General features: G+C 44.3%; 1 protein-coding gene across 1 annotated transcript; it reads right to left on the bottom strand.

The window, feature by feature from the left end:
- Nucleotides 1-1,405: 1,405 nt before the first annotated feature.
- LOC116977413 (calcium-activated chloride channel regulator 1-like) lies at nt 1,406-33,091 on the bottom strand. Its single transcript, XM_033027841.1, has 14 exons — nt 32,930-33,091; nt 30,592-30,732; nt 28,468-28,618; nt 23,465-23,570; nt 22,312-22,477; nt 19,684-19,905; nt 18,277-18,501; nt 18,011-18,188; nt 11,399-11,505; nt 11,089-11,310; nt 9,593-9,863; nt 6,132-6,299; nt 2,616-2,852; nt 1,406-1,968 (listed from the first exon to the last, which is right to left on the bottom strand). The coding sequence occupies exons 1-14, from the start codon at nt 33,089-33,091 to the stop codon at nt 1,406-1,408; spliced, it is 2,919 nt and encodes a 972-aa protein (XP_032883732.1).
- Nucleotides 33,092-72,089: the final 38,998 nt, after the last annotated feature.

A 72,089-nucleotide genomic window follows, 5' to 3' on the forward strand; every position in this document is an offset into this window, starting at 1 on the left:
CCTCACACACACCCACACACACCCTATTTTCTACACTAATAAGTTCATAAATGATAGGAACAGAATAAGACCATCTACTCCGCGATTCAATCATGGCTGATCTATCTTTCCCTCCTAACCCCATTCACCTTCCTTCTCCCCATAACCTCTGACACCCCTACTAATCAAGGACTAATAAGGACAAAATCTAATTCCTGGGCTTCATTGTCAAAGGTAAAATGTTGGACAAAGATTACTACAGTGAAGTTGACAGAGGGGAAGTGGAGACATTTTGACTTGGAATGCTTTTACAGGAGATTATTCAAGGAATTAATATGTGTTGCCAGATTCTGCGTGAAAGATTTGGAAAAAAAGTAGAGGCTTGTTCTGGCAAAGAGCCTGTCATACCTGACAGGCAGATAGTCCACCTTTCTTGTTAGAAACTTCATTGGCAACAGGAATGAGAAGTGTAGTTAGAAATTAACCAATTGTTAGTCTATCTTGCAATTGAGGCACAATTAGATGTGAATGAGTGGCGGGCATATTTGTTTCTTTAAAAACCATAGAATGATAATTACACAGTCATGTTCAGGTTTTGCAAATAAAAATAGTGTTCCTACATCCCAAAGATAAAGCCCAATCATAGTAAAAACCATTAGCTTACTTTAAGAAGTTTGAAGAAGAGTCTCGATCCGAACATCACCTATCCATGTTCATCTTAGATATTGCCTGACCCACTGAGTTACTCCAACATTTTGTGTCCGTTTATGATCATTTCATACACAGTTTACCACATAGCATTGGTATACTGATAGCAGGACTATATCAATACAGACATTCTGATGATGCGCATTTATTATCAATTGCCAATTTTGCAATTAACTCAGAATTGTTCACAGAGTGCAGAATATAGTTCTCAAATCAGGGCCCCAAAACTGCAGGTAATGGCTTAAACCCGGTGTTACAAGGAAAATTCTAGGACACATAGTTTGTACCCAATTTAAGGAATCAGTTGTTGTAAAATGTCAGCCCAAAACACAAAAGAAAACTGGAGTCACATAGAAAACTTAGGGTTATTCTAACAAACCTTCAAAATACTTATTTAATACAAATTGGCTTGAAGGCTTTTGATGTTGTCGTCTCTGAAACTAGTTGGAGATTTATTGAGAAAAACAATCATTTATTGAGAAACTAACTATTGAGAAATGTTGTAAAATAATAAAATGAACAATCGATTTTTGTTGCTTGTGATGAATACTTAAAATGAAGTCAAGGACGACCAATTCTAACTTATGAGGAGGTGGGGAGGAGAATGGGATTGAGAGTGCAAGATAAGTCAGCCATGACTGAATGGCGGAGTAGACTTGATGGGCTGAATGGTGTAATTCTGCTCCTGGAACTTATGGATTTACTGATGGCAAGTGTCTTAACTGGGTGAGACTCTCTTACGACCTCTGGTAGCCACAATGCACACGGTTATGGCAATGATCAGAGTTACGACAACAACAAGACAACAAACTATCAGAACAATTGTTGTAACATCAATCACCGGAGAGTTATTAGGTTGGGACGATGAGCCAGGGTGCACGGATGAGCCAGGGTGCACGGATGAGCCAGGGCGCACGGATGAGCCAGGGCGCACGGATGAGCCAGGGTGCACGGATGTGGTTCGACGAGGTGAATGAGCTGTTGTCGGTGGCTGCGACTGGTTTGGTGGGCTGGTCGGGCTAGGTTGAACTGGACGCGCCATTACCAAGGCAGCCGGTGCTATATTCGACAACGCTGAAGCTTGATTTGCCTTATCAAATGTAATGACACCAAAGTAGATTTCAGTCCCGTTTTTCAATTGAATATTCTCAGAGATTAAAAACGATTCCTTGGAGCTTGCAGTCTGAGGATTCAACCCAGTGGTGTTAATCTTGTGAGTCGATTGAAAATTATTTTTCAGCTGTGTGAAGTTCTTGCTCATCCTTATTTCATAATGGGATGCTAAACGAAGAAGAACAGAAAAAAACATGAAAGCAAGTTAATTCACAAAAGAAAGACCACTCAAACTTTGTTATTGTAACATGCTAATAAAATATTCACTCAGATTTTGTTAGGGAAGAACCGGGTCACGATCATAAGTAATAGGAGCAGAATTAGGCCATTCGGCCAATCAAGTCTACCCCACCATTCAGTCATGGCTGATCTATCTCTCCCTCCTAACCCCATTCTCCTGCCTTCTCCACATAACCCCTGACACCCGTACTAATCAAGAATCTATCCATCTCTGCCTTAAATATATAGATTGGCATGACCTCCACAGTTTTCTGTGGCTAAAGAATTCGACAGATTCACCACCCTCTGTCAAAAGAAATTCCTCCTCATCTCCTTCCTTAAGGAATGTCCTTTGATTCTAAGACTATAACCTCTAGTCCTAGATTCTCCCACTAGTGGAAACATCCTCTCCACATCCAAGGTGCAGTATATCCCCACACTACAGAGGTACATGTGATAATAAACTAAACTCAAACGCAGGATTGTCACTGAACAGTATGCAAAAAAAAGAGTTCCAATGCACATAGGTACATCTGACAATAAAGCACCATTGAACGATTGAATAATTTATACATTAAATAATAATTTTTAATTACCATTTCCTTGATCCAGATCGTCTCCTGGCGCTGTCCAGTTCAGTTGTATGTTATCGTGGACTATTGTTGCTTTAAGATCCATGATTTTACTCGGGGGGAACACGTCAGGAATAGATCCTGTAGGAGGTACATTACTTACTAAACAGGTGCCACCTGATTTAACTCTTTGAAAACTTCCCAGTTTCTGAGTGTTGTCACCAATGGACGGTGGCCGAGATGGGTTTTGTTGAATTTGTCCTAAAAGAAAAAGAAAAGGCCACGTTTCGGAAAAAGGGTCAAGATATCTAAAATCTATTGTGAAATGACACCGCAGGCTGCAAGATGAAAGAACGAGTTATCGACGATTAGGAAGCAATGTGGAGTACATGCCCCAGTCGGCATCAATGGTGCCGAGGTGGAAATGGTTGAGAGCTTCAATGATCTGTCGTTGATCAACCACACTGATGTGGCAGTCAAGATGCCTCTACTTCCTGAGGAGACTGAGGACATTTGGCATGTCTCCAATGACTCTCACAAATATCTACAGATGCACCGTAGAAAGCGTACTGTCGGGTTGCATCACAGCTTGGTTTTGAAACAGCTCTGTCCAAGACCATGAGAAATTGAAGAGAGTTGTAGATGTAGCCCAATCCATCTCACAAACACTGTAGACTCCGTCTGGGCCTTGGAAAAGCAGCCAACGCAATCAAAGTCTTGTCCCACCCCGGTTATTCCTTATTCTCCCTGTTCCCATCTGGCAGAAGGTATCGAGTTTGAAAGCATGCACTACCAGACTCAGGAACAGCTTATTTCCTTCTCTTTACATAAACTAGGGTACAGTCTGATTCACCTCTACCTCATTGTGGGCATTGGACTTTGTCTGTGGAACTGATTCACTTCAATGCTGAGAACTGTATTACTTACTTTGCTCTATAGACTATACTTGATTGTATTTATAGCACGCAATGAAAAAGCTTGTCACTGTACCTTGGTACACGTGAAATATTGTTGATATTAAGAGGGGTGATCCAACATCTTAATGGAAAGGGGAACAGTGGGAGGAGGAACCCACAAACATTTTACGTCAGAGGCAGGGCAGAAAGAGATAAATGTATGAATGACCAGCGCCAGAGGACTTGAGAATTCGGGAGAGACTCTTGCCTTATAGAGGCAGGGTTTTGGGGGGGAGGGGGGGGCTAAGAGTTAACAAGGATTTCATCACAAGTGGTATTTATTTTATATTGTGATTTTCCAAGTGTTATCATGCAGTGAGGACACTGGGCAATGGACAAGTGGACAATTGGGTACTGGATGCAGAATAAAGGAACTGCAGATGCTGCTTTACATTAAAAATGACACAAACTGCTGGAGTAACTCAGCAGGTCAGGCAGCATCGCTGGAGAACATGGATTGGCAACTTTTCGGGTCGGGACCCTTCTATGGATTGATTGTAGGGAAGAGGATGAAGGCAGGAAGAGAGAAGGAGCAGGACAAAGCGCGAACACAGGGTTGATAGGGGTTCATAGAAACATAGAAAATAGGTGCAGGTGTGGGCCACTTAGTACTTCGAGCTAGCCACCATTCAATATGATCATGGCTGATCATCCAAAATCAGCACCCCGTTCTGGCTTTTTCCCCATATCCCTTTGCCCGTAGAGCTAAATAACTCTTTCTTGAAAACATCCAGTGAATTGGCCTCCGCTGCCTTCTGTGGCAGAGAATTCCACAGATTGACAACTCTCTGGGTGAAAAGGTTTTTCCTAATCTCAGTTCTAAATGGCCTACCCCTTATTCTTATACTGTGACCCCTGGTTCTGGACCCCAACAGAGGGAACATTTTTCCTGCATCTACCCTGTCCAAGAATTTTATATGTTTCTATGAGATCCACTCTCATCATTCTAAATTCCATCAAATATAATCCCATTCGACCCATTCTTTCATCATATGTCAGTCCCGCCATCCCAGGATTTAACCTGGTGAACCTACGCTGCACTCCCTCAATACCAGTAATGTCCTTCCTTAAATTAGGAGACCAAAATTGCACACAATACTCCAGATGAGGTCTCACCAGGGCCCTGTACAACTGCAGTAGGACCTCCTTGCTCCTAAACTCAAATCCTCTCGCAATGAAGACCAACATGCCATTAGCTTTCTTCACTGCCTGCTGTACCTTCATGCTTACTTTCAGTGACCGATGTACAAGCACACCCAGGTCTCGTTGCACCTCCACTTCTCCTAATCTGACACCATTCAGATAATAATCTGCCTTCCTGTTCTTGCCGCCAAAGTGGATAACCTCACATTTATCCACATTATACTGCATCTGCCATGCTTCTGCCCACTTACCCAACCTATCCAAGTCACCCTGCAGCCTCATAGCATCCTCCTTGCTGCTCACACTGCCACCCTGCTTTGTGTCTTCCGCAAACTTAGAGATGTTACATTTAATTCCCTCGCCTTAATCGTTAATATATATTGTAAACAACTGGGGGCTCAGCACCGAGCCTTGTGGCACCCCACTGGGCACTGACTGGACAAAGGACAAAGATGAAAAAAACTGAACGTGTGAGACCAGAGGAAGGAATGTAGGTGGAAGCAGGATACTGGATGAGATGAGATGGGAATATGAAGGATGGGAGATTGTCCTTGAGACCATGGCATTTAGAGTCATTGAATCTTACAGTGTGAAAACAGGACCCTCGGCCCAACCTGCTCACACTGGCCAACATGTCCCACTACACTAGTCCCACCTACCTGCGATTGGCCCATATCCCTTTAAACCGGTCTTATCCATGCACCTGTCTAAATGTTGCTATAAAGTTGCGATAGTACCTGGCTGCTTGTTCCGTACACCCTGGCAGCTTGTTCCATACACCCACCACCCTTGTGTAAAAATGTTGCCCCTCAGATTCACATCAAATCCTTCCCCCCTCAGCTTAAACCTATGTCGTCTGGTTCTTGAAGTTTGTCAAGTCTAGGGATAGCAAGGTAATGGGCCTGTCCCACTTAGGCAATTTTTTAGGCAACTTCAGGCGACTAGGCTGTCGCCACAAGGTCCCCGGTGGGCGCCGTGGTGTCGCCTGTATGGTCGTGAGCAGTCTCCTGAGTAGCCCAAAGAGTCGTAGTGTCTTTCTGGTCGCCACTGGATTTTCAACATGTTGAAAAATGTTCGGCAACAGTGGCGACCGTGGGTTTGACGCCCATGAGCGTAGCTTGACGTAGGTGCTGTCGTAGGTTGTCGCCAGGTTAAGTAAGGTTGTCGCCAGGATGTCGTAGGTTGTTGCCAGGTGACGCAGGTTGTCACCGGTGCTGACCGGTGAATTCTATTGTCGTATTCGTCGGCAGTCGCCTACAAATTCACGTAAGTGGAACAGGCCCATTAGTCCAGTCGCCGGTTTTTCGGCGACCTGCTACGAATATGACAATCGCCAGCAGTTGCCTAAGTGGGACAGGCCCATAAGAGTCCCAATGGCACTTGGGCTAAGGTGGTGATACTGTCAACATCAATGTGTAGCATTTATCCATCAATACATTACCATTCTGCACATATCCAGGGATGTACAGGGCACGACCATGCCTTCTGGCCGATAATCTTGTCACTCCATCTTTTCCTTGAACATTTATTTTGAAGCTGTACCGTCCATTTCCACCAAATTTAACAAAGTATCTAGAATAAATGCCATCGTTTTCAACCGCGTCAGGACCTGAAGACAACAAAGCAAATAAAGCTTATATAATGGCGTGCACAGGAAATTACGATATGTTAATTTTGTTTAGAACATCCTTTAATACATTGCTATAGTAGCAATGTCACAAAATTTTGAGATTTTAAAAATCAAGTCTTTAATTTATCCCATCAGATAAAGCATAAAAAGAAGTTTAATTTGACGCCTAATTCGCTTTTATATCTTCAGTATTAAAAAAGTTATGGCCTTTTTCATACTCGGAAATTTTCATCTTGTTCCCTATTGCTTTTTCATTGACTTCAAAAGCTGTGATCGAGAACATTTAAAAGCCCATAACTTTCTTAAAATTTAAGAGAACTGAAAGAAATGTTCAGTTATTATAGATTGAAGCATTCTGAAACAAATATGAAACAATCTTACTTAGATGACTTGAAATTAAAGCATATAATAAATAATAAATTTTATATTTAATGGGCGCCTTTCATACAAAATCTCAAGGACACCTTACATAATAACATATAATCGGAATATAACAAGTAATAAAGACATCACAGAGACACAAATTAAAAACAGGATTCAATCCAAAAACAGAAAATCAAAAACAGTGTGAAGAGGGAGCAGCGGCAACCAATTCGCGCCAGCGTCCACTCTCTCTTCACGGCAGCCATCTTGGACACAGACCTACAGGACTACAATTAGACAAAAAAATCATCCCCCCACAGTGGATAGCACTGTGGAGGAAGGCACAATGTCCAGTCCCCACCCCATGTTCACCCCAAAGTCATGCCTATTGAGGCCACCGCAATTGCCTCTACGGAGGCCCGATGTTCCTGGCCGTTCTCACCGGGTGGTCTTGCCCCGGCGTCGGGAGAGTCCTTTTGGTGGCTGGGCCACTTGGAACGGCCGCTTCCTGGTTGGAGCCCGCGGCTGCCGAAGCCGACAAGGCCGCGCCGGTTTGGAGCACCCAGGCTCCCGTTGGTAAAGTTGGCGACGCCTCTCCGCTCCGCAGCCCGGAGTTGTTGCTCTCGGCGGTCCAGCTCGCCAGAGCTCCAGCGCGTCGCTCCAGCGCGGCGACCCAGGCAAGGGATCGCCCGCTCCACTCCGCTCCGCTCCAACGCTCCAATGCTGTGCCGCCGCCGAGGCCGAGGTGCTGGGCGGTTCCCGCCAGGAAACGGCGCTCCAAGCCCGCAGGTAGGCCACGAGGATGGGTCAACGGGCAGCCCGGAGAAAAGGCTGCCACACCGACCAGGTAGGGACCTAGAAATTCAGTTAATACCTACCCCCCACATTAAAAAGACCATATCCCCTACAAACAAAAAACAGGACTCACTAAAAACTATTAAAAAAACGGATTTAAAACGGACGGCTGCTGGCTAGCAGCCGTTCACCAAGGGATATAGTTAGTTAGTTACCTAATTGTAGCAAATTACAAAATTCAATTACTAGATCTAAACATCTATCCATTTCTTAAGAATAGATTAACATTTTTAAATAGCCTAAGTGTCCAAATAACATTCACACAATAATTCAGAATATAACATAATTTTTAAATCTCATTGTCATGGGTTTATAGGCCAAATGGAAGGAATTTAATGTTTAATACCTGTAAATTAATGGCCATTTAAATCAGCTTGCGAGTGGGATTTTCTGGAACGGGACCATTTGGAACGTTGAGGTTGCGGTGATTTAGTCCCCATATTGACAGCAAATACACTGCCGGTTTGTTCGGGGACTAAATCACCGTTTCGCAACTTAAAATGTGAATTAAATACATCTTAAGAAACACTTTTATACAAAAAAAAAAAACTACTTTCTTTTACCTGTCCCCTACATAAAATCCGGCCCCGTTGTCGACATTGACGGCTTCAGAAGCTGATTTTAAAATCATTCCAGCGATTAACTTGTCGGGCGAATTTTTTTTAAAAACACACAGAACGGACGTTGGAACGATTCTTTAGCAACATCTTGCACTCCAACAAAATATAATTCAGGACCAGGTCGGAAATAAAACGCGTTTTAACCTCGCCCCCCCCCCCCCTCAAACGCGCCAAAATCGCGCTTACGGCCAGTGGCAGAAATGCAGTGCCGCTGAAGGTAAGTATTGTAACATACCTAGCTATAGCACTCAAACCTCTGATTATCTGACCATTATCACATTGCTGCAATCAAATGGGACTATAGAGCAATCTTCACAAATGCTGCTTCCCAAAGAATTTTCATTTCATAAGTGATAGTAGATAAGACCACCAGGGGCGCCGGGGAGATGGCAGCCCTGCCGGCAGACTTTTCCTTTTTTTTTCTTTTTGTTATTTTTTAGTGCGTTAATAGTTTGTTTAATGTTCTTCGGTATGTTTTATGTGGGGGGAGGGGGGACGGGATTGGGGGAAACTTGTTTTCAGGTTTCGGATCACTTTCTCCGGGCTCTGCGACCTACCATCGCTGGAGGCCTCTTCGGACTATCGTGAGCCCCACCGCGGGGCATGGACTTAACATCGGAGCGGATCACTTGCCTGGGATCGCTCCCACCGCGGACTTACAATCAAGGGCTCCCAGTCTCGGGAGAGGCTAGTCGGGAGCTCCAATGCAGCGGAAGGCTCAACCAGCCCCGACGCGAGGTTCGATTGCCCGGCGCGGGGGAGCTGACATCCCCCAGATGCAGGAGCTGATCGACTCGACGTGGAGGGCCTGAAAGCCGCCAGCTACGGGAGTCAAGGTCGTCATGTCAACGGAGGGCTCGAGGCCCCTGACCGAGGAAGAACAAAAGGAAGGACTTTAACTTTTTTTCGCCTTCCATCACAGTGAGGAATGTGTAGGAGTCACTGTGGTGGATGCTCATGTTAAAATGTGTTTTTGAGTGATCTGTTGCTTTTAATTGTATGACTGACCTGGCCAATGAAATTCCTCGTATGTTGCAAAACACACTTGGTGAATAAAGTGTGATTCTGATACTGATAGGAGCAGAACCTGCCCATCTGTGGAAGAGTCTAGTTCCTACACCGGCCTTATCAGTCATCTCTGAGGCCTCAAAACCAGAGAGGAAGGAAGGAAGTCATCCTTAATCCTGACGGAAGCTGAAGCTCTTTTGTGGGAAAATGCCGCGCACAAAATCGTTGCCTCATTTCCTGTATTGAACCATGTCTACACTTCAATTATACCTCAAGGTCTAGACCCTATTCCTTTTCACCAGAGGTGCTGAGTTACTCCAGCTTTTTGTCTCATACTTCAACGCCTGTTATGCTCTGTAGCTCTCGGAAAGGAACATGCATGATTCGTTATAGTCGCTTCGTTCTCGTTCTTTCACGTGCGTTTACCTGCGCCATTGTCCAGAAGGTCAACGATGATAGACTTGCCATCTGCCCGCTCCACTGTGGCTGACACTTTAGCGTTAATGACTGGCAGAAAGCCGTGACTGACCTCTGCGAAAATGACCAGGGGGCTCGGATACGTCGATGTACCCTGATTGATGTGAGCATTGACAGTGATAGGTGGAACACCAGCATCCGCTGCGCGGGACATCACAGTGATGCTCAGAACCTGGTTTGCAGCATCCATATTCTTTATCGAGTATCTCCATGATCCTGTCTGATAGAAAGTCACGCCACTTTAATATGCAATACAGAGAGCAAATCAAAATCAACAAAAAGAGAAAACATGAAATCCAATAAGAAACATGGGTATTAAATCATGAGACGAATAGATCAGGTAGACATGATAATTGCTCGTTTCTAAGCTTCCCCCCAGTCTAGTTTCAGTAAAAACACTAAATCAAGCACTTGAAACAACTACATTTTATTTTACCAAAAGCGCGTCACAGATCACACTCTGTACCTATCCCACCGCGGGTTCGATCCTCGCGTCTGCCTGTTCAAGCCCTCTAGGCCTCGCTCAGACAGAGGCACTCCAGAAGGTTACGCGGTCCTGAGCGCTCTTCCAGGAGATCGACGCCGAGCCTCGTGATCACGGACTATTATATGTCCCGGGACCTTGTGGGGCCGAACCACATGGGGGTGGTCTCTTAATCACCCAATTACAGATATTAATTAACCCCATACATAACAGGCATTTCCCTAACCCAACGATACAACAGTTTAATACATTGTATTCACAACGGACTTCGAGATGAAGTCAACTTGGAAACATTTACCCTGATTAACAAAAAACCCAGACAAGGCTTAACACCTCATCTAATCAACACTTGGCAAAGTCAAACTCTGCAACATTATTTACAACTATTTACAAGATGTATGTCTGGTTTGCAGCCAGCCAATCCATTCTATGCTTTTTGCACCAGATTGGCAGGGTTTGTAGGGCTTCCCATTCTTTGCATGCAAATTGTATCTAAGCTTCAGACACACTGGCACCTCTCCGCAGCCTGTCCCAGCTCTGCAGAGAGTAATTCCAATTTGACCAAATCTCCCAGCAACCCTGAAACTTAACCCCATTTTGAAGCCCTAGCTGGTCCAATTTAGCCAGGATTAACAGACGCACAGAGTCTCTTGCCCAGAGTAGGGGAATCGAGGATCTGAGGACATACAATAGGTTTAGGGTGAAGGGGGAAAGAATTAATAGGAATCTGAGGGGTAACTTTTTCACACAAAGGGTGGTGGATGTATGGAACAAGGTTCCAGAGGAGGTAGTTGAGGCAGGGACAATCCCAACGTTTAAGAGACAGTTAGACAGGTACATGGATAGGACATGTTTGGAGGGATATGGACCAAACGCAGGCAGATGGGACTAGTGTAGCTAGGACATGTTGGGCAGAGGGGCCTGTTTTCACACTGTATGACTCTATGACACCATGACATACCTCTGCAGTGCCAGGAATAGCAAGTCGTCCTGTAAGCGAAGTGTTGTCTATGTCAAAGCTTGTATCATTGTAGATCTTTCCCCGAGGATCACGAACTAAGATGGATGGTGTACCTCCCTGCCACGTCATTACAAAGAACGTGTCGTTCCCAACGGTTTTATCAATGAAAACTGTACCGTTTGACCAACTATTACTGCTGATGAGCTTTCCAGAACTTTCAAGCTGTAACCAAAGAGAAGAAATGTTTTTAATCCGGTGAGGCAGTTATTTCCAGCAAACATGGTCTGGAATGTTGCTCAATGAATCAAACCTGGATTGACTGCTGGTTAATGTCACTATTCCCTGATACTAATCCGGTGAATGCATTAACTAGTCCATTTTCATCCACGTTATCTGTGGCCAAAAAATGTAAGCCATCTGATAATTGAAGAACAAAAAATTGTAGTGTTAACATAGAGGTCATTAACAATTTCATTGATCCATTTCGGTACATGTGACAATAAAACACTCTTGACTCTTGAAAGGGAAAATATTTACACAAGATATCAATCACGTTATCTATACATAACTAGAACTGACCTTCCTATCTTCCGGTTTGTGCAAAAACGGTACGCGATAGCGCTACGATTTTCCTCCAGCTTACTCAATGTTCTCCTATGTTGTGATAGCACCAAGTTTTGTTCCAATCGGTGGAAGCTGGTAAGAGTTATTGAGGTTTAAAAAAAAATTAAACCGCGCGTGCGCAGATCGATTGCCTCTCCTGCCATTCAGCGGCGCGTGGATTTGTCCCTTCTACTGTCACTCCACGGGAGGCTCTGGATGGCCGGTGGGGGTCTCCAACCGGACACAATTTTCGGAGGGAGGGACCGGAAATGGCCCGACCCGACCCAACCCAACCAGGCCCAGCCAAGAGTCGGAGATGGCGTCAACGTCACTAAATGGAAAGCGGAGATTCTGATCCCGGCGGAGGAGAACAACCCTGTGAGTCCCCATCGCACCCCCAACCCCTTCCCCTCTGGTCCCCCTCGCTGGCTCCTGCCCCCCTACCCCATGTTACCGCACTCTCCCCCATGGCTCTACCTCCATCTTTTCTGCGAGCTCTCTCCCATCCCTTTCCCCACACCCCTGCCCCCACACCTCTCCCTCCCCACAACCCCCCCCCACAACCCTTCCTCCCACACACCCCTCCCTCCCACCCCCACAACCCCCCCGCCCACACTCCCCTCTCCCCCACAACCCCTCCGCCCACATACCCCCCACTCACCCCTGCCCTCCCACAACCCCTCTGCCCACACATACCCCCTCACACCCCCTCCCCCCACAATCCCCCACCCACACAGCCCTCTCCCCCACAACCTTCCTCCCCATCCCCCCACAACACCTCCTCCCCCCCACAACACCCCCTCCCCCTCACAACCCCCCATCACCCCCACACACCTCTCCCCCACCCACAACCTCCCTCGCCCCCACAACCTCCCCGCCCACACACACACCCCTCTCCTCCACATCCACCCCCGCCCACACACACCCCTCCCCAAACCACCCCCTCCCACATCCTCACCCCCCCCACACCCCGCCCACACACACCTACTCCCCCCCCACATCTCTCCTCCCCCCTCACAAACCCCTCCCGCCCACATACACACTTCCCCTCCCACCCACCCCCCCCCCCCCCGTAGTGACTGGGACCCAACAGGTCCCACTTAGTCCGGTTCAATAATAAAGCAGATTAAAGCTGACGAGGGAATGAACTGAATGCACGAAGATGCCCGCAAGAAATTGTCGAGTATCATGGGCACAGCCCAGAACATCACCCAAATCAATCTGCCTTCATGGTCTCCGTTTACATCCCACGCTACCTCGGTAAGGCCGCCAGCGCAATCAAGGACGAGGCCGCACCCTGGCCACTCACTCTTCACCTCTGTTCCATTGGCCAAAAGGCACAGAAGTGTGAGAACGCTCACCTCCAGATTCAGGGACAGTTTTTTCCCAGCTGTTATCAGGCAACTGAACCATCCTACCACAAGTAGAGAGCAGTCCTCAACTACTATCTACCTTGTGGGTGACCCTCAGACTATGTTTGATTTGGGGTTTTTTAATTAATTTTTTTATAGGGACAGTGCATTAATGAACATTTGCATGTAAATATGCGAGATTGTAGCCAATCAGTAGCTAATTTCCGTCTCTAGTCCCAGATAAAGGTAGGGTGAAGTGTCTTGCCCAAGGACACAACGACAGTACACACTCCAAGGAGGATTCGAACCGAACACTTAGCCCATTGCCCAGGGAGGTCAAGGACACCGCTGGTGCCTCTGGCTGCTACAAATGCGAGAAGTGCATCCAGGTAGAGCTCCTGAAGGGCCGTGTTGGGGAACTGGAGAAGCAAGTGGATGACCTCCGCTTCGTCCGAGAAGCGGAGTCGTTCCTCGACAAGTCCTACAGTACGATTGTTACACCAAAGGTACTGGAAGAGAGAAGGTGGGAGACAGTGAGAACGGGAGGGAAGCATGGAATGCCAACGTCCCCGGGTGTTGTACCTCTTGTGAACAGGTTCACCCACTTAGAAACTGTCGGGACAGAAGAGGTGTTTACACTGGGCGGCGGACTGGCTTGTGATGCGAATAGGGCTGTTGAGCCAAAACCAAAAAGGCCTAAGGCAGGCAACGCCATTGTAGTGGGAGACTCCATTGTGAGAGGTACGGACAGGGGTTTCTGCGGCAACAGACGGGATGCGAGGATGGTGTGCTGCTTTCCTGGTGCCAGGATCCAGGATGTCACGGACAGAGTGCAGAAAATCCTCAAGGGCGAAGGTGAACATCCGGAAGTGGTTGTGCATGTCGGCACAAACGATGTCGGAAAGAAGGGGATGAATATTCTGCAGCGTGACTTTAGAGAGCACGGAAAAATGCTGAAAAGCAGGACCTCCAGGGTTGTTATCTCCGGGGTGCTTCCAGTTCCTCGTGCTGGCGAGAGCAGGAACAGGGAGATACGGGACCTGAACGTGTGGCTGAGGAACTGGTGCACGGGGCAGGGATTTAGATTCTTAGATCACTGGGATCTGTTTTGGGGTAAGGGGGAACTGTACAAAAGGGACGGATTGCATCTTAACAGGTGTGGGACAAGCATTCTGGCAGGCAGGTTTGCCACTGCTACACGGGTGGTTTTACGCTGAATAAGGGGGGTGGGGTGTCGAATGGGATAGTGGAGGATGGAGTTAAAGGGAAAGGGTTTCTAAAATGTGTGAGCGTAGAGACAGAGGGGTGTAAAATGAGGGTAGAAGCAACAGGTAGCAAGGTGAAAAGTAAAAGTGGCAGGCCGGCAAATCCAGGGCAAAAATCAAAAAGGGCCACTTTTCAACATAATTGTATAAGGGGTAAGAGTGTTGTAAAAACAAGCCTGAAGGCTTTGTGTCTCAATGCAAGGAGCATTCGTAATAAGGTGGATGAGTTGAATGTGCAGATAGCTATTAATGACTATGATATAGTTGGGATCACGGAGACATGGCTCCAGGGTGACCAAGGCTGGGAGCTGAACATCCAGGGATATTCAATATTCAGGAGGGATAGAGAGAAAGGAAAAGGAGGTGGGGTAGCGTTGCTGGTTAGAGAGGAGATTAACGCAATGGAAAGAAGGACATTAGTTTGGAGGATGTGGAATCGGTATGGGTAGAGCTGCGAAACACTAAGGGGCAGAAAACGCTGGTGGGTGTTGTGTACAGGCCACCTAACAGTAGTAGTGAAGTTGGAGATGGTATCAAACAGGAAATTAGAAATGCGTGCGACAAAGGCAAAACCGTTATAATGGGTGACTTCAAACTACATATAGATTGGGTGAATCAAATTGGCAGGGGTGCTGAGGAAGAGGATTTCTTGGAATGTATGCGGGATAGTTATCTAAATCAACATGTAGAGGAACCAACGAGAGAGCAGGCTATTTTAGACTGGGTATTGAGTAATGAGGAAGGGTTAGTTAGCAGTCTTGTTGTACGTGCCCCCTCGGGCAAGAGTGACCATAATATGGTTGAGTTCTTCATTAGGATGGAGAGTGACATTGTTAATTCAGAAACAATGGTTCTGAACTTAAAGAAAGGTAACTTTGAGGGTATGAGACGTGAATTGGCCAAGATTGACTGGCAATTAATTCTAAAAGGGTTGACGGTGGATATGCAATGGAAGACATTTAAAGACTGCATGGATGAACTACAAAAATTGTTCATCCCAGTTTGGCAAAAGAATAAATCAGGGAAGGTAGTACATCCGTGGATAACAAGGGAAATCAGGGATATTATCAAAGCGAAGGATGATGCGTACAAATTAGCCAGAAAAAGCAGCATACCGGAGGACTGGGAGAAATTCAGCGACCAGCAAAGGAGGACAAAGGGCTTAATTAGGAAAGGAAAAATAGATTATGAAAGAAAACTGGCAGGGAACATAAAAACTGACTGCAAAAGTGTTTATAGATATGTGAAAAGAAAGAGATTAGTTAAAACAAATGTAGGTCCCTTGCAGTCAGAAACAGGTGAGTTGATCATGGGGAACAAGGATATGGTGGACCAATTGAATAACTACTTTGGTTCCGTCTTCACTAAGGAAGACATAAATAATCTGCCGGAAATAGCAGGGGACCGCGGGTCAAAGGAGTTGGAGGAATTGAGTGAAATCCAGGTTAGCCGGGGTGTGGTGTTGGGTAAATTGAATGGATTAAAAGCCGATAAATCCCCAGGGCCAGATAGGCTGCATCCCAGAGTACTTAAGGAAGTAGCTCCAGAAATAGTGGATGCATTAGTGATAATCTTTCAAAACTCTTTAGATTCTGGAGTAGTTCCTGAGGATTGGCGGGTAGCAAACGTAACCCCACTATTTAAAAAGGGAGGGAGAGAGAAAACGGGGAATTACAGACCAGTTAGTCTAACATCGGTAGTGGGGAAACTGCTAGAGTCAGTTATTAAAGATGGGATAGCAGCACATTTGGAAAGTGGTGAAATCATTGGACAAAGTCAGCATGGATTTACAAAAGGTAAATCATGTCTGACGAATCTTATAGAATTTTTCGAGGATGTAACTAGTAGCGTGGATAGGGGAGAACCAGTGGATGTGGTGTATGTGGACTTCCAGAAGGCTTTCGACAAGGTCCCACATAAGAGATTAGTATACAAACTTAAAGCACACGGCATTGGGGGTTCAGTATTGATGTGGATAGAGAACTGGCTGGCAAACAGGAAGCAAAGAGTAGGAGTAAACGGGTCCTTTTCACAATGGCAGGCAGTGACTAGTGGGGTACCGCAAGGCTCAGTGCTGGGACCCCAGCTATTTACAATATATATTAATGATCTGGATGAGGGAATTGAAGGCAATATCTCCAAGTTTGCGGATGACACTAAGCTGGGGGGCAGTGTTAGCTGTGAGGAGGATGCTAGGAGACTGCAAGGTGACTTGGATAGGCTGGGTGAGTGGGCAAATGTTTGGCAGATGAAGTATAATGTGGATAAATGTGAGGTTATCCATTTTGGTGGCAAAAACAGGAAAGCAGACTATTATCTAAATGGTGGCCGACTAGGAAAAGGGGAGATGCAGCAAGACCTGGGTGTCATGGTACACCAGTCATTGAAAGTAGGCATGCAGGTGCAGCAGGCAGTGAAGAAAGCGAATGGTATGTTAGCTTTCATAGCAAAAGGATTTGAGTATAGGAGCAGGGAGGTTCTACTGCAGTTGTACAGGGTCTTGGTGAGACCACACCTGGAATATTGCGTACAGTTTTGGTCTCCAAATCTGAGGAAGGACATTATTGTCATAGAGGGAGTGCAGAGAAGGTTCACCAGACTGATTACTGGGATGTCAGGACTGTCTTATGAAGAAAGACTGGATAGACTTGGTTTATACTCTCTAGAATTTAGGAGATTGAGAGGGGATCTTATAGAAACTTATAAAATTCTTAAGGGGTTGGACAGGCTAGATGCAGGAAAAATGCTCCCGATGTTGGGGAAGTCCAGGACAAGGGGTCACAGCTCAAGGATAAGGGGGAAATCCTTTAAAACCGAGATGAGAAGAACTTTTTTCACACAGAGAGTGGTGAATCTCTGGAACTCTCTGCCACAGAGGGTAGTCGAGGCCAGTTCATTGGCTATATTTAAAAGGGAGTTAGATGTGGCCCTTGTGGCTAAGGGGATCAGAGGGTATGGAGAGAAGGCAGGTACGGGATACTGAGTTGGATGATCAGCCATGATCATATTGAATGGCGGTGCAGGCTCGAAGGGCCGAATGGCCTACTCCTGCACCTCATTTCTATGTTTCTATCTGTCGTCCCTTGGAGTTTATTGGACTTTATCTTGCACTAAACGTTATTCACGTTATTCCCTTTATCATGCATCTGTGGACGGCTCGATTGTAATCATGTATAGTCTTCCCACTGACTGGTTAGCACGCAATAAAAGCTTTTCAATGTACCTCGTTAAACATGACAATAAACTAAACTCAAACTCAAATTTCATTGGGTTCATTTCCAAACAACGTTGGCCCCATCCAGATGAAAGCAACCTGTACGATTCTCACCCCATCCACAATCCCGTACCTCAGTTCCCTCCATCATCAGCACAAACAGTTGCACGGTGGCGCAGTGGTGGAGTTGCTGCCCTACAGCGCCAGAGACCGGTTTCAATCCTAACTACAGGTGCTGTCTACGGATTTTGTACGTTCTCCACGTTACCTGCGTGGGTTTTCCCCAGGTGCTCCAGTTTCTTCAAACATTGTACAGGTTTATAAATTAATCAGCTTGGTATAATAGCAAATTGTCCCGAGTGTGTGCAGGACAGTGTAAGTATGCGGGGATCGCTGACCAGCACAGACTCGATGGGCCAAAGGGCCTGTTTCCGCACTGAAAAATACACTAAACCAGACCAAACTAAACTTTGAAACCTATTTCTTGCCTGTCATAATTGATAGTTCTTCCAGATCATTGTCTGCGTTTGGTCCCAATGCGATGGTGTGGACAATCGCTCCACTTTGTTTCACTTCTTTGAAGCAAGTGTTTATAGAACTGTCCTGCCCATCGGTCAGCACAACTATTTCATCGCCGTTTGTAGCGTTGTCATCTCTGCGAAGGACCTGGAAAACAATCATCGCTCCGTCAATGCTGGAAAACGATTGCAACGATTACCATGGAAAGTGAAATTAAAAGTCCTCTCGGACTTACCTGGAAAGCAGATCGAACCCCATTACAAATATTTGTTCCACCATTTGCGCTTTTAGGCAGGAAGCCTATCAGTTCCTTCCGAACCGCTTCACTGTTGACTATTTTCAGATGTGTTTCAATAGTTGCCACGCTATTAAAAGTTACGATGCCAACCTGGGACCCTTCCTCAATGATCTGCAGCAGGAATATCGACGCTGCTTGTCGGAGCCTATCCATACGATTTTCCTGTTTTCGGAAAGAAAGCAAGTCAGATTCAAAATTCAGACTTCTTCAGAAACAGCTAACTCCATGCTTCAACAATATGTTTAATTTAGTTTTTAGTTTCGTTTAGAGATACAGCGCGGAAACAGGGGCTTTGGTCCACCCAGTCTGCGCCGACCAGCGATCCCCGCACATTAACACGATCCTACACACACTAGGGACAATTTTTACATTTATACCAAGCCAATTAACCTACAAACCTGTACGTCTTTTGTGGGAGGATACCGAAGTTCTCGGCGAAAACCCACGCGATCACGGGGATAACGTACGAACTCCATACAGACAGCACCCGTAGTTGTGATCGAACCCAGTTCTCTGGCATTGTAAGGCAGCATCTCTACCTCTGCACCTCTATGCCTTATGACCTTAAGATCATCAGACATACGAGCAGAAATTCGGCCTGCCATGTCTGCTCTGCCATTCGATCATGGCAGATCTATTTTTCCCTCTCAACCCCATTCTCCTGCCAACTCCCCATAACATTTGATGCCCTTACCTGGCAATCTTCGCTTTGAAAACACCCAATGACTTGGCTTCCACCATCATCTGTGGCAATGAATTCCACAGATTCAGCACCCTAAAGAAATTCCTCTTCATTACAGAAGCCAATTAACCTACAAATCTACATGTCTTTGGAATGTGGGAGGAAACTGGAGATCCTCTGGGCCTGTACTCGCTGGAGTTTAGATGGACGAGGGGGGACCTCATCGAAACCAAATAGCGAAAGGCCTGCATAGATTGGATGTGGTGAGGATGTCTCCACTAGTGGGAGAGTCTAGGACTAGATGTCACAGCCGCAGAATAAAAGGACATTTCTTTAGAAAGGAGATGTGGAGGTATTTCTTTAGTCAGAGGGTGGTGAATCGGTGGAATTCATTGCCACAGAAGTCTGTGCAAGCCGTCAATGGATATTTTTAAGGTGGAGATTGACAGATTCTTGATTAGTACGGGTATCAGGGGATATGGGGAGAAGGCAGGAGAAATGGGATTGACTGGGAAAGATAGATCAGCCACGATTGAATAGTGAAGTAGACTTGATGGGCCGAATGCCCTAATTCTGCTGCTAGAACTTATGAATTTATGAAGGGGTATACTAATAGATATCCTTAACTTAAACCAACACTACTACTCCGTACTGGGACATACCTGTTGCATGCTACCAGAGTCATCGAGAACTAAGCACAGCACTCGGTCCTTGACATGTAGTACAGTTATTGTCGGCACGAGAGATGTAATGTTAGCCGGAGTGTTATTCTTGAAATCATCCGACTTGCTGATCACGTCCCAAGTGCTCCTGTAATTGCACATTCTGTTCTGCATGTTGGGCGCTTCAACATTGTGAGTCTTGTTATCACAGAATTCAACCACCTGAAAGACGAATGCAAGACTCGGTGTGAGAAGTGTCGCAGAATCTATCCAGCGAGAGAACATGCGCTTTCTTGGCATTTGCGGATTTGTTTCCTACGTTCCACTTTCTAAATGTGTAGAAAGGAACTGCGGATGCTGGCTTATACCGGAGATAGACAGCAAGTGCTGGAGTAACCCAGCCGGCCAGGCAGCATCTCTGGAGAAAACGGTTGGGTGACGTTTTGGGTCGGGGCCCTTCTCCAGACTCTGTAGAAGAGTCAGGTCCAGACCTGGAACATCACCCATCCTTTTTCTCCAGAGATGCTGCCTTACCCGCTGAGTTACTGTAGCACTTTGATCCTATATCCTACTTCTAACTATCAGCTCAATGGCTGGAATAATTTTCCCTGAGCCAGCAGCTTTTAAGTACAACAAGGCTCTCTTGGCAATTTGGTTCTCCCCATCTCTGTGATAGTTGCCAGCTTTGCAAAGCCTTTGCGAGCCTTGCTACCAGGGTGTAATCTGTGGATTTGAACCAGTGACTCCACTCCCGAGGAAACAATGGGCAAGAACATGCTGCACTGTCAAGTACATTTTTATTTATATTTGATGTCCAGAGGTATCTTGTAGTCCAGCTCCATATCTCCCAGAAAGTGACCACACAAGCAGGTAAGAGTGGTATAGAAGGCGTATTGGATGCTTGCCTTCATCAGTTGGGACATTGAACAGAGTCAGGAAGTCATGTTACAACTTTATAGGACTTTGGGCATGCTGCATTTGGAGTATTGTGTGCAGCTCTGGTTGCCCCATTACAGGAAGAGTGAGGAAGCTTTGGAGAGGATGCAGATGAGGTTGATCAGAATGTTGCCTGGATTAGAGGGTATTAACTATATAGGAAAGATTGGTCAAACTTGGATTGTTTTCTCTGGAGCGTTGGTTGGGGGGAGACCTGAAAGAAGTGTATAAAATTACAAGAGGCATGGATAGCGTAGACAGTTAGAACCTTTTTCTCAGGATGGAAATGTCAAGATCTAGTGTGCATAGCTTTAAGATGAGTTGGGCAAAATTTATAGGAGATGTGCATGGCAAGCATTTTAATATAGATAGTGGTGGGTGCCTGGAACGTACTGCCAGGGGTAGTGGTGGAGGCAGATACAGTAGTGGCAAAAGAGGTTTTAAGATAGACACATGGATATTCAGGGAATAGAGGGAAATGGATCACGTGCAGGCAAATTACCAGTAGATAGATTTCATTTGGGATTATGTCAGAATAGATTTGGGCCGAAGGACCTGTTCCTGTGTTGTTTGTACTGTTCTATGTTGTACGTATTTACACCAACAGATACTCCAATGTTAAGAATGAAATCAATTAGCTTTTAATGTGGTTAAAGAAAGACATGTAAATGATATCAGAAACATTGCCAGCTTCCTCGATGTGCACTGTTGTGCTACTATAATATCTACATTTGTGGAAATGTAAATATTATGTAAGGTAAATCATACTGTTCTATTAGCTAGAGTGAAATCTGACATAGGTTTTTAATGGGATACCTAAAATGAATGTTTCTTTGCTATTATATAGGATGTTACAGGAAAGATATTGTCAAACTGTAAAGGGTACAGAGAAGATTCACGAGGAATTTGCGAGGACTAGAGGGTCTGAGCTGTAGGGAGTGGTTGAGTAAGCTGGGACTCTATTCCCTGGAGCGCAGGGGGTTAAGGGGTGCTCTTGTTGAGGTGTATAAAATCATGAGAGGAATAGATTGGGTAGATGCACAGAGTCTCTTGCCCAGAATAGGTGAATCGGGGACCAGAGGACATAGGTTTAAGGTGAAAGGGAAAAGTTATAATAGGAATCTGAGGGGTAACCTTTTCACAGAAAGGGTGGTGGATGTATGGAACAAGTTGCCAGTGGAAGTAGATGAGGCTGGGACTATCCCAACGTTTAAGAAACAGTTAGACAGGTACATGAATAAGACAGGTTTGGCCAAGCACAGGTAAGGTGGGACTAGTGTAGCTGGGACATTATTTGCCGGTGTGGGCAAGTTGGGCCGAAGGGCCTGTTTTCCACACTGTATCACTCTACGACTCTATGACTCTATTACAGAAATTGCTAAAGTAAAATATTTAGTGGTTTAATTTAGAGATACGGAGCGGAAACCGAGTCTGTGCCCCATATACTAACACTATACTACACACTATGGACAATTTACAATTTTTACCGAAACCAATTAGCCTACAGACCTGTGCATCTTTGGAGTGTGAGAGGAAATCAGTGAGAACACGGAGAAACCCCACACAGGTCACGGGGAGAGCGTACAAACTCCATACAGACAGCACCCGTAGTCAGGATCGAACCCGGGTCTCTGGCATTGTAAGGCAGCAACTCTACCACCGTGCCGCCCCAAACTTGGCTGTTCAACTTACATCTTTCAATCCTTGGAGATACATTATTGAAGCCGCTGTCGTTTGCGTTTTGTCCGGAAAAAACATACAATCTCTGTTTGGGAGTCCTGTGTTGCTATTAATCCCGCAGGAAAGACAGGATCCTCCACTGCATTCAGCATGCTTTCCCTTTATCTCTTTTGAACACCTAAAAGTGGACAAACCCCAACATTTTTATTATTATTTGCCTGCAGAGCTCTTTCTGCAACATTCAAAAGAAACGAACACAAGACTTAATCAAGTTGCATCCTCCATGTTGAAGGTTCTCTTTAAAACATTGTCACTTCTTGTCTCTCCCACTGCACGTTTTACTTCAGTTTAGTTTATTGTTGCATGTACCGAGATACAGTGAAAAGCCTTTTTGGTTCGTGCTATCCAGTCAGCAAAAAGATTATACATGATTGGAATCGAGCCGTCCACAATGTACAGATACATGATAAAGGGGATAACATTTAGTGCAAGATAAAGTCCAGTAAAGACTGATTGAAGATAGTCCAAGGATTTCCAATGGGAGGTCAGGACTGCTCTCTAGTTGGCGAGAGGACGGAGCAATAGCCTCATAACAGCTGGGAAGAAATTGTCCCGAATCTTGAGGTATGCATTTTAGTTTAGTTTAATTTAAGTTATTATAATCATGTACACCAAGGTGTACACGAAAAGCATTTTGTTGAATGTTATCCAGTCTGGTTGTGGTAGGATGATTCAGTTGCCTGATAACAGCTGGGAAGAAACAGTCCCTGAATCTGGAGGTGTGCGCTTTCACACTTCTGTACCTCTTGCCTGATTGGAGAGAGGATCTTGCTGCAGAAATACACCTCCCCACCAAAATATATAATTAAATACTCGAGCAACAGAAGACTAGGTACGGGTGTAAGTACGCTAACTACATCCATAGAAACATAGAAAATAGGTGCAGGAGTAGGCCATTCGGCCCTTCGAGCCAGCACCGCCAATCAATGTGGCCATGGCTGATAAACCAAAATCAGTACCCCGTTCCTGCATTCTCCCCGTATCCCTTGATTCCTTTAACTCTAAGAGCTAAATCTAAATCTCTCCAAGCCTGGAAACAACAAAAACAAATCTTATTTTATTGTCTACCTACTAACCATGTGATTTAGATTGAAAGGTGACTCACCCCGTGGCCAGGATTTCCTCGTTAAAGAAATAAAACGGCACCAAATCGTTGTATTCATCAAACACGCCCCACTGTAGATGAGCCCATTCATGGACAAATACCCGATCTGTAGAAGCCAAATAGGGTTGACTCAACCAAATATAAAACAAAAAGAGAGTCATAGCCTCAGAATTAAAGGACGTTCCTTTAGGGCGATGAGGAAGAATTTCTTTAGTTAGAGGGCGGTGAATCTGTGGAATTCATTGCTGCAGAAGACTGGAGGCCAAGTCATTGGGTATTGGGTATAGTCACATGTGTCAGGGGCTATGGGGGAGCAGGCAGGAGAATGGGGTTAAGAGGGAAAGATAGATCTGTCACGATTGAATGGTGGAGTAGACTTGATGGGCCGAATGGCCTAATTCTGCTCCTATCACTTATGAACTCATGAAAAGCATTGCTTCCACTGTTGGAAATGCTTTAACTCAACAAGTCAACTTAATGAGCTTGTGTTCAAAAGGGAACTGCAGATGCTGGAATATCGAAGGTACACAAAATTGCTGGGGAAACTCAGCGGGTGCAGCAGCATCTATGGAGCAGGATTTCGGCCCGAAACGTCGCCTATTTCCTTCGCTCCATAGATGCTGCTGCACCCGCTGAGTTTCCCCAGCAATTTTGTGTACCAACTTAATGAGCTTCATTGGTTCCGAACGTTAGATAGACACAAAATGCTGGAGTAACTCAGCGAGACAGGCAGCAACTCTGGAGAGAAGGAATGGGTGACGTTACGCGTCGAGATCCTTCTTCAAACAGAGTCAGATGAGGGAGACTGGAGATATGGAAGGGTACACAGAGAATGTACGGTGTGAAAATGACATATCAAAGTTGACAATGATCAAGGAAATGTGGAGTGGTTCTTTGTTGGCCAAGGGAAAGGTGACAATGAGGCATACAAGCAGTAAAATTAATCAGGACAGTGAAACAGGTCAGGGTGGGGGAGGAACGTTATTCAATTATACAATGTGATGTTAGAACAAACGACCAAACATTTGGCCAAAGGCACAGACTTTAGACTTTAGAGTTACAAGGCAGAAACTGGCCCTTCGGCCCAGCGGTTACCCTATACAATAGCAGTATCGGACAAACAAGGGACAATTTACTATTTTTACCAAAGCCAATCAACCTACAAACCTGTACGTCTTTGCAGTGTGGGACAAAAGCGGAGCAGCCAGAGAAAACCCACGTACAAGCGTGGGAGAACGTACAGGCTCCGTACAGACGGCACTCGTTATCAAGGGCAAACCCGGGTCTCTGGCGCTGTAAGGCAGCAACTCGACCACTGTGAAACCCCCTTACAGCTTTGTAAGGAGCATCTTAAAGACTATAAGAGAGGGGAAGAGGCACACCTTGCACACATTCAGCCGACTAGTTCATTAAAGTGCAACATCGCTCTCATTATCAACCTCATTGGTGATCCTCAGAATATCTTTGATCGGACTTTACTGGCTTTATCCTGCAGCAAACGTTATTCCCTTACCATATATCTGTACACTGTGAATGGCTCGATTGCAATCATGTATTGTCTTTCATTTTTTTCTTTTTTAATACATTTTTATTAGAGGCATCTGCATATCATAATCCAAACTAGTACAGACTTTGTTTAACGGTTACATATTAAATATCCAGGTTTCCGGGGACCCAGTTACCAAAGTAGCTGAGATCCCCCTTTATCGGTTACCTATTAACATTCCCTCTAATTATTTATTTATATTTATAGATAGGAAAAATAAAGAAAGAACGAAATTAGAAAAATAGGATAAACTATCAATAATACAACTTTGGAGATAGGTCTGTAGGTCAGAGAACATAACTATTCATCTTTGTAGACTTTATAGATTTTGGAATGATATTTTTGAAATATTTACAAAATTGTTCAAGTCAATAGTGGAACCTAATACTGAAATGATTATATTTGGCGTAATGGAAGATGGGAATAAATTGAACACATCTCAAAATCTATTCCTTAACTATGGTTTAATAATAGCAAAAAAATTAATTCTTAAATTTTGGAAGGGTACATCAATACCAACGCTTAAAATGTGGATTGCAAGTATGTTGGACACCGCTCATCTTGAGGAAATGCGATTCCTCCTAATGGATAAATCAGACCAATTCATAACGAGTTGGTCTCCATTCGTCGTTTTTTTTTGGAATCATATGGTGCAACACAATTGTAAAAAAATAACTGTTTCAGGACTGGACGAGGGTTGGTCAAGATTATAAATAATGATCTCCTTTTCTTTTTTATTTTATTTTCTTTTCTCTATTTTCTCTCTCAACTTTCTTCATTTACTCGTTTTCTTTTTTCACACACTATATATTTCACATCTTTCTATCCTTTACTATCTAACTTCTTTTTCTTATTCTAAACTTTTTTCAATGTAACAAAAAAAAAAAAAGAAGTTGTACATAAAATGTATTATGAAAATATATATTAGGCACTTTGGTGCCATATGACTGTACTTACTTCTAATAAAATAAAATATAAAAAAAAAAAAATAATACAACTTTGGAGATAGGTCTGTCGGTCAGAGAACAAAACTATTCATCTACTCCTGGGTTCAGGCTTCAGTCCCGCCTCCGTGCCGGTTCAATCTACCCCTTCAAACAATCTATAAATGGAGACCATATTCTAATAAATAATTCTGGTTTGTCAATTAAGACATATCTAATTTTTTCCAAATGTATGGTCTCCGACATCTCCATAATCCACATCTTGATTATGGGGGTTGTTGGGTTTTTCCAAAATTTTAATATCAATTTTTTCCCAATTATTATACTGTAATCAAGGAAATTTCTTTGGTTTATTGTGAGTTTTAGGTATTGTTCTGATATGCCCAATATTATTAATTTAGGGTCGGAGTCCATTTGGATATTGACGACTACAGAGATTATTTTTTAAATATCCATCCAGTAATTTGTAATTTTTATACAGTTTACAAAAGTATGGGTTAAATTAGCCATGTGGTATTGACATTTATCACAGATAGGAGAGATATTAGGATTTTTTTAATTTAATTTTGTTTTAGAATAATGCAGTCTATGTAGTACTTTAAATTGTATTAAAGAATGTCTGGTATTTAATGAACATTGGTGTATATGTTGTAGGCTTTCGTCCCAAATATCTTTCGTTATAGGTTGAGCTAATTCCTTTTCCCATGCTAGTCTGTATAATTCCGTCGACGGATTCTCATTGTCTAAAAATGTATTATAAATGTAAGATATTAATTTGACTGTGTTAGGGTGTTTATTCAAACATTCATCTAGAATCTCTGGTTCTCTGGTTCTGTATTCTCGTGTATGTGTTTTAACATAATCTTTAAATTGTAAATATCTAAAAAACTATTTGAATGTAATCCGTAATTCTGTTGTAACTCCTGAAACGAGAGAAAAATGCCATTTCTATAAAGATGTCCCATCTTTTTAATTCCATGATTTTTCCATTGTGCAAACCCTTTATCCAACACTGTGGGGTTAAATGGTGGATTATTTGCAATGTATTGTCTTTCTGCTGACTGGTTAGCACACAACAAAAAGCTTTACACTGGACCTGACATTAAACTAAACTGAAACTGAACAGAAGCATCAGGGCTTGAGTGCTCTTTGCAAGCATTGCATCAAAATGCAACTTTACCAAGTGACACTAACATATTGGTTAAACATTGTTGTAGAGTTGTAGAATTATAGAGTGATACAGCGTGGAAACAGGCCCTTCGGCCCAACCTGACCACAATGGCCAACATGTCCCAGCCATACTAGTTCCAACTGCCCGCGCTTGGACCATGTTCCTCCAAACCTGCCCTTTCAACTTACCTGTCTAACTTTCTTAAATGTTGGGGTAGTCCCTGTCTCAACTACCTCCTCTGGCAGCATGTTCCATACCCCCACCACCCTTTCTGTGTAAAGGTTACCCCTCAGATTCCTATTAAATCTTGTCCTCTGCACCTTAAACCCATGTCCTCTGGTCCTAGATTCACCTACACTGAGCAAGAGACTCTGTGCATCTACCCGATCTATTCATCTCATGATTTTATTACACCTCTATAAGATAACCCCTCTTCCTCCTGTGCTCCAAGGAATAGTGAACCAGCCAATTCAACCTCTCCCTGTAGCTAGCCCTGGCAACATCCTTGTGAATTTTCTCTGTACCCTTTCCAGCCTGGCAACATTCTGTACCCTTGACAACGTGATGGCACATCTTTAAGGGTAAGGTAACCATGATCGGCTTTTACCCTAATCGTGATCATCTAGCACACAATGCCACTCTACACAATATATGGACCATTAAAAGACCTAAGATCATAAGGCATAGGCGCAGAATTAGGTAATTCAGCCCATCAAGTTTGTTCCACCATTAGATCTTGCCTTATCTATTTATCCCTCCCAATCCCATTCTCTGTTCAGTTTAGTTTATTGTCACGTGTACTGAGGTACAGTGAAAAGCTTTTTGTTGCGTGCTAACCAGTCAGCGGAAAGACAACACATGATTCCAAACAATCCATTTACAGTGTACAGATACATGATAAGGTAATAACGTTTAGTGCAAGGAAAAGCCAGCATAGTCCAGTCATGGATAGTCCGAGGGACATCAATGTGGTAGATAGTAGTTAAAGTAAGAAATGTTGCTGTAGGAATACAGATTTAAGAGCGTGGAGCAATTGTAATATGAGTTTGTAGATCTGCTTCTGTGGCTCGCACGCAAAACCAGCGTGGATTTTCTCCAGGAGCTCTGGTTTCCGCCCACACTCCAAAGACACACAGGTTTGTAGGTTAATTGGCTTCGGTAAAATTGGTAAATTGTCCCATTGTCAATATTGCAGCAGGATAGTGTTAGTGTGCGGGGATCACTGATCGGCACGGAGTCGGTGGGCCGAAGGGCCTATTTCCGCTCCCCATATCTAAACTGAACTAAACAAGAAATTCTAACCAGTTGCACATTTGAAAATGTTTTCTTACAAAGTTGTTACCTCGTGAGCCATAAACATCGATCACACTGTCGTTCAGCATGAAGTTCGGGGTGAAGTGAATGTACCGGCCCCGTTCACCACACCTGCCGTACTGGAGAGTGTATGGGTCATCACCAAACTTCACATGTGAATCAGCAATGATCACGTCAGCCTAGGAAGATAAAGACAGGGGAGTTAAAAACAAAAAAACACTGCAAAACATAAGTAGTTAAACCACAGATAGAGAACGGCACGGTGGCGCAGCGGTAGAGTTGCTGCCTAGTGCTTACAGCGGCATGGACCCAGGTTTTATTCCGACTACAGGCGCTGTCTGCACGGAATTTGTACGTTCTCCCCGTGACCTCATGGGTTTTCTCCGAGATTTTCGTTTTCCTCCCACACTCCAAAGACGTACAGTGTGTGGAGAATAGTGTTAATGTTCAGGGATCGCTGGTTGGCTCGGACTCGGTGGGCTGAAGGACCTGTTTCACACCGAGGGTCAGTGAAAAGCTTTTGGTGTGGAAAGACAACACATGATTATAATCGAGCTATTCACAGTGTACAGATACATGATAAGGGGGTAACGTTTAGTGCAAGATAACGCCAGTAATTGGCAGATGGGTGGACCAAGGCCAGAGATGGGAGGAAGACAAAAGTTGTGTGATGGAGAGTAAAGGCACGAGACATGAAGCCAGAGGAAGTGATAAAGATGGAAGGGGATGGAGGAAGAGGAAGGAGTCACAAATAGTGAGAGAAATGGATGAGGCACAAGGTAGGGAGTTGGGGAAAAATGAAAGGGATAGCTGTTGGTTAGTTACTTAAAATTAGAGAATTCTATGTTCATGCTGATGGATTGTTAACTACTAAAGCAGAACATGAGGTGATGTTCCTCCAGTTTGCTTGTGGCCTTACTCTGGCAATGGAGGAGGCCCAGGACAGAAAGTTCAGTATAGAATGGGAAGGGGAGTTGAAATGGTTAGCAACCTAGAGATCTAACAGACCTTGGCGGACCGAGTACAAGTGTTTGGCGAGGACTATTCTTTTAAGCCAAGATATGTTGGTAGGTATTGAGTTTGAATTTAGTTTATTGTCACGTGTACTGAGGTACAGTGAAAAGGTTTTGTTGTCAACGGAAAGACTACATTTTCAACAGTAGCTGGCAGATATTTTGATCAAAGATTGAACGATATTAAGGGAATTAATTAAGTCGCTAACAATTATTTCAGATGGTTGGGCTATTCTGAGAACAAAAAGAAGCTGCTTTCTCATTCACTAATGTTCTTCAGTAAAGTGAATGTGTCACACTTAGCTTGTCTGACGGATCTGCTTCCTAAACGCATCAGGGCCGTTGACTCTACAATGGCCGAACAAACTATTCAGCTCGGGCAATTTGACATCGGCTTGGCCTGTGACTACAGCCCATGAAGGAAAGGTTTAAGTGGGATATGGGCCAAACGTGGGCAAATGGAACTAGTTTAGATGGGGCATCTTGATTGGCATGGATGAGTTGGGCTGAAGGGCCTGTATTGGTGCTGTGTGACTCTAAATTTGAAAAGAAACAAAAGGCATAAACCAGACAGCAGCATATCTGATGTTTCTGAAATATGGGTAATGGAATCATTTGGCTGGATGATTAATTCAGGGATCTAAGTATATTCCTTCTTCTGGCGTCACAATTCACACCTCCACTATCCTGAGCACATTTTACACTTTTTATCATTTTATCACCGGCTTTTGTCCAACCATCTGCCAATAAAGAAAAATGTGATTTAAAATAATCTTGGACAGGTACATGAATAGGAAAGTCAGCGGGTCAGCAAGCATCTCTGGAGTAAAGGAATAGGTGACGTTTCAGATCGAGACCCTTGATCAGATTGGTTAAGGAGGGATATGTGCCAAACACGGGAGAATGGGGCATCTTGGTCTGCAAGGACAAGTTGGACTGAAGGACCTGTTTCTCTGTTGTAAAGTTCTAAGACTCTGTGACTCCAGATATTAACTAGTAAACTATAATAAAGCAAAACGCATGCTTCAGACTTTGCATTTGAGATACTGATGCTTAAGAATAAGTAACAGTGTGGATGAGGGAACATTCATGAAAATAACAAATAGTGAAACCACCATTGATAATGGTTTAGATTTTACCTTCTCGTAGGATTGCGTGGTTGGTCTTTGATAGCCTTGTTTTGGTGGCCATGTGATGGGTATTAGAATTTTCACATCTCGAAAATAGGCTCGTTGTTTGGTGGCATCGTACAGGAAGAATGAGGCAGACGTCACCATGTCCTGGTGTAAACACAATTTTTTAAAAATCGGAAAACCATCTCACTTTTTTTTTCTTTTTTTTTTTAAATTATATTTTTATTAGAAGTAGACATATTATAAAGTATAGTTACATATTATAGTAAAAAGACTTTTCATATACATCAGTCATACATTATTAAAATTTTCAATTATCAATTACTTCTGCTTCTAGTGTTTTTATTTTTTATAGAAAGAGAGAGTAAGAGAGGGTAGAAAGTTACAAATTAAAAAAAAACATAAAAACAGAGGAGGTGGAATGGGTTACCTGTAATACGCCAATGGAGATAGGTTCGTAGATTATAAAGTATAGCTTTTCATCTGATCCTGAGTTCAAGTTTCAGTTGGGTCCTCGTGCTGTGCCAATCTATCCCTTCAGATAGTTAATGAATGGAGCCCAGATTTTATCTAAAATATCTTGTTTGTCCATTAAGACAAGTCTAATTCTTTCTAAGTATAGGGTCTCCGACATTTCCGTAATCCACATATTACTTGTGGGGGTTGTAGGGCCTTTCCAAAATTTTAATATTAATTTTTTCCCGATTATTATACTGTAGTCGAGGAAATTTCTTTGGTTTGTTGTGAGTGTTAAACTTTGATCTGATATTCCAAGTATTATTAATTTTGTGTTTGGGTCCAGTTTTGTATTAATAACTTCTGAAGTTATTTCAAAAATATCAGTCCAGAAATGTTTAAGTTTTATACAGGTTGCAAACGTATGTGTTAAATTAGCCTCTAGATGTAGACATTTATCACAAATAGGAGAGATTTGTGGGAAGATTCTATTTAGTTTTATTTTAGAGTAGTGTAGTCTATGTAAGACCTTGAATTGTATTAAAGTATGTCTGGCATTTAATGAACATTGATGTATTTGTTGTAAACTTTCGTCCCACATATCTTTCGTTATAGGGTGACCTATTTCATTTTCCCATTTGTATCTATATGGTTCGGTCGGTGGTACCTCGTTGTTTAGTAGGGTGTTATAAATATAAGCTATTAGCTTTTCAGTATTAGGATGCTTGTTCAAACAGTCATCAAGAATTTCTGATTCCCTACTCCTGTAGACTTGTGTATTAGATTTAACATAATCTCTAATTTGTAAATATCTGAAGAAATTATTTGAGTGCAGTCCATAATTCTGTTGTAACTCTTGAAATGAAAGAAAAGTGCCTTTCCCATAAAGATGTCCAATATTTTTGATTCCATAATTTTTCCATTGTGTGAAACCTTTGCCCATAAAGGATGATTTGAATGAAGGATTATTTACAATGGGAAGGCATAGTGGTATATTATTCAATTTTAAATCTTTTTTTATTTGTTTCCAAATTCGTATTCCACTATGTATTATGGGGTTTTCTTTATAGGTTTTTTTGTGCAGTTTTATGGGGGCAAATATGATCAGACCTATTTCAAAAGGTAGACAGTCTTCCTTCTCCATCATTAACCAATCTGGTTGTCGATCCATTTCTTCCAGCCAGAAATTCATGTTTTTAATATGGACTGCCCAAAAATAAAATAAGAAATTTTGCAAAGCCAAACCTCCACTTATCTTTGACTTACATAAATGTTTTTTACTTATTCTATGATTCTTATAATTCCAGACAAAACTTGTAACAATGGAGTCGACTTTTTTGAAAAAAGTTTTTGGAATATATATCGGAATTAATTGAAATATCTCACTTTTTAATGTTATCAGCCATAATTTTAATTGAATAGAATCCTCTGCTCAAGAGATGGAATACCTGACTCCTTCATACAAGAAATAAAACATGGAAGGCTCTTTGTTTTTTTCAAAACTTGCAACAACAATAGGGTAGCACGGTGGCGCAGCTGTAATGTTGCTGTCTCTCAACGACGGGGACCGGGTTCGATCCCGACTATATGAAGTCTGTACGTTTTCCCTGTGACTGCATGGGTTTTCTCCGGGTGCTGCGGTTTCCTCCCAAATTGCAAAAGAGACGTGCGGGTTTACGGGTTAATTGGTTTCTATAAATAGCCCTCAGTGTGTAGGATGTGAAAGTGGGATAACAAGGAACTAGTGTGAACGGGTAATCGATGGTCATTGTGGACTCGGTGGGCTGAAGGGCCTGATTCCACCCTGTATCTCTTATCTCTAGACTATACTCTAAACATTTATACAAACAATTAAAAAACATTGAAAGGTCAATTAAGAAATTCCTACCTTGATTTTTGTAATGAGGTTTTCATCTTCTGGAAGCCCAGGGTTAATAGCAATGACAACATTATCATAACCATTATTCACTAGCTTCAAGTCAGAACATCTTACAACACCACCAAAGGTAAGGTACTCCAGAGACAGAAGAAATACTGTGATGAATTTCATAATTAGATTCTGTACCCTTCTGCGACCAAATGATCAGATTTCTGAAATGAATCTAATTTATACTGAACTATATCAACATATTTCAAGCCAGATATAAATTTTATTACTGAACAAACAATTAGGAAATCATCTTTAGGAGTAAAAACATTTGAAATGTTGATGTGTCACTTATTTTTACAGGTGCAATCGTGATTCAGTGATGAAATCCAGTATGAGATGTGGAGAGCAGGGCATTTAGTTTCGTTTAGAGACACAGCATGGAAAGAGGCTGTTCTGCCCACCGAGTCCATGCCGACCATTGCCTGGTCACACCAGTTATCCCACTAAACACTAGGGGCAGTTTACAGAGGCCAATTAACTGACATACCTGCTCGTCTTTGGGATGTGGGAGGAAACATGAGCACCCAGAAGAAACCAGGGAAAACGAGCAAACTCCACACAGACAGCACCTGAGGTCAGGATCGAACCTGGCTCCCTAGTGCTGTGTGGCAGCAGCTCTACTCCTGTGCCAACATCACCAGTAGATCTTTTGTATTGTGAACAAGCAGAAGATTTAACGTAGAAATAACCGGTCTGTAAAAAGATTGATCAAACATATTTAGCATCGATTCTTCCATATCAATTCATTTTTCTAGTCAGTACAGCAACGAGTTAAAAAGTCATAGCCCTTCATAGCTATAAATTCATAGCCATAGACAGGCACAGGGATTCATAGTCACAGGCTCATACAGCATAGACACAGACCCTTCGGCCCAACTCATCCATGCTGACCAAGATAAACCAGTCCCATTACCCACGTTTGACTCACATCCATCTAAGACAGGCATGTTTGGTTAATTGGCCTCTATAAATTGCTCCTGCAGAATGTGTGTAGTGAGTGGATGAGAAAGTGGGATAACATAGAACGAGTGTGAACGGGTGATTATTGGTCGGGATGGACTCGCTGCGCCAACGGGCCTGTTTCTATGTTGTATCTATAAACTAAACATAATCATAGGGCCATATAGCATGAAAACAAGCCCCACGGTCCAACTCGTCCATGTCAACCAAGATGCCCCATCTAAGTTAGTCCCATTTGCTTGCGTTTGGCCCATGTCCCTCTAAACCTTTCCTATCCATGTACCTGTCCAAATGTCTTTTTAGCTACAGCATGGAAACAGGCCCTTTGGCCTACTGCAACCATCAATCACAATTTTTTTAACAACCAAGTCAGAGATAGATAGATTATTGATTAGAAACATAGAAATTAGGTGCAGGAGTAGGCCATTCGGCCCTTCGAGCCTGCACCGCCATTCAATATGATCATGGCTAATCATCCAACTCAGTATCCCATACCTGCCTTCTCTCCATACCCTCTGATCCCCTTAGCCACAAGGGCCACATCTAACTCCCTCTTAAATATAGCCAATTAACTGGCCTCGACTACCCTCTGTGGCAGAGAGTTCCAGAGATTCACCACTCTCTGTGTGAAAAAAGTTCTTCTCATCTCGGTTTTAAAGGATTTCCCCCTTATCCTTTAGCTGTGACCTCTTGTCCTGGACTTCCCCAACATCGGGAGCAATCTTCCTGCATCTAGCCTGTCCAACCCATTAAGAATTTTGTAAGTTTCTATAAGATCCCCTCTCAATCTCCTAAATTCTAGAGAGTATAAACCAAGTCTATCCAGTCTTTCTTCATTTAGCACAGTGGTAGAGAAGAATGAGGTTAGGAGAGAAAGATAGATCAGCCATTGTTGAATGGCAGAGTAGATGTGATGGGCCGAATGACCTAATTCTGCTTCGATCTATGACCTTATAACTCTAATCCATTTTATTGAACCCACATCCCCACCTGTGATAACTGTCATATTCTGCGGTCAGAAATAGGCTTAGCCCAAAGGAAAGCAGTATAGTGCACTTTTCTGGGATTTCTAACACCTGGGTTTCCAAGAGGATTTTCATTTGAACGTGCACGTCCAGTGGATGATCTCCCATTGAGTACAATGCAGCAACATGAACAATTCCACTCTGACTGATAATAACTTTATTTTAATAATAACTTTATTTATAGAGCACTTTAAAAACAACCACAGTTGCAACAAAGTGCTGTACATGACTAATCATGGACAAGAAATTATTACATAACAATAAAAACATTAAACGAAAGAGTAAAAACAATAAAATTAAAAACATTAAAAGCACTAAAAACAGGAGCAAAGTCTCAAGCAGTGTCAAAAGCCAAGGAATATAAAATGTGTTTTAATACTGGTTTTGAAGATGGACATTGAGGGGGCCTGTCTGAAGTGCAATGGCAGGGTGTTCCAGAGAGCCGGAGCAGCAACAGAAAAGGCTCTATCCCCTCTGAGCTTCCGCTTAGACCTTAGGTAGCACAGTGGTAGAGTTGTGCCTTACAGCGCCAGAGCCCCGGGTTTGATCCTGACTACGGGTGCTGTCTGTACGGAGTTTGCACGTTCTCCCCATTACCTGCATGGGTTTTCTCAGGTGCTCCGGTTTCTTCCCACACTCCAAAGACGTACAGGCTTGTAGGTTAATTGGCTTTGGTAAAGTTGTAAATTGTCCCTAGCGTGTAGGATAGTGTTAGTGTGCGGGGATCACTGGTCGGCGCAGACTCAGTGGGTCGAAGGGCCTGTTTCCGCATTGTATCTCTAAACTAACTAATATTTGTTGATGCAATGAGTTTTGTTTAGTTTAGAGATACAACGCGGAAACAGGCCCTTTGGCCCTCCGAGTCCGCACTAACCAGAGATGCACTAGCACTATCTTTGTCACCAGGGACAATTTACCATCTTTACCGAAGACAATTAACCTACAAACCTGTACGTCCTTGGAGTGTGTGAGGACACCAGAGCATCCAGGGAAAACCCATTTAGTCATGGAGAGAACGTACAAATTCCGTACAGACAGCACCTGTAGTCAGAATTGAACCTGGGTCTCTGGCACTGTAAGGCAGCAACTCTACCACTGCGCCACCGTGTCACCTAGGATGAAAGATTATATTAATACCGTGAGGTCGGGGGGAGTTTCCCCCACCACGGGTACCATGTAATCCCGTGCTACGTGCTCCATGATCGGATAGTCGGTGACTAAACCGTCTCCCCCACCTGGTTTGCCAGGTGAGGAAGGGGCTGTGGACCACCAGCAGGACCAAAAACAAGACCTGTCAAAGGGCGGATGAGCTCCTAGCGAGCCAACGGCCATCCACACTTCAGTAGAAATTGCGATCACTGTCGTACAATAGCATCGTAAGGCACTGTGCCTGTTGATGATGATGATGTATGGATGCAAGATTATATAAATATCTAAAACAAGGGGGCACAGGCTCAAGGTGAGAGAGTAGAGATTTACAGTAAGTAGGATCTCAGGTGTAACCTTTTTTTGGATCAAGATTCCAAAAGAAGCAATAGAAGTGGGTACAATTACAACTTTCAAAAGACATTTGGACAGATACATGAATATGAGGGGTTGAGAGGAGTATGGGTCAAACGGGACAAGCCCAGAATGTCAACGTGGTCGGTATGGACAAGTTTGGCCAAGGGGCCTGTTTCCATGCTGTCCAGCTCTATATTTCACAACAATATTATAGTTAAGTAAACAAAGAATACATAACGTGGAACAAATGTTTGATTGTTTCTGGCAGAACGACTCTCCCCTTGATCATATGTTTGTTTATAACAAATTTCAAACCTCTGCTGTGTGTACACGCCTCAAAAAATGAAGGAAGTATCTTTGGTGCATTATAATGATCGCAGTTGTAATGATCCAAATTACCCCTCCTAACGAGGAAAAGGACACAAATTCTTAGACTGATGCTTCATTGATTTCCAGAAGTGTGTCCTCTTCGTTACGTACCCGATGCAGTTAAGAAGAAAAAGTTGCTTGATTCTACTTTTGTATCGAGTATCAAAATCCAAAGAGTAGATTTTGGCATTGTCTAAGAATTTGTGTCCTTTTCCTCATTAGGAGGGGTAATTTGGGCAAGGTTCATAAGGCCTTTGGTTACACTACATGACGCAGCAGAGAGGCACTGATATGAATCATTAAAACTGCTCTCCTCCATACATGCCCTCCCCTGTGGTGACTCCCTTACACCTCCCCCTTCCTTCAACCCCTTCCTACTCTCCTTGTCGACATCTTGCCACACCCGTCCCTCTCCTTCCGAACCCCTCTCTCTCTACCCCTCCTCACCTACCCTCCAGCTCCTCCCCTCATCACCCCACTCCCCCCCATAAAACTACCTCCTCCCCACATCCATCCCTCCCCGTTGAGCTGCGATGGTCCCGTGAAGGTCGGGCGCGATTACATGCGTACGCACAGCCGTCTGGAGCGCGTGACGTCATTTGAAGATGGACACAAAGCTGGAGTAACTCAGCAGGACCAGCAGCATCTCTGGAGCGAAGCAATGGGTGACGTTTCGTGTCGAGACTCTTCTTCAGTCTGAAAAGAAGGGTCTTGACCCGAAACGTCACCCATTGCTTCTCTCCAGAGATGCTGCCGGTCCCGCTGAGTTACTCCAACATTTTGTGTCTATCTTCAATTTTCTTGGCCCCGCTCTGGGAGTAGAAGTGGGGGCGGATCCAGACCGCAACGGCCGTGAGCCCCAGGCCGAGTTCAGCGATCGTTAGCCTGCTTCTGCTGCTGTTGGAGGTGAGACGTTGCGTCGCTCCAGGGTCTTGGACCTGTCCCACTTTGGCCGTCAGTTCCGCGACAGGCCATTGGCGCGCGAAGATTTTGTTCACTACAAAAATTTCGGAGCCCCGTGCAATGTCGCGCACAACTACATACCCCTCCGCACTTCTAAATGGGACCGGCCCCGCGCGGCCATACGATGGCCGTGCGCCTCAACGCGACCACGAGGTCGCGTAATTTACATGCCAAGGACACGTAAGTGGGACAGGCACTTTAGGTTGTGGTAGGATGATTCAGTTGCCTGATAACAGCTGGGAAGAAACTGTCCCTGAATCTGGAGGTGTGCGTTTTCACACTACTGTACCTTTTCCCTGATGGGAGAGGGGAGAAGAAGGAGTGGTCAGGGTGCGACTCGTCCTTGATTATGCTGCTGGCCTTGCCGAGGCGGCGTCAGGTATAAATGGAGTCAATGGAAGGGAGGTTGGTTTGTGTGATGGCCCGGGCTGCGTCCACAATTTACTGCAATTTCTTAAGGCCCTGGATGGAGCTGTTCCCAAACCATGCGGTGATGCATACTGCTCCCCTACACCAGCAATACCTCTTCAAATCCTTCCTCACCACCCCGCTTCCATATACCCCAACATTCCTGGCCAATCCTGTTGGCTCCCACTGCCTTCCCCACATCGCCCCATTCCTTCCAAAGTCCAGTTTCCTCCCTCCATCTCCACCGACCCACTTTCCAACTGCTGATCTTTACCTATTTACCTCCACCTTCACTGGTCACTCATACCCTCCAGATCCTTCACCTGTACCTCACCTTCCATCCCTTCCCCAACCACTCCCTCTCCCTCCCTGCCCAATCCCACCTGCTCTCCCTCCCCATTCCCACCCCTCCCACAAATTCCCACACACCCCTCCCTCCCATTCCCTTCCCACCCATCCATCCATCCCTCCCATTCCACCCCCTCTTCCATTCCCTCCCTCCCGATTCCCACTCCACCCTTCCATTCCTCTCCTTCCCTCTCTCCCATTCCCACCCCTCTTCCCCTGCACCCTCCCACCTCCATCCCTCCCATTCCACCCCTCTCTCCCATTCCTCTCTCCCTCCCATTCCTACCCCTCTCCCTACCCCTCCCATTCCCACCCCCTCCCCACCTCTCTCACTCCATCCCTCCCCTCCTTGGGTCAGTCGCTGCCTTGAGGCAGACAGACAAGCCCCGGCCCCTCTACACAGCCCCGCCCGGGCTCAGCTCCGCCCCGTATCGCGGGCTCTCTCTCCATCAGCCGCGGCGCCAGGCAACAGGCGGCAAACACCCGTCTCCCAGGACGCGGCTCCGAGCCCGCCAGGCAAGGGCAGAGGCACGGGGGGGAAGGTAGGGTGCCGGGGGAGAGAGAGAGGGTGTAGGGGAGAGAGGGAGGGAGGGTGCAGAGGGAGGGAGGGTGCAGTGGGGGGTGAGGGGGGGGGGGGGTGCAGAGGGAGGCTGCAGCTTGGTATGTGGAATTCAGGAGGTGCAGGTTGGAGGAGGGGATGGGAGAAAGGAATGAGGAGGGAGGGGGAGAGGTGGAGGGGTTGAGGGGGGGGGGGTGAGGAGATGTTGAGGGGGTAAAGTAAAAGGGAGACTGGTGCAAGAGGGAGGAGGGTGAAGGGAAAGGGGATTGGGGAGCTACTGGAGAGGAGGAATGGAGCGACGGGGAAGTGGGAGGGAGGATGAAGGGATGACAAGGGTGGGGTAATGTAGAGGGGAGGGAGGGTTGAAGGGGAGGAAGGAAGGGGGGGTGGAGGGGGGGAGATGTGATGCAAGAGGGAGTGAAATAGAGAGGATGTGGGAGGAGGGAATAAGGAGAAGAGGTTGTTGAATGGGGAAACGGAGGGGAGGAGTTGGGAAGAAGGGGATGAATAGGTTGAAGTCTCAGAGACCTGATACAACAATGAGCTGACCTGCATAGCAGTGTATCTGGTCACAATCCATTTCTAAGTACAAGTGTAATTTTCTGCATTTTATTTTTGCTAAACAAACTCCGCCTAATCTAAAACTAACCAAAATCCTAAACGTCGACCGTCTATTTCCCTCCACTGGTGGTACCTATCCCGCTGAATTCCTCCAGCTCATTGCTCGTTGCTGTGTCCTGTATCCGTGTGCACGTTGAGGTTATAGCCACATCCTTAGAGTGGGCCGAGAGACCAACATCAAACCAAGAATTAAATCAGTGTGTGTTGGGCTCAGCAGGTCAGTGTGTGGAAGGAGAAAGTTCAATATTTATCCTGATGACCTTTCATCAGATGCGAACGATAAAAGGTCCAGAGCTGCTACCTCACAGCGCCAGAGAGCTGGGTTTGATGTGCGGAGTTTGCTGTCTGTGTGGTGTTTGCACTTTCTCCCTGCGACCGCGTGGGTTTCCTCCCACGTCTCAAAGACGTGAGGTTTTGGAGGTTAATCGGCCTCTGGAAAGAAATTACCTTTGAGTGCAGGGAGTGGACAAGAAAGTGGGATACCGAAGATTCAGTATGAACGGGTGACATGATCGGCATGAACATGATGGGCCAAAGGGCCTCTTTGCATGCTGTAACTCAAAAGTAAACTCAATTAAGAAGGGATAAAAAGGATTTGAAATGGTGTGACAAAACAAAGAAGAGCACAAAATAGACACCGCAGATCAGTCAGCATCTGGAAGGAAATGGGCAGGTCAAAGCCTTCCTCTAGATGGAAGGAGTAGAGGGAATGTCGTCAGTGTAAATGGGTGGGGGTGCTTAAATTCTATTTAAGAATAAGGAGTAAGCCATTTAGAACCATTTAGAGTGGTGAGTCTGTGGAATTCTCTGCCTCAGAGGGCGGTGAAGGCAAGTTCTCTGGATGCTTTCAAGAAAGTGCTAGGTAGGGCTCTTAAAAATAGCGGAGTCAGGGGATATGGGGAGAAGGCAGGAACAGGGCACTGATTGGGGATGATCAGCCATGATCACATTGAATGGCGTTGCTGGCTCGAAGGGCCAAATGGCGTACTCGTGCACCTATTGTCTATTGTCTATTGTTAATCAGTGTAGTAATTGCTTGCTAGATTCCCTGAAAGATGAACTACGTCACTTCATGAAATTTGGAGAGGGAACTAAAATGGTGAGTGAGATTACCTTGGGTGGAAGGGTCAAAAGTTTAATTTCTGGAACAGAAATACTGATAGATTTGGAAAGTTGACAGTGGCAGCGAGAAAGCTTCACCTAACTTGGAGGAAAAAATAAACTGCTGGAAGAACATCAGATCGCTTCGCCGAACACCTCCGCTCGGTTCGCAATAACCAACCTGATCTCCCGGTGGCTCAGCACTTCAACTCCTCCTCCCATTCCGAATCTGACCTTTCTGTCCTCGGCCTCCTCCATGGCCAGAGTGAGGACCACCGTAAATTGGAGGAGCAGCACCTCATATTTTGTTTGGGCATTGTGCACCCTGCGGTGTGAACATTGATTTCTCTAATTTCAGGTAGTCCTTACTGTCTCCTCCTCTTCTCAGCTCTCCCTCAGCCCACTAGCTCCACCTCTTCCTTTCTTCTTCCCCCCCCCCCCCCCCCCCCCCCCCCCCCCTCAAATCTGTCTGTAGAAGGGTTTTGGCTCGAAACGTTGCCTATTTCCTTCGCTCCATAGATGCTGCCTCACCTGCTAGGTTTCTCCAGCATTTTTGTCTACTTTCGATTTTCCAGCATCTGCAGTTCCTTCTTAAACATCAGGCCCTAATCCATGGTTTCAACCAAATTCTTCAACTTCAACGCATTTATTATAAAATAAAACAGAAAGTGCTGGAGTCACTCAATGGGGCAGGCAGCATTCCTAGAGAACATGAACCAAGCCATGTTCCCCACAGATGCTGCCTGACTTGCTGTTACTACAGCACTTGTTTTTCCTGTTTAAAACATCCACTAATTTGCCTGTTCCACTGAGGTTATGTTAGTTTAGAGATGCAGCGTAGAAACAGACCCTTCAGCTCACAGTCCACGCCGACCAGCAACCCCCTCACCCCCACCCCCCACACACACAAACACTATCCTACACACTAACACTGCCCTACACCCACCAGGGAAAATTTACATTTATACCAAGCCAATTAACCTACAAACCTGTACGTGCTTGGAGTGTGGGAGGAAACCGAAGATCTTGGAGAAAACCCACGCAGGTCACGCGGAGAAAGTACAAACTCCGTACAGACAGACGAGGGCATTCGATCCAATTTGAGATACCAGCTACCAAAACAGATGTGTACAGCAATTCATTCTTCCCCTGCACAATTAAAGCATGGAATAGTCTTCACCCTACCATAGTTGTTCAACCAGACGCAACTAAATTTAAGGTAGCTCTTCTTCTCCAAGGATCCTTTTTTGCTTAATTCCACCCTCCACCACCTCCACTTTAAATTCCATTTGGAATATTTTGGAGGACCAAGAACCAAGAACCCCATGTCAGGACCGCACCCAGGTCTTGTAAGGCAATAGTTCCCCCCCAAGCGTTAATGTGTGGTGCGATGCGGACTCGGTGGGTCGTAGTCCTGTTTCCATGCTGTATCTCTAAAAAATAAATTAAACAAAACTAAAAACCATAGATTTTAAAAAAATGAAATTTATGTTCTCTTTTGAATTTTCTGTAGAATGAAGTCAAGATCATCTTTACCGGCAGTCAAAATTTATCTGAGTGAAGCTACTCCCGTTTGTGTTTATATTCAAAAACCTAAATTGCTGCCCTCTATTGTGGAAGTAAGTGAACGTTTTGTCAATTTCTTAAATAATTGTTGGAAATAATTATTGGCTAAAGAACCAAAGGGGATGATGTAACTTTTGAATTCCCGGCATTTTGTGATTATTTGAAACGTAATGTATATGAGTAGTCAGTTGAACAGTAAGTGCAAAAAATCTTAAGTTTGCAGACAGCTGTTCAAACAAGGTTATCATTCGTCAACTAAAAAGTCCTGTAAACGGTAAATTAATTAATGTGTTTGGCGGTAGTGGGAGACCAAGATTGAACAGGCTAGTGTAGAAACAAGGAACTGCAGATGCTGGTTTACAAAAAGAAAACACACAAAGTGCTGGAAGAACTCAGCGGGTCAGGCAGCATCTATGGAGAACATGGATAGGTGATGTTTTGAGTCGGGGCCCTTCTTGAGTTGAAAAGTAATTGGACTGATACTTGAATCTGTACAGCATGAAAGTCTTGAGGCAAGTAGTGGTACACTGGGTTAGTGTTGATAGCAAGCATGGACGTAGTAGGTCAAGGGATCTATTTCCGTGCTAAATTATTATATATTCCATGGTACTGTCCAATATATGTTTCATGTTAAACTTTGATTTATCGTAAGAAGGAACTACAAGTCTTGTCGTACTTAAATGTTCACTATAGGTGTTAAGTTACACTGGTCAAGAAAGGTTTAGCTGTCGATGACCTCATAAGGTCATAAGTTGTAGGGTCATAAGTAATAGGAGCAGAATTAGGCCATTTGGCACATCAAGTTTACTCCGCCATTCAATCATGGCTGATCTATCTCTCTCCCCTAACCCCATTCTCCTGCCTCCCCCCCCATAACCTCCCACACCTGTACTAATCAAGAATATATCTATCTCTGCCTTAAAAATATCCATTGACTTGAACTCAACAACCTTCTGTGGCGAATAATTCTTTGTTTTCACTCATGTGGAATATAAGCACTGGCCCAAATGTCTTGTCACTCTGCTGTAAATCCTTTGCAATTTTATTCCCTCTCTTTTGATCAAATTGTTGCTTTTTTATCTCTTTTGTTTCTGTTCCAGGTAATAATGTTATAGTTAGGATCCACAGGAATAACCATAAATATGTAAAGCAAAATGTATTATTCTTTCACTGAAATATTCTGGTAGCCTCGTGAATACATTTAAAAGGCAGAGGTAGATAGATTCTTGATTAATACAGGTGTCAGAGTTTTCTCATTTGTACGGGTGTCAGGGGTTATGGGGAGAAGGCAGGAGTTTGGGTTTAGGAGGGATTGGTAGATCAGCCATAAATGAATTGCAGATTAGAATCGATGGGCCGAATGTCCTAATTCTACTCCTATCACTTGTGTTCTTATGATTTGCACTCTGTATCTTCTCCCTTCACCTTACTCCATCTATTGTTTTTGCGTTAGACGATGATATATCTGAGCTGTTTGGATAGCATGCAAAACAAAGCTTTTCACTGCACCTCGGTACACATGACAATAAGAAACCTAAACCTAAAATCTGTACTGTAAATAAATCTTGTCTGAAATTTCACAATTATATTTATGTTCGCCATTATGCATGTAATGTCTGTCTCTTATGATGCAGAGACCAGATCGACCTCTTGAAACCATCTCCGGCAAGGTAGAAAAGATTTCTGAAGGACTCCATCTCAGCTATGATTCGGAAGGCAATATCCATGAGCAAATGAATCAGTCTGGGCACCAGGTTGACAGAGTCATGAAAGACCTGAAACAACTGAAAAACAAAGTAAGTTTAGATAACCATTAAAAATGGGATTTGGTGAGGTTCTTGAATAGTTTAGTTTAGAGATACAACAAGGAAACAGGCCCTTCAGCCCTGAACATTACCACTATCCTAAACACACAAGGGACAATTTTACATTTATACCAAGCCAATTAACTTACAAACCTATACGTCTTTGGAGTGTGGGAGGAAACTGGAGTTCCCGGAGAAAACCCATGCAGATCATGGGGAGAACGTACAAACTTCATACAGGCAGCATCCGTAATCAGGATCGAACCCAGATCTCTGGCATTGTAAGGCAGCAATTCTACCGCTGCACCACCGTGCCTCTTGTGCTGCAAGTTACTTAGATCTTTTTTTCCATTTAACGTTTGACTGGAGAATAGTCCATTGCTGAAGCATGGTATAATATGCAGGTTGAACCTGAAGGAGCACCAAAGCGCAGAGGCACCTGAATGTTTACTGCATGACAGACAAAAGGATGATTATATAGACCTGTTGAAGACTAGAGAGCATAGATTTAAGGTGAGAGTGGCATAGACAAAAGATTGATTTGAGGTGATTTTATATATATATCTAATGAAGACTAGGTTTAAGGTGAGAGAGGCAAAGTATAAAGTACATGTGTGGGGCAAGTTATTGTTTAAACACAGGGTGGTGTGTACCCAGAACGTACTGCCAGGGGTGGTGGTGGAGGCAGACATGATAGTGGCATTTAAGAGGCTTTTAGATGGGGAATATGCTGGGAATGATGGGAGGAATGGATGAAGTGCAGGCAGATGAAATCAGTGACTCTTGGCATCAAGATAAACAAATGCGCAGACATATACATTGTGGGCCAAAGGGCCTGTCCCTGTGCTGTACTTGGGCAAAAGGTATAGAAGTGTGAAAGCGCACACCTCCAGATTCAGGGACAGTTTCATCCCAGCTGTTATCAGGCAACTGAACTATCCTACCACAACCAGAGAGCAGTCCTGAACTACTGTCTACCTCATCGGGGACCCTTCGACTATCTTTGATCGGACATTGCTGGCTTTATCTTGCACTGCACGTTATTCCCTTATCGTGTATTTGTACCCTGCAAATGGCTTGATTGTATTCATTAGAGCTATGATGTTTAGGCACTAAAAAACTCTGAAATAGGCAGGCAAAAAGGCATAATAAAATCACAAAAAAGGTACGAAAAAGGCATTTATTGATTTTAAAAAGGCATTAAAAGGCATGTATTTCCACCACCAAAATATGGTTAAAAATGATAATATAAAGGTACACTACAGTAAATGACCAAAATTGCCTGGTTACACATAACTACCAGCATTTTTTTCAAATTATCTGGTGTTAAACTATGCCGTCTGTCAGACAGAATATGCTTCAGTTGTGAAAAACTTCTTTCTACCTCACTGAGGTCACTGGTGCATACCAGAAACAAGCTACAGACTCTATATTCATGTCGATATCTTGTACATTACAACTACCTTTGAGAACTTTAGCTATATTTTGTATTTCTTCAAGATCTTTGTTCGCTAAAATCACTCTCTCACATTTTCCTTGTATGTCTTTGCCTACATCGCCAGGAACTTTACGAATATCGTCAGTTACTTTGTTGAAAACCTGCAAGTTATTCACTAATGTTTTGACACATTTCTCAAGGGAAGTGATAGGTTTGCAAAAGTGGGAAGTGGGAAGTTTGCAAAATTGGAAGCAATAAATAGATTTTGGAGAAGACTGAACCACCGACGGTGGCGCCCCCGGTTTCGTCCCGGTGGTGGAAATTTTATTGTAATTTATCCTGTGTTAACACGTTTATAATAACATTAATATTAACGTGTTAACATAGAAAACATCATTGTAATCACAACTAAGAAAATAACATGACCTTTTAGCAAAACGGCAAAAAAAGACCGATTTAGGCACTAGATCGTGAAAAAGGCATTATCTCGGTAAAATCATCAAAAAAGGCGTGAAAATGCACATGGCATTTATAGCAAAATCCTGGCTCTAGTAATCATGTATTGTCTTTCCGCTGGCTGGTTAGCACGCCACAAAAGCTTTTCACGCGACAATAATAAAAATTGCATAAATTACTCTGTTACCTCTAAAGCAAATTGTTTAAATTGTCCCCCAAAAGCTGAACACATCAGGTGAACAGTTTGCGGAAGATTTGATTGACTCGGCTAAATCAAAATGCCCGGACGAAGATCTTGAAGCTAAACAGTCGTGGGAACTTTCCAGAACAATCTATAGACATGGAGATATCTGGGAGAGCTTTGCAAAGCTACAGAAAGAACAGAATCTGAATCGGTAAGTATATTTGTTATCTGTGAGATAGTGCAAGTGTGAATGCTTAAAGACATTCATGTGAAATTAGGCCGTCTGATATTTAAACCAGTATTCCAATAATACACTTTTTTATTGAGAAATGTAAACTCCTCGGGACAAATGATCTATCGAGGGATAACCAAGGGCAATAAGGCTGGAATTAAATTGAAAGGAACTTTGAGAAGAAGCATAAAACATAGAGTGGTACAGCACATGGACAGGCCCTTCGGCCCACTACCGCTCTGCCGGCCATGATGCTAAATTGAACTAATGCCAACTCCCTGTAAATGATGCATGTCATCCATACCTCATGTCTTGTTAGAATCACAGAGCTCCACAGCATGGAAACAGGCCCCACGGCCCCACTTGTCCAGGGCCACCCAAGTTGCGTAGCAACCTAGTCGCACATGTCTGTACCTGGCCCACATTCTTCCAAACCTTTCCGATCTATTTCTTATCTTTAGGTTCTTGATTCATAAGGCTGTCAAAGGTTGCGGGGAGAAGGCAGGAGAACGGGATTGAGAAGGAAAGATAGATCACCCATGATTAAATGGTGGAATAGACTCGATGGGCCAATTGGCCTAATTCTGCTCATATGACTTACGACTGGCACAGACAGGTTGGGCTGAAGAGATGTATCCTCACTATGTGACTTTATCCATGTACCTGCTCAAATTTCCTTTAAATGCCCAAATTGTACCAACCTCTACCACTTCCTCAAGCAGTTTGTTTCACGTACGCACAACCCACTGTGTGAAAAGGTTGCTCCTTTTAAAATCTTTTCCCTTTCATCTTAGACCTATGCCCTCTAGTTTTAGGCTCCCCTACCCCGAGACTATGGTTATTCACTTTATCTATGTCCCTCGTGATCTTCTAAATCTCTGTAGGGTCTCCCCTCAGCCTCCTGTACTGCAGTCAAAAAAGACCCAGCCTCTTCTTGTAACTCAAACTCTCCAGACCTAGTAGCATTTTGTAAATATTTTTGCAAGCTTTATACATCATTCCTCTGGCAAGGTGACCAGAACAGTGCACAACACTCCTAATGTGGTCTGACCAAATTCTTTCCTGATATTCCCTTTGTGAGATATATGGTTTGTGCTCACAATCACTACTCAGAGACTAAATCGTGGAAACAAGAAATGCTTTATTTGCGAGTCTGCAGAATCGGGTGCCTCTCCAAGTTGAGACACACCGAGCAAAGGAAAAACGTCTATTTTTATACAATTCAGTATACAGTCTTTATTGATCGGACGCCTCCCCTTCTGACCCCTTCCAATCAGGGTACCGAGGTTCACAATCTTCCAACCCTCCCCTCCGTGCGTCATCAATCATTCCCTCTCCTCCCACATCATACATCGCATGTACATTTAAATTAGGTTCTTTGTCATGAGGGGCGTAAAGTTAATATTCATTTATTTTATTAAGCATGCTCAGTAGCTGTTGCCCTAACCTACTTAATTGCCTTTGACCTAAAGAATAGCTTCTGTGTTGTCAGCTACATTCCTAACCTCATCTTGTTATTCTACAATGTTATCAACAGCTCTGAAGGTCTGACTGTTTGTTCGAATCACAAGGTTGGTGATTCCAACTTCTCGGCCCATCACAAGGTCGGTGACTTCAATCACTCGGCCCCTCACAATGGTGGTGGTTTAATCATCTTATCCCTCACAATCCTCCCTTTTTCTTTTGCTACGCATCCTGTATTAAACCCCATTCCTAGACTTCCTGCTGTTCCAAAGCTAATAAAATTATTTTTATCTCTCTTTCCTCTGGGTCCTCCCTCGGCCTCATTATCATTATCTTCTGGACGCCCCCTTTCTCCCCCATGGGGACTACAACTGCCTGCATTTGGCTTATACTTCTAGTTATAAGAACCCTGAGACATGGTATACAACAGGGGATAATGATCAATGCAGCTAATGCCCATAAAATCACCAGTCCCACCGCTTTCCACCAGGCTCCTCCTAAGATTTAATCCTACCATCCTGCTCCCGTGATTGTGTTCCATCTCTGTACCGGGACATGTGCTATTTTTCTGATTCCTTCTGATATATACATTACTGCTTGCCCGTTGTCATCTATGTTTAGGCAGCAATTAGAGAGGTTGAATTTTCCGCATACTCCTCCCTCTTCGGCTAGTAAGTAGTCTAAGGCCAAACGGTTTTGGTATATCGCTGTTCTCATCTGTGTCTGCTGCTTCGCCAACATCTCTAGTGCAGATGCAGTCTGGTTAGTAATTACTTCCAGCACTGCCTGTAGTCTTATGATCCGATTTAACATATACACTGGGGTCCGGTAGCCCCAGGATCCGTCCTGTGCCCAAGTGGCTGGTCCATAATATGAGATGATTCTTGCAGGTGGCCACTCATCATTTTCCCATTTTCCGATGTCCATTCTTCTCTTCGTTCGGTGTAGTTCGTCAAAGATGGGTGTTCCTAGCGACCGCCCCTCCTCAGTGGTCAACAAAAAAACCCCTGGTTGTACCAGTCCAATTAAACAAGTCCCACTCCATTTTTCTGGCAATAACGAGTATGCCTTGTGTCCGCTTTTCCATAGCAGTCCTTCAGGGGCCGGTCCACTAGAGGTAACATTGTCCCATATGTCCTGCAACACTGGGATTCCCTGGTAAGGGTTGTTCCCGGTGCAATTCCATAATCCAGTCGATTCGCTTCCATCAGTCTTCATCCAGATAGTACAGTTTCCTTCATCCTTTACAGTGGGATACCATTGAGGTTCCTCTGGCCACCACACTCGGGATTGATTTGGCCACTGGGTGATGATGCGCTGGCAGGGGCTGCTGCCTACTAGGATGGCATCCTTTGCCCAGGGCCTGGCGATACACTCAGTTCCAACCGGGGTGTGTGTCAGGACCCATTCCTGGGGACTTCGATCTCTTCCCACCGTCAAATTCCACTTTATCAGGTCCCATACCTCAATGATAGATGAATGAATGAAAACTTTATTGTCATTCAGATATACACCTAGACACAGTGCACCTTGAACGAAATTTCGTTGCATTTGACTCTCCAATCAGGTAAATAGATCCTCTCATTGGCCAGCGTGAGCTCATCAGCGGTCCTCCACAAACCCAACAGTTAGTCACATTCAGGGTTCTGGCTATCCGGAGGGCCAAGTCCACAAACAAGTTTCTCTCCACTTCCGGGATCTCAATCTGCTGCTTTATTTCATCATACATAGTCTGGTGCAGTTGAGGCTGGGAAGGTGGGGGAGGTTTGTTGACTACTGCTTCTGCTAACTTCCCTATCACTACCTCCTTAATTTTGTCTAATGTTTCCTCCCTGGCTCGGGAAGGGATGCCTAACTGTCCTCTCTTGGTCATGCAGACCCATTTCTCCCCTTTTGGGCAGGTAATGTGCCCAAAACTTCCTACATGTCCCTTATTTTCTACTCCATAATACCCCCTCCCCCCCGTCCTGACAAACAGCTCTAGTCCTTAGGTCGTAGCAATCATCACTTAAATGGGAATGATAGGTAAATGATCTGGTTGTTCGCCCTCCATATCTGATAGGATGGTAGCACTTATCACAGTTATTAACACTTCTTATAATGGTTACATACATAGTTAGTAATACTACATACTTTCATGCTTTTAGTTTCATACACTTATTTCTTACTGAAAGTTAATGCCAGGGGCTTATTCCCTGGTTTTACCGTCCACTGATCGTCTTTCTCAGGAACTGACGGCGGGTCAACGGGTCCTTTAACCCGGGTCGCATGTGTCCACCCTTTTTCTTTTGTTCGTACTGCTGTCTCCGTTGTCAGCAATGCCAGGTATGGGCCAGTCCACCGGGGCTGCAGTTTCTCCTCCTTCCAACTTTTAATCAGTACCCAGTCACCGGCCTTTATAGCGTGTATTGGAAAGTCGAGTGGTGGACTTTGTGCCAACAGTCCTTTTATTTTTAATTCTGCAAGGGAACGAGACACTGCCAGTAAATAGTTCCTCAGGAACACATCGCTGCCTTCGAAGGTCGGCGTGCCCTCTACCTTTCCAAGATAGGGCAGCCCAAACAACATTTCGTAGGGAGACACCGCAATATCTTTACGGGGTGCCGTTCGTATTCTTAATAATGCAATTGGTAAACACTTAGCCCAGGGTAGTCTGGTTTCCTCCATTAACTTAGTTATCTGTGTTTTAAGGGTTGCATTCATTCTTTCCACTCGCCCAGAACTCTGGGGGTGCCAGGGTGTATGCAATTTCCAATTTATTCCCAAGGTACTGCAAACCAACCGGTGAACCTTAGAGGCAAAATGTGTTCCTCGGTCGGAATCTATGGATTCGATGTCCCCGTATCGGGGAATGATTTGTTCTAATAATATCCGGGTTACTTCCTGAGCGGTGGCATTTATCGTGGGAAATGCTTCCACCGACCTGGTGAAATGGTCTACAACTACTAGGAGGTACTTCCACCTTTGTATTCTTGGAAGTTCTGTAAAATCTACCTGTATTCTCTGGAAGGGTCATAGCCAATTGTTGTCCTCCACCAGGGACAGCTCTCATTACCTTCTTGTTAACCCTCTGACATAACACACAACCGGAGACTGTCTGCTTAGCCAAAGTATAGATACCTCGGCAAGCGTAGGTCCGTAGTAGTGTGTCACACAGGGCCTGCGCTCCCCAATGTGACTGGGAGTGCAGTTGTGTCATCAAATCCCGAGTTAATCCTTTGGTTAACATTTGTTTCCCATCTGGCGTCCACCACCTCCCGTCAGTGGAACGCCGAGCCCCTAACTCATTCATTTTATCCTCCTCCTCCTGTGAGAATACAGGTATCTTTCCTACTCCTTCCCTTAATGGTATTAAAGACAACATCCTCACTGTTCCTTCTGTCGCTACCTTTTTGGCGGCTCCGTCTGCCGCTTCATTTCCCCTTGCTTCTAATGAGTTCCCCTTTTGGTGTCCCGCCACATGGACCACCGCTATCCTTTCTGGCAAATGTAATGCTTCCAGCGCTTTCTCAATTAATTGCTCATGTGCCAACTCCTTTCCTCTTGCTGTAATCATCCCCCTTTCTTTCCATATTCTCCCAAACGTGTGCACTACTCCAAATGCATATTTGGAGTCGGTGTACACCGTTCCTTCCTTACCCTCCAACAATTCTAACGCCCGTATTAAGGCATACAATTCACATGACTGAGCCAACCAACTACATGGCAACCTGCCCGCCTCCACTCCTTCAAATCCTTCTCCTCCTATTATGGCATACCCACTATATCTTTTTCCATTTATACAGCGGGAAGAACCGTCTATAAACCACCTTTCTCCCTCTACCAGAGGCTGCTCCTCCAAATCCTCCCTGCTCTTGGTCTGTAGTTCTATAACTTCGCTACAGTAGTGTTCTGGTCTCTGCCCTTCCTGCTCATCGTCCGCCGAGTATAAAAACTGGGAAGGGTTTAAATTCTTATCGGTCAGAATGGTCAAATCGTCTTTTTCCATAAGTATCACTTCGTACTTTAGGATCCTGGAGTCAGTCAACCCCGGTTGGACTTCTGAGTTAGTATTGTCCGGACCGTGTGGGGAGTAGATACTACCAGGTCACCTCCAAATGTCAATTTTCTACTTTCTTCCACTAATATTGCTGTTGCTGCGACCGCTTGAATACATACAGGCCACCCTCGTGATACCGGATCCAAGAGTTTAGAAAGGAATGCGACTGGCTGTCGCTTCCCTCCTCTCTTTTGTGTCAGTACCCCCAACGCAATTCCATTCTCCGCATTAACAAAGAGATAGAATGGTTGATCGATGGACGGGAGGGTCAGTACCGGTGCGGTGATCAGGCCATTCTTTATTTCTCCAAATCTCTGTTCGTCCTCAGAATCCCATTGTACTTCATCAGTCTCCTCACACAATTTATCATACAAGAACTTGACTTGTCGGGTGTAATTGTCTATCCATAATCTACAGTATCCAATTAACCCGAGAAACTTCCTGATTTCTTTTTTGTTCCTTGGCATCGGCAGCCCGGTGATCCCAGCTATTCTTTCGGGGTTTATTCTCCTTTTCCCGTCACTAATCAGGTGTCCTAGATATTTAACCTCCTGTTCAACAAATTGTAGTTTATTTTTGGACACTCTCAATCCCTTTTCCCCTAAAAAGTTTAAGAGGGTTATGGTTGCATCCCTTACTGGCTCTTCTTCTCCGCCTGAGAGTAACAAATCATCTACGTACTGCAATAATTGTGTCCCATAGGTCCTGGGAACATCCTCTAATACTTGTTCTAATATTTGCCCGAACAGGTTCGGGGATTCAGTAAATCCCTGAGGGAGCACAGTCCATCGATACTGTTGCTTCCTCAGTGTGTCTGGGTTTTCCCACTCGAATGCAAAGAGGTCTCTACTTTCCTCAGCCAGGGGGCAGCCCCAAAAGGCGTCTTTCAGATCTACCACACTGAACCACCTATGGTTAGGGGGTATACGTCCCATTATGGTATAAGGATTTGGGACTACCGGGTGTCGAGCCCTAACTACCCTATTCAATTCTCTTAGGTCCTGGACCAGTCGGAACGTTCCGTCAGTCTTTCTCACAGGGAGTATTGGCGTGTTGTAGGGGGACATACAACTCTCCAATACTCCATCCTTCAGTAAGTTTTCTATAATTCGCTGCAGCCCTTTCCTTCCTTCCATTGAAATCGGATACTGTCTTACTTGTACTACTTCACTTCCTTCTCGCAAGGCTATCCTCAGAGGTGGTATTCTAAGCCCTCCCCTATTTCCCTCTCTTGCCCACACCTGTGAGACTATTCTTTCTTCATCTTCGGTCGTCAATTTATATAGTTGTACTATAATCTGTCCACCTACGGGAACTGTGCCCATTCCTAATTGAATTTGAAAGTCCCTTCCCATCAGATTTATTCCTGCCTGGGGCACCAGGATTAAGTCTTCCATGGCCTCTCGATTTTCATATCTTACCATTACTCCTTCTATCTCGGGAGCTGTCATTACCTTTCCCCCTACTCCAGAGATTTTGACTTGCTTTTCCCCTAATCCCATTCCCTCCGGTATCCTGGTTACACTTGATCTTTCCGCCCCTGAGTCCACCATAAATACCGTGTCTTCTCCTTGTGGACCTAATTTTAAGTTTACCAAGGGTTCCCGTGTACGTCCTACACACCCCAAGGATGGGAACCCCTGACCCCCCTATTCCTCCATCAGTGTGTACGATTGTACTTCATGCCTTATCTTTGGACATTCTCTTTTAAAGTGTCCTTCTTTGTGACAATGATAACACCGGGATGGCCCGGTGCGCCATCCCCCTGATCCTTGTTCTTTATTTCCCGGGGACCCCAACCTTGGTCCCTCCATTCACCCCTTTTATGGGTTCCTTTGGCCATTCAAAGTAACAATACTTTATCATGACTTTCTTACTTTTATCCTGAGTCCCCCCCTCACCCCATCCGTGCAACATCCGCCCCAATGGACTATCAGGCGGAATGTGCGGCTCTTCACCAGTTTGAGCCTTTTTCCCCGGGCCCTTACTTTGCCCGTTCTGGTTACCCATCCCTGTCAGATCTTTTCCCGTCCAACAGAACCCAATCGCCCGAGTATTACTTAATAGTCAATATTCTTACCCGTGCACAGGAATTGCTCGATTGATTGATCCCTTTCACCGGATTCCCTCTTGTTTCCAGAGTCTCTTGTCCGAATATCACTCGCTCAAACCGCTGACGGCAAGCAAGGAGATCAGAGACTGCTGAAATCAGCAGGATGCACCTTCCCTTCCTTTCGTGCCTCCGTCAAGCGGCCGGAGTGGCGATCTCGGACGAGCCCCCAACTTGTGAGATATATGGTTTGTGCTCACAATCACTACTCAGAGACTAAATCGTGGAAACAAGAAATGCTTTATTTGCGAGTCTGCAGAATCGGGTGCCTCTCCAAGTTGAGACACACCGAGCAAAGGAAAAACGTCTATTTTTATACAATTCAGTATACAGTCTTTATTGATCGGACGCCTCCCCTTCTGACCCCTTCCAATCAGGGTACCGAGGTTCACAATCTTCTAACCCTCCCCTCCGTGCTTCATCAATCATTCCCTCTCCTCCCACATCATACATCGCATGTACATTTAAATTAGGTTCTTTGTCATGAGGGGCGTAAAGTTAATATTCATTTATTTTATTAAGCATGCTCAGTAGCTGTTGCCCTAACCTACTTAATTGCCTTTGACCTAAAGAATAGCTTCTGTGTTGTCAGCTACATTCCTTACCTCATCTTGTTATTCTACAATGTTATCAACAGCTCTGAAGGTCTGACTGTTTGTTCGAATCACAAGGTTGGTGATTCCAACTAATCGGCCCATCACAAGGTCGGTGACTTCAATCACTCGGCCCCTCTCAATGATGGTGGTTTAATCATCTTATCCCTCACACCTTTCCCCCATCTGTTCAAGTTAGTTTATTGTCACGTGTACCGAGGTACAGTGAAAACCTTTTTGTTGCATACTAACCAGTCAGCAGAAAGACAATACATGATTACAATCGATCCATTTACTGTGTATAGATACATGATAAGGGAATAACGTTTAGTGCTAGGTAAAACCAGCAAAGCCAACGTGAGGTATAAATGAAGTCAATTGAAGGAAGGTTGGTTTGTGTGATGGCCTGGGCTGCATCCACAGCCTGATCCATTCCTTTCTGATGGTCTCTACAACTCCTTTCACTCTTTCCCAGTCCTATTGAAGAATCTTTAGCTGAAACATTAACTCTATTTCTCCTCCCACACACTGCCTTGAGGCATTATTTCCAGCACTTTGCTTCTATTTCAGTACCATTATAATCTTCCTGCCTGTGTCTGTGTTAGCCTGTATTTTCGATTTAAATGTTTTTGTCGTTTTACTAACAGATTTCCCACTGCCCACAAAAATATATATAGTTCCAACATGACATCCCAACTACTGGAGTCAATACGTCTGTAGGAAGGAACTGCAGATGCAGGTTGATACCAGAGGTAGTCACAAAATGCTGGAGTAACTCAGCGGGTCGGGCAGAATCACTGGAGAAAAGGAGCAGGTGACGTTTTGGGTGGGAACCCTTCTTCATACTGAGAGTAGAGGTGGTGAGGGAGGAGGAAAATAACATGGAGGCGAGGAAAGGCCAGAACAGAACTGTGTCTCAGTATCTCTCGTCATCCATTTTACATTTGCTGCCTTGAATCTTAAATTATTGACTGGTGTGTAGTTGGAAACTGATCTGGTGCCTCCTTTCTCACAATTTAGGAAGGAAAATGAAAGTCTTACTGAAGAGAACAAGCTGGTGGTGGCACTGAAAGAAGCTGAAACAGCATCCATCGCTGCAGAAAACCAAGTGGCAACGCTAAAAAATTCCATTGTAGAATTAATTCAGGTGAGTACAAAGTACGACTAAAGGCAAGACAAAGTACTGTAGGAACTCAGCAAATCAGGCAGCATCTTTGGAGAACACAGATTAGGTGATGGGATTAGGTTTCGGGTCAGGACCCTCCTTCAGACTGTCGGAGAGAGGGGGAGAACGTGTTCATAGCAGGCATACCTTGGAGAGATTTTGCAGTGGAGCAGTCAGAATTTAGAAACAAAGGAACTGCAGATGCTGGTTTACAAAAAAAAGCACACAAAGAGCTGGAGTAACTCAGCAGGTCATGCAGCAACTCTGGAGAACATGAATAGGTATCCTTCTAAATCCATGTTCTCCAGAAATGCTGCCTGACCCGCTGAGTTACTCCAGAACTTTGTGTTCAAGAAGGAACAGCAAATGCTGGAAAATCGAAGGTAGACAAAAATGCTGGAGAAACTCAGCGGGTGAGGCAGCATCTATGGAGCGAAGGAAATCGAGACCCTTCTTCAGACTGATGTGGGGGTGAGGGGGCAGGAAGAAGAAAGGAAGAGGCGGAGACAGTGGGCTGTAGGAGAGCTGGGAAGCGGAGGGGAAAGAAGGGGAAAGCAGGGACTACCTAAAATTGGAGAAGTTAATGTTCATACCGCTGGCGTGTAAACTACCACCCCACACCCCCACATCAGTCTGAAGAAGGATCTCAACCCAAAACGTTGCCTATTTCCTTCGCTCTATAGATGCTGCCTCACCCGCTGAGTTTCTCCAGCACTTTGTGTCTTTTCTTGTGTATGATCTATGATCGGTAAATTAGCCAGATCTTCCAGGATTTCAACGTGCACATCAAATTACTGCAGGGACGGGCTGATTTCATCTGGATATGCCTATGGAGATATGTTTAGAGATACAGCACGGAAACAGGCCCTTCGGCCCACCAAGTCCACACTAACCAGCAATCCCCGCACATTAACTACCCTACACACACACACACACGGGACTTTTACATTTACACCAAGACAATCAACCTACAAACCTGCACGTCTTTGGAGTGTGGGAGGAAACCGGAGATCCCGGAGAAAACCCAAGATATTTGGAGAGAAATCTCAAAACTCCTCCACAAACAAAATACTGGGAAAGAAAATCACATTTTAAGCCATTTAAAGATTTAATGTCATCTATTAGCAGTGAAAGAAATACAAAATGGTTAACGAGGATAGTTAAGACATTTGATCTTGACAGGTTAGAGACAGCCTGGCTGACTAACAAGTTTTGAAGAGTTGTGATCAATGGGAGTCAGATAATTGAACATTTGCTTTGCAGGTTCGATGTATGAGGTGAGAGTTTTAATGGGATTAATATGTTGCCAGTCAACAGTGATTAGAAGATCGAGATTCCAAGCAGCAGATCAGATTCAGATTCAATTTTAATTGTCATTGTCCGTGTACAGTACAGAGACAACGAAATGCAGTTAGCATCTCCCTGGAAGAGCGACATAGAATATGATTTCAATAAATAAATCTATTTACATGCATCCTGTGGGAGGAGTGTCCGGGGGGGGGGGGGTGATTGGCAATCACCGAGGTACATTGTTGAGTAGTGTGACAGCCGCAGGGAAGAAGCTGTTCCTGGACCTGCTGGTCCGGCAACGGAGAGACCTGTAACGCCTCCCGGATGGTAGGAGGGTAAACAGTCCATGGTTGGGGTGAGAGCAGTCCTTGGCGATGCTGAGCGCCCTTCGCAGATATCGCTTGCTTTGGACAGACTCAATGGAGGGGAGCGAGGAACCGGTGATGCGTTGGGCAATTTTCACCACCCGCTGCAGTGCTTTCCGGTCGGAGACAGAGCAGTTGCCATACCATACTGTGATACAGTTGGTAAGGATGCTCTCGATGGTGCAGCGGTAGAAGTTCACCAGAATCTGAGGAGACAGATGGACCTTCTTCAGTCTCCTCAGGAAGAAGAGACGCTGGTGAGCCTTCTTGACCAGAGTTGAGGTATTGTGGGTCCACGAGAGATGTTGACCCCCAGGAACCTGAAGCTGGAAACATGTTCCACCTCCGTCCCGTTGATGGGGATGGGGGTGTGCGTGCCGCCCCTAGACTTCCTGAAGTCTACAATGAGCTCCTTGGTCTTCTTGGAGTTAAGGGCCAGGTTGTTGTCAGCGCACCATGCTGCTAGGAGCTGGACCTCCTCCCTATAGGCCGACTCATCGTTGTTGCTGATGAGGCCAATCACCGTTGTATCATCTGCATACTTGATGATGGTGTTAGTACCATGTACACGTGTGCAGTCGTAGGTGAAGAGGGAGTAGAGGAGGGGGCTCAGCACACAGCCCTGTGGAACGCCGGTGTTCAGGGTGAGGGTTGAAGAGGTGTGCTTGTCTAACCTAACAGACTGGGGTCTGTTGGTTAGAAAGTCCAGTATCCAGTTGCAGAGGGGGGGGGTCGATGCCCAGGTTACCGAGTTTGGTGATCAGTTTAGAGGGTATAATGGTGTTGAATGCTGAGCTGTAATCGATGAACAGCATTCTTGCGTAAGTGTCTCTGTTGTCGAGGTGGGAGAGGGCGGAGTGAATTGCCGTTGAGATGGCATCCTCCGTAATTATTGCAATGCCATCATAGAGAGGAAGAGTAGAAACAAGGAACTGCAGGTGCTGCTTTACAAAAAAAAGACTGCTGGAGTAACTAAATAGGTCAGGCAGCATCAGTGGAGAACATGGATAGGTGATGTTTTTTGGATTGGGACCCTACTTCAGACTTCAGCTGTCCTTTGCTTTAAAGAACGGTCCCCACCTGAAACATCACCTATCTATGTGAATTTGAAGAAGAACCCCAACCTGAACCATCACCTATTTAAGGTAGATAAAAATCGCTGGAGAAACTCAGCAGGTGAGGCAGCATCTATGGAGCGAAGGAACCTAATTATGTTCCCCACAGATGCTATGCTGCCTAACCTGCTGTTACTCTTTATGTCTTTTTTTGGAGGAAGACTATTGTGACTTTTTTTAATAATATCTAAAACAAGACAAGATAATTTCAAATTGTCACTTATTTGAGGTGAAACACTGCACTAATTCAGATTATTCAGAGGTTACTTGATGCGGGCGGCACAGTGGTATAGTTGCTGCCTTACAGCGCTTACAGCACTAGAGATCCAAGTACGATCCCGACTACGGATGCTGTCTGTATGGGGTTTGTACGTTTGTACCTTTTCCCCGTGACCACGTGGGTTTTCTCCGGGTGCTCCGGTTTAACTCCGCATTCCAAAGACGTAGTCAGACGGTGGTGAATCTTCGAGATATGTTTGACTTGCTGATTGGCCTCTATTAGAGTCATTGAGTGAGACAACATGGAAACAGGTCCTTCAGCCCAACTTGTCTACGCTGACAAACATGCCCCATCTACACTAGTCCCACCTGTTTGGCCTTATCCTATCCATGTGCCTGTCCACATGGTTTTTTAATGTTGTTATAGTCTCAACTACCTCGTCTGGCAATTCGTTCCAAACACCCACTACTCGGTGTGTTTAAAAAAATAAAAAGTTTTATATCTTTCTCCCCTCACCTTCAATCTGTGTCCACAGGTTCTCAATTCTTGTCACGATCTATTCTTTGTACACCTCTATAAGATTGCCCCTCCTCCTCCGACGCTCTGAGGAATAGAGTCCTAGTCTGCTCAACCTCGTGCGAGCCACAGAAGCAGATCTACAAATTCACATTACAAACGCTCCACACTCATAAATCTGTATTCCTACAGCAACATTTCTAACTTTAACTATGATCTTGTTAAACTCCTCTCAGATCTGTTCTTATTTCGACTCCCGGCAGGGACCGTTTCTTCCCAGGTGTTATCAAGCAACTGAACCATCCTACCACAACCCGAGAGCAGTGCTGAACTACTATCTACCTCTTTGATGTCCCTCGTACTATCCTGAACCGGATTTGTATGTTCTCCCTGTGGCTGTGTGGGTTTTCTCCAGGTGCACTTTGCACTAAACGTTATTCCCTTATCATGTATCTATACACTGTAAATGGATTGATTGTAATCATGCGGTAGACAAAAATGTTGGAGAAACTCAGCGGGTGAGGCAGCCTCTATGGAGCGAAGGAAATAGGCAACGTTTCGGGTCGAAATTCTTCTTCAGACTGATGTGAGGGTGGGGGGGGCGGGAAGAAGAAAGAAAGGGGAGGAGCCAGTCATGTATTGTCTTTCTGCTGACTGATTAGCACGCAACAAAAAGCTTTTCACTGTACCTCGGTACACATGACAATAAACTAAACTAAACTATGGCTCAGGCCTTCGAGTCGCGACAACATCCTCACAAACTTAACAGCTGTGTATCTCTGGTTTATTACAAGTTGGCTGGCTTCTTAAAAGTGTCTCCACTCCTTCTGCCTCCTCCCCCCTGTTTTAAAGAACCCACCGTACACTGTGTTAGCCGTCATAACCTTCCTGTTCATCGCGGTGTGTGTCTGTGTGTGCGTGCGTGCGTGCGTGCGTGCGTGTGTGTGTGTTTCTCCGAGATCTTCGGTTTCCTCCCACACTCCAAAGACAGGTTTGAAGGTTAATTCTCAAGCTCACAAGTTATAGCAGTAGAATGAGGCCATTCGGCTCATCGAGTCCACTCCGCCATTCAATCATGAGCGAGGTGGAGGATAAAGGAGTGGATGAGGGACTGGCGCAGTGGGTATGGATTCAAGTTTCTGGATCATTGGGGCCTCTTTTGGGGAAGGTGCGACCTGTACAGAAAGGACGGGTTGCACTTGAACTCGAGGGGGACCAATATCCTGGCGGGGAGACTTGCAAAGGCTACTGGGGAGACTTTAAACTAGTATGGTTGGGGGGAGGGACTCAAATTGGGAAAGCTAGCAGTCAGTGTGTGAGGCAGGAGGCAGAGAATGGTAGCACTGACCCAAAATGTAGGGGAGAGAGAAGAAAAAGACAATAAACAGAGAATAAGAGAGGGTGGGTTTCTTAGATGTGTATATTTTAATGCGAGGAGCATTGTAAGAAAGGTGGATGAACTTAGAGCCTGGATTGACACCTGGAAGTATGATGTTGTGGCGATCAGTGAAACATGGTTGCAGGAGGGCTGTGATTGGAAACTAAATATTCCAGGATTTCGTTGCTTCAGGTGTGATAGAATTGGAGGGGCAAGAGGTGGAGGTGTTGCATTGCTTATGAGGGAAGATATTACAGCAGTGCTTTGGCAGGATAGATTAGAGGGCTCGTCTAGGGAGGCTATTTGGGTGGAACTGAGAAATGGGAAAGGGGTAGCAACACTTATAGGGGTGTATTATAGACCGCCAAATGGGGAGCGAGAATTGGAAGAGCAAATATGTAAGGAGATTGCAGATATTAGTAGTAAGCACAAGGTAGTGATTGTGGGAGATTTCAATTTTCCACACATAGACTGGGAAACACATTCTGTAAATGGGCTGGATGGGTTGGAGTTTGTAAAATGTGTGCAGGATAGTTTTTTGCAGCAATACATAGAAGTACCTACTAGAGAAGGGGCGGTGCTGGACCTCCTGTTAGGAAATGAGACGGGTCAGGTGGCAGAGGTATGCGTTGGGGAACAGTTCGGGACCAGTGATCACAATACCATTAGTTTCAATATAATTATGGAGAGGGTCAGAACTGGACCTAGGGTTGAGATTTTTGATTGGAGAAAGGATAACTTTGAGGAGATGCGAAAGGATTTAAAAGGAATAAATTGGGACATTTTGTTTTATGGGAAAGATGTGGAAGAGAAATGGAGTACATTTAAAGGTGAAATTTTAAGAGTACAGAATCTTTATGTCCCTGTTCGGTTGAAAGGAAATAGTAAAAATCGGAAAGAGCCATGGTTTTCAAGGGAAATTGGACACTTGGTTCGGAAAAAGAGGAAGATCTACAATAATTATAGGCAGCATGGAGTAAATGAGGTGCTTGAGGAGTATAAAGAATGTAAAAAGAATCTTAAGAAAGAAATTAGAAAAGCTAAAAGAAGATATGAGGTTGCTTTGGCAAGTAAGGTGAAAGTAAACCCAAAGGGTTTCTACAGCTATATTAATAGCAAAAGGATAACGAGGGATAAAATTGGTCCATTAGAGAGTCAGAGTGGACAGCTATCTGCAGAGCCAAAAGAGATGGGGGAGATATTGAACAATTTCTTTTCTTCGGTATTCACCAAGGAGAAGGATATTGAATTATGTGAGGTAAGGGAAACAAATAGTGTAGCTATGGAAACTATGAGATTCAAAGAAGAGGAAGTACTGACACTTTTGAGAAATATAAAAGTGGATAAGTCTCCAGGTCCGGACAGGATATTCCCTAGGACATTGAGGGAAGTTAGTGTAGAAATAGCAGGGGCTATGACAGAAATATTTCAAATGTCATTAGAAACGGGAATAGTGCCGGAGGATTGGCGTACTGCGCATGTTGTTCCATTGTTTAAAAAGGGGTCTAAGAATAAACCTAGCAATTATAGACCTGTTAGTTTGATGTCAGTGGTGGGCAAATTAATGGAAAGGATACTTAGAGATAATATATATAAGCATCTGGATAAACAGGGTCTGATTAGGAACAGTCAACATGGATTTGTGCCTGGAAGGTCATGTTTGACTAATCTTCTTGAATTTTTTGAAGAGGTTACTCGGGAAATTGATGAGGGTAAAGCAGTGGATGTTGTATATATGGACTTCAGTAAGGCCTTTGACAAGGTTCCTCATGGCAGGTTGGTTAAGAAGGTTCCATGGTTGGGTATTAATGGTGGAGTAGCAAGATGGATTCAACAGTGGCTGAATGGGAGATGCCAGAGAGTAATGGTGGATGGTTGTTTGTCAAGTTGGAGGCCAGTGACTAGTGGGGTGCCACAGGGATCTGTGTTGGGTCCACTGTTGTTTGTCATGTACATCAATGATCTGGATGATGGTGTGGTAAATTGGATTAGTAAGTATGCAGTTGATACTAAGATAGGTGGGGTTGTGGATAATGAAGTAGATTTTCAAAGTCTACAGAGAGATTTATGCCAGTTGGAAGAGTGGGCTGAAAGATGGCAGATGGAGTTTAATGCTGATAAGTGTGAGGTGCTACATCTTGGCAGGACAAATCAAAATAGGACGTACATGGTAAATGGTAGGGAATTGAAGAATGCAGGTAAACAGAGGGATCTGGGAATAACTGTGCACAGTTCCCTGAAAGTGGAATCTCATGTAGATAGGGTGGTAAAGAAAGCTTTTGGTGTGCTGGCCTTTATAAATCAGAGCATTGAGTATAGAAGTTGGGATGTAATGTTAAAATTGTACAAGGCATTGGTGAGGCCAATTCTGGAGTATGGGGTACAATTTTGGTCGCCTAATTATAGGAAGGATGTCAACAAAATAGAGAGAGTACAGAGGAGATTTACTAGAATGTTGCCTGGGTTTCAGCAACTAAGTTACAGAGAAAGGTTGAACAAGTTAGGGCTTTATTCTTTGGAGCGCAGAAGGTTAATGGGGGACTTGATAGAGGTCTTTAAAATGATGAGAGGGATAGACAGAGTTGACGTGGACAAGCTTTTCCCACTGAGAGTAGGGAAGATTCAAACAAGGGGACATGACTTGAGAATTAAGGGACAGAAGTTTAGGGGTAACATGAGGGGGAACTTCTTTACTCAGAGAGTGGTGGCTGTGTGGAATGAGCTTCCAGTGAAGGTGGTGGAGGCAGGTTCGTTTTTATCATTTAAAAATAAATTGGATAGTTATATGGATGGGAAAGGAATGGAGGGTTATGGTCTGAGCGCAGGTATATGGGACTAGGGGAGAATACGTGTTCGGCACGGACTGGAAGGGTCGAGATGGCCTGTTTCCGTGCTGTAATTGTTATATGGTTATCTCTGCCTCCTAATCTCATTTTCCTGCCTTCTCCCCATAACCCTCGACACCCGTTGCCTAGGTATAAATGTAAATTGTCCCTAGTGTGTGTGGGATAGTGTTAGTACCCGGGGATATCGCTGGTCGGTGCGGACTCAGTGGGCCAAAGGGCCTGTTTCCGGATTGCATTTCTTAACTAAACCAAAAAGGTAGACACAAAGTTCTGGAGTAGCTCAGCGGGTCAGGCTGCATCTCTGGAAAAAAATTGATAGGTAACATTTCGGGTCAGGACCGTTGTTCTTATTTGAATAGAGGTCTCCACTATATTTTTAATTCAGTCACTAACCTGTCACAGTGGCTGTGAGAATACAGAAACCCGAAAATGATGTGATGATGTTGTCATTCACAGGCCTCGCTAACAGCTTTGGAAGAGAGAGCAGTAATAACAGCAACAGAACTGATGCAGCTCCAAGCCAAAACCAAAGCCAAACAACTGGAGGAGGCTGTTGTGCAATACGAAACTCGGGTATTAAACATTTATCCAGCCAAACCCAGCTGTTTATGAGGCCACAGGAATGAGGAAATGTCTTAAAGCTCAGAAACCAAACATTGTAAAGCTGTCACAAAATGCTGGAGTGACTCAGCAGGACAGGCAGCATCTCTGTAGAGAAGGAATGGGTGACGTTTCGTGCCAAGACCCTTCTTCAGACTTCAATCTGCACTGCAGGCTGAAGTGACTCCTTGCATGTATAGGAAAGAACAGAAGATGCTGGTTTACGCCGAGGATAGGCACAACATTTTGGAGCAACTCAGCGGGACAGGCAGCATCTTGGGAGAGAAGGAATTGGGTGACGTTTTGGGTCCAGTAAGAAGGGTCTCGAACCGAAACGTCACCCTTTCTTTCTATCCAGAGATGCTGCCCGTCCCACTGAGTTACTCCAGTATTTTGTGTCTACTGTGTAAACCAGCATCTACAGTTCCTTCCTACACCTTGCAAAGTTGTCATGGATCCAGTTGAATGTTGCCTAGCTCGACCAACAAAAGAAAATCAGGAAACTCTTGAGTCCATGAGAAAATACCTGAATTTTGATATTCAGTTTAACTTCTTGCAAGTGTTAAACTATATCCAAATGTAAACGGCTTGGTCTGATTGGTCAGTACTTTGAACTTGGGTAGTATCAAGAATGGCGGCGAAAGGAACTGCAGAGGCTGGTTTTCAAAAAAGGGCACAAATTGCTGGAGTAACCCAGCGGGACTGACAGCATCTCTGGAAAGCGGGGATAGATTCCAGGGATGAGTCCGAAGCAGAGTCCCAATCCAAAACGTTCCATATCTATCTCCTCCAAAGATCCTGCCTGACCTGCTGAGTTACTCCAGCACTTTGTCTCAGAATATAAATCATGTTCTCCATTATTTATTCTCGTAGTTATTATTATTTATTCTATTAATTATTTATTCTGGTGTTTTGTTCTTCCAGGAGCAGTGTATTAAATACAGAATATGGTTTGAAACTTGCATTTGTCAATCAGTAGTGTTGTGGAGACCTACAGAAGGTTATTGGACATAAGTATATGTGTCACGATAGTTATATTTGTCACTACCAACACTAGATCCTGTTCTTACAGACATCAGCCGATGAATTGAAGGCTGATCTTGAAAAGGCTGCAGTAGAAAGCAGGCGGATAAGAGATATGGGAGATAGAGTAAAAGTAAGTCATCAACTGCATCTTGCATTTAAAGGTGTCATTTTCCTTTAATATTCAGATTCAAAGGAGGTTCTTGGGTCTTTTACACTTTACTGGGCCAGTGGACACAGGAAATGTCTCAAATGCTCTTCATGAATGACTCAAACATCTATTCCAGAACACTGTGTGGTGTTGAGGCTTTATAAGGTACTAGGAGGGAGAGATGGACCAGCATTGGTTGAATGGCTGTAGACTGGATGGGCCGAACGGCCCAATTCTACTCCTATCACTTATGAACTTATCAACATTTGAAATACTGTGAGCAGTTTTCGGCCCCATATCTGCAGAAGGATGTGCTGGCGTTGGAGAGGGCCCAGAGGAAGTTTACGGGGATGATTGGGTTAATGTATGCGGAATGTTTGAGGGCTCTGGGCCTGTAGTCACTGGAGTTTAGAAGGATGAGGGGGTTCTCATTGAAACCTACCGAATAATGAAAGGCTTAGATATAGTGGATTATGAGAGGATGTTTCCAGCAGTGGGAGAGGTTATGACAAGAATGGCAAAGCCTCAGAATAAAAGGGCATAGCTTTAGGATGGAGATGAGGAGGGATTTCTTTAGACAAAGGGTGGTGAATCTGTGGAATTCATTGCAACAGATAGCTGCGGAGGCCAAGATAATGGCTATTTTTATAGCAGAGACATAGGCTTTTGAGTAGTAAGGGTGTCAAAGGTCTTGTTGAAGGGAGGGGCAGGAGAATGGGGTTGAGAGGGAAATATAGATTGGCCATCATCAAATGGCCAAAGGGCACTCGATGGGCTGAATGGCCTAATTCTGCCCCTGAGTCTTTTGACCTTAGTGCATCAGTAAACAATTTTTATGATTGCACTTTAATTTCTTAAAAAGTTGGGAATATTTGTTATTCTCCAGAATTTGTTCTCTGAACGGGTGAAGGGAGTGAATTTGACAGCAACTTTCGAAAATAAATTGAATGGCGATGTTAACAAGACAAGCATTAGTTAGCAGGCTGAGGGAACCAGGCAGTGGGTGTGATTGAAGTGGCTCATTTAAAAAGCTGATTACATGTACTAACCTTGATCCTGCACTGTGGATGCCTTGATTGTAATCATGTATAATCATTTTTTGGTGACTGAATAGCAGATAACAAAAAAGCTCTTCATCAGAAACATGTTCCCGATGTTGGGGGAGTCCAGAACCAGGGGCCACAGTTTAAGAATAAGGGGTAAGCCATTTAGAACGGAGATGAGGAAACACGTTTTCTCACAGAGAGTTTGACAAATGGCGCCATGGATTTAGAAACATAGAAAATAGGTGCAGGAGTAGGCCTTTCGAGCCAGCACCGCCATTCAATATGATCATGGCTGATCATCCAGAATCAGTACCCCGTTCCTGCTTTCCCCTCATATCCCTTGATTCCGTTAACCCTAAGAGCTATATCCAACTTTCTCTTGAAAACATCCAGTGAATTGGCCTCCATTGCCTTCAGTGGCAGAGAATTCTACAGATTCACAACTCTCTGGGTGAAAAAGTTTGATATTGATCACCTTTCTTCAAAATCTCCACAATCCCCATAAAAGCTCTTTTATTTACTTCATTTCCTCCATACTATTTCTCAAATTTCTCAATAACATGGCAGGAGGCCATTCAGCCTTTCAATCCTATGTCGGCTCTTAGACCATTCCCATCAGTCCCATAACAACACTTACCTAGTAGCTTATTGAGGTTAATAAATAACATTAAGAAACTATTAACTAATAACCCCTCTCTCGTTCCTATGCCCCCTCCACCCCAGTGTGCACCCATGTCTCCTACGAGGAAAGAAGTAGAGCTTTATGGGTCTCATGCGGGTACATGGGATTGGCATCATAAACACCATGAATAAGATGGGCTGAAGGAGCTCTTTTCTGTGATATGAGATTCTCTAACTTTTAACTTCCCTTACCCCTGGGATAAATACTTTTAGTTACATTTAAAGATACAGTTCGGCCCACCGATCACCGACCACTCACTAACGCTATCCTTCACGCACAATGGGTAATTTAAAATTTTACCGAAGCCAATTAGCCTTTGGAGTGCGGGAGGAAACCGGAGCACCCGGAGGAAACTCACGCAGTCACGTGGAGAACGTACAAACTCCGTGCAGACAGCACCCATGGTCAGGATCGAACCCGGGTCTGTGGCGCTGTAAGGCAGCAACTCTACCGCTGCGCCATCGTGCCGCACCTTATTATGTCCGATAAACTTCTATAGTTTATTTCGTCTTCAGTTGAGACCTTTACAGTTTTAGTAGATGGTTTTCGTTGGCATTTAATGTCAATCTGTAGGAATTTGGCTCTTGTTTCCTGGTGATATTCAGAAAGCCGAGGTCGTCAATTCTTCATCCATGGCTTTGTTTCCCACATTATTTTAAATTGCATTACTTTTGTCCACTCCAGAGGAGCCACCGATTTACTGTTCTCTTAGCCAGAACATTTTACACTGCAGAGAACTGTATGTGGCTTTCTCCCCCGCAATGAAATGATCCTCAACATGAAGTCAGGAATATGTGTCAGAGGTGGCGCAGTGGCGCAGCAGTAGAGTTGCTGCCTTACAGCGCCTGCAGTGCCTGAAATCCGGGTTCGATCCCAACAACTGGTGCTTGTTTGTACGGAGTTTTACCATCTCCCCGTGACCGCTTGGGTTTTTTCCGAGATCTTCGGTTTCCTCCCACACTCCAAAGACAGGTTTGAAGGTTAATTCTCAAGTTCACAAGTTATAGGAGTAGAATGAGGCCATTCGGCTCATTGAGTCCACTCCGCCATTCAATCATGACTGATCTCTGCCTCCTAATCTCATTTTCCTGTCATCTCCCCATAACCCTCGACACCCGTTGCCTAGGTATAAATGTAAATTGTCCCTAGTGTGTGTGGGATAGTGTTAGTGCGCGGGGATCGCTGGTCGCTGCGGACTCGGTGGGCCAAAGGGCCTGTTTCCGGATTGCATTTCTAAACTAAACCAAAAAGGTAGACACAAAGTTCTGGAGTAGCTCAGCGGGTCAGGCTGCATCTCTGGAAAAAAATTGATAGGTAACATTTCGGGTCAGGACCGTTGTTCTTATTTGAATAGAGGTCTCCACTATATTTTTAATTCAGTCACTAGCCTGTCACGGTGGCTGTGAGAATACAGAAACCCAAAAATGATGTGATGATGTTGTCATTCACAGGCCTTGCTAACAGCTTTGGAAGAGAGAGCAGTAATAACAGCAACAGAACTGATGCAGCTCCAAGCCAAAGCCAAAGCCAAACAACTGGAGGAGGCTGTTGTGCAATACGAAACTCGGGTATTAAACATTTATCCAGCCAAACCCAGCTGTTTATGAGACAGCTGGAATGAGGAAATTTCTTAAAGCTCAGAAACCAAACATTGTAAAGCCGTCACAAAATGCTGGAGTGACTCACCAGGACAGGCAGCATCTCTGTAGAGAAGGAATGGGTGACGTTTCGTGCCAAGACCCTTCTTCAGACTTCAATCTGCACTGCAGGCTGAAGTGACTCCTTGCATGTATAGGAAAGAACAGAAGATGCTGGTTTACGCCGAGGATAGGCACAACATTTTGGAGTAACTCAGCGGGACAGGCAGCATCTTGGGAGAGAAGGAATTGGGTGACGTTTTGGGTCCAGGGAGAAGGGTCTCGAACCGAAATGTCACCCATTCATTCTATCCAGAGATGCTGCCTGTCCCACTGAGTTACTCCAGTATTTTGTGTCTATCCTCTGCGTAAACCAGCATCTACAGTTCCTTCCTACACCTTGCAAAGTTGTCATGGATCCAGTTGAAAGTTGCCTAGTTCGACCAACAAAAGAAAATCAGGAAACTCTTGAGTCCATGAGAAAATACCTGAATTTTGATATTCAGTTTAACTTCTTGCAAGAGTTAAACTATATCCAAATGTAAACGGCTTGGTCTGATTGGTCAGTTGTACTTTGAACTTGGGTAGTATCAAGAATGGCGGCGAAAGGAACTGCGGGTGCTGGTTTTTAAAAAAGGGCACAAATTGCTGGAGTAACCCAGCGGGACTGACAGCATCTCTGGAAAGCGGGGATAGGTTCCAGGGATGAGTCCGAAGAAGAGTCCCAATCCAAAACGTTCCATATCTATCTCCTCCAAAGATGCTGCCTGACCTGCTGAGTTACTCCAGCACTTTGTCTCAGAATGTGAATCATGTTCTCCATTATTTATTCTCGTAGTTATTATTATTTATTCGATTAATTATTTATTCTGGTAGTTTTGTTCTTCCAGGAGCAGTGTATTAAATACAGAATATGGTTTGAAACTTGCATTTGTCAATCAGTAGTGTTGTGGAGACCTACAGAAGGTTATTGGACATAAGTATATATGTCACAATAGTTATATTTGTCACTACCAACATTAGATCCTGTTCTTACAGACATCAGCAGATGAATTGAAGGCTGATCTTGAAAAGGCTACAGTAGAAAGCAGGCGGATAAGAGATATGGGAGATACAGTAAAAGTAAGTCATCAACTGCATCTTGCATTTAAAGGTGTCATTTTCCTTTAATATTCAGATTCAAATGAGGTTATTGGGTCTCTTACACTTTACTGGGCCAGTGGACGCAGGAAATGTCTCAAATGCTCTTCATGAATGACTCAAACATCTATTCCAGAACACTGTGTAGTGTTGAGGCTTTATAAAACAATTTTTATGATTGCACTTTAATTTCTTAAAAAGTTGGGAATATTTGTTATTCTCCAGAATTTGTTCTCTCAACGGGTGAAGGGAGTGAATTTGACAGCAACTTTCGAAAATAAATTGAATGGCGATGTTAACAAGACAAGCATTAGTTAGCAGGCTGAGGGAACCAGGCAGTGGGTGCGATTGAAGTGGCTCATTTAAAAAGCTGATTACATGTACTAGCCTTGATCCTGCACTGTGGATGCCTTGATTGTAATCATGTATAATCATTTTTTGGTGACTGAATAGCAGATAACAAAAATGCTCTTCATCAGAAACATGTTCCCGATGTTGGGGGAGTCCAGAACCAGGGGCCAGAGTTTAAGAATAAGGGGTAAGCCATTTAGAACGGAGATGAGGAAACACTTTTTCTCACAGAGAGTTTGACAAATGGTGCCATGGATTTAGAAACATAGAAAATAGGTGCAGGAGTAGGCCTTTCGGCCTTTCGAGCCAGCACCGCCATTCAATATGATCATGGCTGATCATCCAGAATCAGTATCCCGTTCCTGCTTTCCCCTCATATCCCTTGATTCCGTTAACCCTAAGAGCTATATCCAACTTTCTCTTGAAAACATCCAGTGAATTGGCCTCCATTGCCTTCAGTGGCAGAGAATTCTACAGATTCACAACTCTCTGGGTGAAAAAGTTTGATATTGATCACCTTTCTTCAAAATCTCCACAATCCCCATAAAAGCTCTTTTATTTACTTCATTTCCTCCATACTATTTCTCAAATTTCTCAATAACATGGCAGGAGGCCATTCAGCCTTTCAATCCTATGCCGGCTCTTAGACCATTCCCATCAGTCCCATAACAACACTTACCTAGTAGCCTATTGAGGTTAATAAATAACATTAAGAAACTATTAACTAATAACCCCTCTCTCGTTCCTATGCCCCCTCCACCCCAGTGTGCACCCATATCTCCTACGAGGAAAGAAGTAGAGGTATATGGGTCTCATGCGGGTACATGGGATTGGCATCATAAACACCATGAATAAGATGGGCTGAAGGAGCTCTTTTCTGTGATATGAGATTCTCTAACTTTTAGCTTCCCTTACCCCTGGGATAAATACTTTTCGTTACATTTAAAGATACAGTTCGGCCCACCGATCACCGACCACTCACTAACGCTATCCTTCGCGCACAATGGGCAATTTACAATTTTACCAAAGCCAATTAGCCTTTGGAGTGCGGGAGGAAACCGGAGCACCCGGAGGAAACTCACGCAGTCACGTGGAGAACGTACAAACTCCGTGCAGACAGCACCCATGGTCAGGATCGAACCCGGGTCTGTGGCGCTGTAAGGCAGCAACTCTACCGCTGCGCCACCGTGCCACCCCTTATTATGTCCGATAAACTTCTATAGTTTCTTTCGTCTTCAGTTGAGACCTTTACAGTTTTAGTAGATGGTTTTCGTTCTTTAATGTCAATTTGTAGGAATTCGGCTCTTGTTTCCTGGTGATATTCAGAAAGCCGAGGTCGTCAATTCTTCATCCATGGCTTTGTTTCCCACATTATTTTAAATTGCATTACTTTTGTCCATTCCAGAGGAGCCACTGATTTACTGTTCTCTTAGCCAGAACATTTTACACTGCAGAGACCTGTATGTGGCTTTCTCCCCCGCAAATAAATGATCCTCAACATGAAGTCAGGAATATGTGTCAGAGGCGGCACAGTGGCGCAGCAGTAGAGTTGCTGCCTTACAGCGCCTGCAGCGCCTGAAATCCGGGTTTGATCCCAACAACTGGTGCTTGTTTGTACGGAGTTTTACCATCTCCCCGTGACCGCTAAGGTTTTCTCCGAGATCTTCAGTTTCCTCCCACACTCCAAAGACAGGTTTGAAGGTTAATTCTCAAGTTCACAAGTTATAGGAGTAGAATGAGGCCATTCGGCTCATTGAGTCCACTCCGCCATTCAATCATGATTGATCTCTGCCTCCTAATCTCATTTTCCTGTCATCTCCCCATAACCCTCGACACCCGTTGCCTAGGT

This window comes from Amblyraja radiata, chromosome 10 (assembly GCF_010909765.2).
Source record: "Amblyraja radiata isolate CabotCenter1 chromosome 10, sAmbRad1.1.pri, whole genome shotgun sequence".
NCBI classification, from domain to species: Eukaryota; Metazoa; Chordata; class Chondrichthyes; order Rajiformes; family Rajidae; genus Amblyraja; species Amblyraja radiata.

Coding starts and splice junctions, on each gene's coding strand:
- LOC116977413 (XM_033027841.1), bottom strand. CDS start 33,091: ATGAAATTCATCACAGTATTTCTTCTGTCTCTGGAGTACCTTACCTTT. Junction 28,619..30,591: donor CCACGCAATCCTACGAGAAG/GTAAAATCTAAA, acceptor TTATCTTCCTAG/GCTGACGTGATCATTGCTGA. Junction 11,506..18,010: donor AGAACTATCAATTATGACAG/GCAAGAAATAGG, acceptor TTCAATTATCAG/ATGGCTTACATTTTTTGGCC.